The 72089-nt window shown below is 34.3% G+C and overlaps 2 protein-coding genes across 2 annotated transcripts in view; both read left to right on the forward strand.

The window, feature by feature from the left end:
* Nucleotides 1–3400, forward strand: part of LOC132548871 (zinc finger protein 234-like) — a 12838-nt gene extending 9438 nt beyond the window's left edge. Inside the window, exon 2 of the mRNA XM_060212768.1 lies at nt 1–3400. This exon is cut by the window's left edge and continues 5064 nt beyond it. The gene's annotated coding sequence lies outside the window, so the exon portion shown is untranslated.
* Nucleotides 3401–35844: 32444 nt separating this feature from the next.
* LOC132548862 (peroxisome proliferator-activated receptor alpha-like) lies at nt 35845–57286 on the forward strand. Its single transcript, XM_060212759.1, has 8 exons — nt 35845–35929; nt 44477–44544; nt 51165–51294; nt 51592–51689; nt 52022–52166; nt 52636–52835; nt 53117–53495; nt 55026–57286. The coding sequence occupies exons 3-8, from the start codon at nt 51213–51215 to the stop codon at nt 55229–55231; spliced, it is 1110 nt and encodes a 369-aa protein (XP_060068742.1). The 5' UTR covers nt 35845–35929; nt 44477–44544; nt 51165–51212; the 3' UTR covers nt 55232–57286.
* Nucleotides 57287–72089: the final 14803 nt, after the last annotated feature.

Genomic DNA, 72089 nt, shown 5'->3' on the forward strand with positions numbered 1-72089 from the left:
GCCAGCAATTTGTTCTGTTGCTTTGATTTTTCTCTTATGATACCTCTTGATGTATCGAGTGGAATGCAACAAAATTTTGCATAAATATTTTGATGAAAATTAAAAAAAATTATAAGCACAGCAACCCCTTCTTCCTTGAGCATGAAAAAAGCCCCAAATATATTTTTCAAAGTTTAACAAAGTTAAATTTAAGATACAAATGCCATAAAGTTTAATGTAATGATAATGTGTATATATGTTTGGTGGTGTAGAACTTTGATTCCAAAACATTCATTAACAGGTGTGTGATTATTGGGATTATTTGTGAAATGTTGACATATATGCAGTATATCATGTAGTCTTATGTGTCTGCAGTATACAGCAAAATTTTTTTTTATTTGTGCAAACAATAGAGTCACAATGCACATATTTCTTGTCCACATGACTTTTTTGTGCGATATATTCATACTTGTTACCAAATATTCAAACTGATGTTTCTTTAGATAACATTTTGCCATCTGAAGGTTGTGTATGCATTGCTTTTGTTTTTACCCATTTTTACAAAGCATTAGGCATCTTAGTTCACCACAGATATTAAATTATGTGTGACAGAATGTGTTACCTCCCTTTGTACTGCTAAAGGAGGCTGTGGAGTCTGTTGAATTACTACCAGTAGGCTCATATATCAGAAAATTTGCCCGAACATGATCTTTTTTATAAACATTAGTTAAATATGATCTCTGATCCGTCATTGTTGATGCTGTGTTATTTTTGTATATGACTGAGTGCTGAAGTTTTAACTGAAATTATTTCTTAAGATAAGTTCCAAATGTATTTTGGGCTGTAATGTATTTAGTGTGTACAGCGGCAAATCTACAGGAAAAAAAGTCCTTTTACGAAAAAAAAAGCCTGAAAAAGCCTGACTCTCGTGTATGTACATACACAGCATCTAATCTATTGGGAAATACTTTGAAATCAGTACCTATATAAAACACTCAATCCATATGTTTTACTAGGAAAGACTGATCACCAAGCTTGTCATTGTTTTGTAAGATGGAGATCCTGCAGATATTTGTTGATAAACATCTATATTAGATGATCTTTGACCTCTGACCCCTCTGAGCGTCTACATGATCTTTGACCTCTGACCCCTCTGAGTGTCTAGATGATCTTTGACCTCTGACCCCTCTGAGGGTCAGGCTGTTTTTGAACCGAGCTCTGATCCTCTCTTTGTTTGTTATTGTATTGACTTTTCTTCGAGTTTTTTTTTTTTTTTTTAGATATTTTCCTCCCTCAGTTTAATGAAATTGTATTTTGCTGTCAACATGTCTTCCGATAATATGATCCTATTGTTTATGAAATTGTTATCCGTTAGATTTTGTTTATCAAGATATGCATACAAAATGGAAACGTTTGTCAAACGGAAGAGAATGAATTGTTGGCGACTGATATTTTACAATTGAATACAGTGCATACATATCCAATAACCACTGTCAATGGTTATTGTGCAGTGCAATTAGCGCATGCGATTTATGTGTATATGTTTTTTATTTTTTTTATTTTCTAAGATGTGCCAGAATAGAGGTTGCCATACTTTCAGACATAGATATAGTATGTTTGCTCATGTAATAAATGGGTTTTATTTTTGTTATCACTTGTGTATGCCATTATTTAATTGTGCCATAATAATGATAATATTTCATACTCAATTGATTTTTTCATTTGAAACTTTTGTTTTAGGGAATATGTAATACAAATAATAGCAGATAAATATGCATAAACATCTGCATAGTCATTTGCATGGAGATGTCTGCGTTGGAGTTTATTTCCATTTTATGATAATTCATTCTTAAATTAATTAGATTCAAGTTTTTTTTATTTCTTTTTCATTTGATTTTAGCATAAAGATTATAAAGACAATGTGAGATATAATCACAATTATGATGTTGAGAAATGAAAGTTAAGCACATTGTATTAGTTTGACTAAGGTCAGTTGTTGGTACCATTGAGTGTTATTGTTTTACAACATCAGTGTTCGTTGTGATGCCCGTGTCATTGTATATAGCATGTGGGCGCAATATAGCATTCGCACGTTATTGCATGTTGAATCTCTAGTCAGTTTTACATTTTGTAGTTTGAACCCTGTCCCATGTAATCGTCACCAGTGGTGCAATGATCGTCGTCAAATTTCCATCCTGTAGTCGTAAGGTAACAGTATAAATATATTGTCACCTGTTTTAATTACTTGTACTTTTGATGTATTCTCTGTCATTGTGTGATTGATAGACATGGAATCCAGACATATGATAACCATAGGTACACAATTACCCTGGATACAAGACCTATGGTTACCAAACATACGCTACCATGACAACCAAACACAGGATTATAATACAAATACTCATTACCCTGAATTCTAAACTCATGATTCCCAAACATACATTACCATGGTGACCAGATCCATGATTCCCAAACATACATTACCATGGTGACCAGATTCATGATTCCCAAACATACATTACCATGGTGACCAGATTCATGATTCCCAAACATACATTACCATGGTGACCAGATTCATGATTCCCAAACATACATTACCATGGTGACCAGACTCATGATTCCCGAACATACATTTCCATGGTGACCAGATTCATGATTCCCAAGCATGCACTACCATGGCGACCAGACCTGTAAAGAGCCAGTTCGGACCTGTAATACACAAAACATTTTAACGCAGCCACGATTAACAAATCTTGATACACACTCATACTTTATTTGAATTTAATCAGAGATTTTGGGAACACATCTTTTTTCGTAAGGTATTCAAAACTCTTACTAGAATTAGCACCGTTTATGTTATTCAGTCCCCGAAAATGAAATCCTTTTCATGTGACCTATATTATACTTACCAGGTGGGCGTGGCCATTGTTATATATAAGCATCGCATGCATTTATATGTCCACTGCTTTTTCATGGAGTTTACTTCCATTTTACCTTATTGAGGTACGTATCGTGTCCGATGACTAGCCTATGTCTCTATATGAGTACGGAGATTGAAAAATGAAATGAACTTCGTGCAGTGAAGGATTGCCTTTGACCATATTTAGATTATTGATTCAAGTTGATTGTTTTAACTCAATTTACTTTAACACAATTTATTTTCATGAGATAAATTCGCACATTTATCAAATTAAATGCATATGATTCGTGCCAATATTAATTTACATGTATTTCCAACTTGAAAACGTAAATTTAAAAAATATTTTCTGGTTGTAATTAACAGTTTTTTTCTAATCATCAACGTTTGATTTCTGGCAGTTCGTTTTGAGGCAAGGACGTTGTGTACCGTGTTAGACGCATGCTTTAATAAACTGTATCTACATATATACCAAATGTTACAATAAAAGTGTGTATTTAGTTACCCATGGGTTCTTTTTATTTTTATCCCATCAGATGACGATGATGATGATGATGATGATGAGAATGATGACGATGACGATGAGAATGATGATGATGATGATGAATGATGATGATGATGATGATGATGATGATGATGATGAATGATGACGATGATGATGATGATGAATGATGATGACGATGAGAATGATGACGATGACGATGAGAATGATGATGATGACGATGATGAATGATGACGATGATGAATGATGATGATGATGATGATGATGACGATGATGAATGATGATGATGATGATGATGATGATGATGATGATGATGATGATGATGATGATTAATGATGAAGAAGACGACGACGAAGATGATGATGATGATGATGATGATGATGATGATGATTAATGATGATGACGATGAGAATGATGATGATGATGATGATGATGATGATGATGATGATGAATGATGATGACGATGATGATGATGATGATGATGATGATGATGATGATGATGATGATGAGAATGATGATGATGATGATGATGATGATGATGATGATGATGATGATGATGATGAATGATGACGATGACGACGACGATGATGATGATGATGATGATGATGATGATGATGATGATGAATGATGACGATGATGATGATGAATGATGATGACGATGAGAATGATGATGAATGATGATGATGATGATGATGATGATGATGATGATGATGATGATGATGACGATGACGATGATGAATGATGATGATGATGATGATGATGATGATGATGATGATGATGATGAATGATGATGACGATGAGAATGATGATGACGATGACGATGAATGATGACGATGACGATGAATGATGATGATGATGATGATGATGATGATGATGATGATGATGATGATGAATGATGACGATGACGATGATGATGATGATGGGTAAATTGCCCCCTTGATTTCCTTTTCTGCGTAAACAATTTAGGGATAGGGAAGTCAACACATTCAGGTGAAAGTGGTCGTCTTGATATTTTGACAACATATATTATAATCGAAATTCCTGGAGATAGATCAGTCTCAAACTTCTTATGAACGTTCTCTTTGAACCCTTGTTGCGCAAAGTCCATTTTGGGACCAAGCTCAGAAAAAAAAATAAAATAAAAGATGGCTGACATGTGGCCACCTTGGGTTTTGACGGTCATAATTTTATCGGTATTTCTCGATAGGTATTGGATAGGTCAATCTCAAATCTCATTAGTGTCTAGATGTGCATTGCCAATTTTAAGATTGACCAGAAAAACCTAATGACTAACAGGTCGCCATCTTTTACTATGACAGATTGTTCGCGTCGTTTCTTGAGGCGTACCTGATGAATCTCTCTCAAATTTCGAATGTAGGTTTCCCTCAGAAAGAAGTTTTATTTTGAGACTGACCAGAAAAAAAATCAAAATGGCTGACAGACGGTCATTTAGGATTATGACTATGAAAGCTCCCTCTCGCTATTTGTCGGGAAGTATTGGATTAATTTTTATTATGTTTGACACATAGATTCGTAGTTGTGAATTCTTTGACCTTGAGACTTATAAATAAAATGGATGACAGGAGGCCATCTTGTATTTTGACAACAAAAGATTGCCATCTCTATTCGTTAGAAAAAAATCGTATGTGGGTTCTCCTTGGTCCCTGCTTGTGCCCTTTAGATTTTAGGACTGTCAGAAAAAAAAAAAATAAATAAAACAAAAAACAACATAAGAGGTCGACGTTGATTCTCAAAATGAAGGATTTTTACCGCCAGTTCGGAGTACGATTAGACGGATCTGTCTCAAATTTCCCAAGATTACCCTTACACCTATATTGTGCCCTTTCTGTTATGGAAGAAAGACAAGATGGATCTGTCTGTAGTGTAACAAGAGGTCAAGGACCTGGTAGCTCTCTCCTTATTTTGGTATTACACATGCATTAACCATAGACACTCTTTAATCTGCTCTAGAAACCGCAATCACCCCATCCTCTGCAACAGTAAAATGTATCCGACATCTCATTGACATCTTGAACTTGGCAAAATATTTATCAGCCCATGTACCGTTATATCTCAAATTTTGTTCACACATATAAGTATAGCATAAACTAAGATAATGGTGCGTAATGAAATTATTTTAAATCTTATGCTTGTCTTTTCTGGTGATGTACTCTGGATTTGTTTCTTTCTTTCTCATTATTAGTGTAACATGCTTCGGAAATCCATCCTTCACTGTTGTTTGATAAGTTGAGGTTCAGGGGAAGAGAATATTGCAGTGACCTCATTTAAATACATATATTTATGTGACACACCATTGCCTTCTTACGTTTTAGACTTCCGAATTTACGCGGTGTTCCAAATATCTCAACATCTTGGGTCGAATTTGAGGTGTCACAAGTCTTAAGATGTAATGAATCAGCTGTCAATTACTTAATCTTAAAGTTGATATAATATTCCTGACAATATTTCATCCTATTAGATACTAGCTATAATTGTAGGGAAATTATCACAAACGAAAACATACAGTTTAAATGTTTATCAATAAACAAACACTGAAACACACACATGATCTTATATCATTTGCTAAAATACCACGCCTCCACACACACACACACACACACACACACACACACTCTCTCTCTCTCTCACACACACACACACACACACACACACACACACACACACACACACACACACACACACACACACACACACACACACACACACACACACACTACACACACACACACACACACACACACACACACACACACACACACACACACACACACACACACACACACACACACAAACACACACACACAATCTTTATCGTTATAAGTTCATATCAATCACTTTCAGTGATCGGAATATTTCTTGTTTGAATCAAAGTATGGGGCCTCAAAGTTATCTTTTTACTCTGATTTAGAGACCAGGTAAACACACGTAACGGTGTAATTCAGCGAGCAGTCGATATGGTGTGAAATCCTGCAATGAAACCAGATTGTTCTGTATTGTGACACAGGTTAGGGTACGTCGCTGAATATTTAAGGACTTTTGCTACAAATAATTATTCGACAAGTCCATGAGAAACTGTGTTTTGACAAAATACCCAGGAAAAAGCACAAAACAAATAAGATTTTCCTTAAAGTTCAACACAAATCCTGTATCTCCAGCTCAATTCAGGAAGCTGTACCCGAGAACGGTCTCCACGAAAATTCCAGCTGCTCGGTCAGTCCTGTCATGCATCGAAGCGAGACTTTTCATGGCATCGTTTGAAGAACTGGCAACCATGGTCTTCCAAAAAAAGTCCAAAATACATACCGGGAGAGATACGTGGATACGTCAACCTTATACTGCTATGGTAGATGTTTTATTGACCATCTCAACTTCCAAGTTCACTATCGAAACGGACAATCATCAGGCACCAGAACGCAAACTGGAAGCTGACCCATAATGACACGATTTAGAATACACACAAACTACTTGACGTTCTCATGATGTAAGGCAATACAGAAGGATGGGAAATTTATCAAATTAGGAAAGCGTGCACCTCCTCATTTGATGTTCAGCACACCTTGGAGGAAATTCAAGATGGCCGCCATCGTTTTTTAATTTATACCTTAAATATGTTTTGAATGATATCGATGAATGATCAGAAGATGGTTTTGGTTTTGAGCTCATTATTTTGTTTTACTGTATCTTATTCTAAACTTACACTTAAATATGCCATTCATTTGTGTGTCCTATACAACCATAGAATTAATTCCACATGCTTTACACACGAGTCCATGAGTTTTGGTTTTTGTACTTTTTTTTTTTTTTTTGTTTTTTTTTTGTTTTGTTTTTCTGTTTATTGTTTTGTTTTATCTTATATTTTTGTACCAGGCTATAGAAAGCTGGTTTAAAATTTTCCTTATGGGAGTAAAGTTGTATTGATGTCCAACAACAAGAAGCTTTAATTATATCAAATAATTCTCACCGACGTCCATTTTTACAGGAGGTTTAAATTGTTGACATGAAACACCTTAAAAGTCTATTTCAAAATCAAAATTGAACGTTTGCTCTGAATGATCATATTTCAATTTGATGACAAACATGATTCAGATGAATATTGCCTGTAAATATTTATTTTCTTCCTATCAACCCATCAGTATACTCGGTATTTTTATTTTAATACCCATTGACGTCACATTTCTTTGCTGACGTTGCTGTCTGCACCTGGAAATTGAAGGCGTTGTTATGTGTTAATAATCGTTTGGATTTATTTGGCTGATTAGAAAACAGGTCTGGTCATACTAAATTAGTTCCTATATGCATAGTGTCATTTGGAGCAATCAGTTGAACACACTGTATACAACAACTGACAAAGTGCTGCAAACAAGCCTAAATTGGTAGCATGGACTTAGGACTCAAAAGCCGTGGTGTTACATGTATCAATTAAAATAAAAACTACTTAGAGGTATTTTAATTGGCATTGTTTGGCAACACCTTACGATAAAATAAAAGGAACAAAAACACCTCCTTGAAGAACACCAGTTTTACCATTGCGCTACTAGTGTTGTCCGTAGGTGCTTAGTTTGACACTACGAAAGATTTATCTGTTGTTACACAACCTCACAAATCCCTTTTTTCATCTGCTAAAATGAACAACATAATAAAAACTTTATCAGGTCTAGAGCCTGCTTTTGGAGTACAGAACTTTATATGTCTCGATTGATGGGGTCGAAGTTCGGCTTTTAACCCAACGACGTAGTTAATTTTTACCCTGTTACTGTCAGAGTCTCTTGTTCAGTTTAAAAAATAGGACACGTCCGTCATGAAACCCGTTTCCAATTCTTTGTTCGCTGGATTTCCTTAAATATACCGAGATATTGACGGAACAATTAACTGTATATTTCATTTGTAGTAGAAATTTCATAAACATCATGATCGGTCAAAATGGCCAAAACTTTTATTACCATATTCCTTGTTATTTTCTAGTTATTTTTCCATAAAAAGGCTCACATCACACCAGTATTTAATATATTTTTCATTACAACTCGTGATAAAATTTATTATCCAGCTAGTATCACGCTTAATTTGTCTAATAACATACATCAGTATTATTGATGAAAGGTCAAGGTTACTTTGTAAATATAATGCTTTTTTGTAAAGGATAATGCCTTCACTGAAGTAACCTCATTTCTTTACCACGTAGATCTCTGAAAAAATGTACATTTATGTTTCCCCTTGACATACCCGAATCATTAAAAGGTCAAAGGTTACAGTAACTCATATCGATAATGTTCATTAAATTCAAGATTTTATTTTTAGCTTTAAATCTTGTAGGCGGAATCTGCCACTCAATATTAATTTATGTACCACATCTTCAAACACAACAACTTTTCATGCATTTTGATCCTTCATACCAAGAAACGAAATTTAAATTCAAAAGATTTGTAAGTTTGATATCTTACACTTTGAACACGACCGTCATTAGGAAAGTGAATCTGTAAAGATATATTTAAGCGTTACATGTCTTTAATAAGCCGTGTCTCTATTTAAATGTATAACGAGTGCTTAAAGTCGAAAATGTAATTTGTGATTGCAGGAAATCACAAAAAAAATAGAAATGAGATTTTCCATCAATTTTTGCCATTGATTTATATACAATATGATTACATGTTAACTGTACATGAATGACGTGTGTGGACTTTACGATACAGATAACTGTTATCAATATTTATGTGTGGTTTTAGAGAGGGGTGTTCTGATAACAGTCTAGTGGTCTGTGGTAATCATGGCCGACGGTGGTCTTACTGTTATACATAGAGATTCAGAATTTGTAAATCAACGGAAACGATCCAGTATTGACAAGACAAGTACCAAGGACAAAGAGGCAACAGATGAACACACAACCCAAGTAACCACGAATGTAAGTACCACGTGTTCTACTCCCGATGTTACTAGTGGTTTTACCGTTCTTCGTGGCACATGTGATGTTCATGGAAATGCTCAGCTAATATATGTGTGTGAGGACTGTTATGACACATGTCCGTTGGTGTGTCACCAATGTGTAGTCTCAACCCATAAAGGACACAAGTTAGAACTGCTCACAACCGTCACTGCAAGAAAACGAAAGAAAATGTCTCAATTCCTGGATACAGTAGATAAATTGTACTTCCAACCCGCAAGAGATTGTATTGCCTCTTTAGACAATGAAATACACCAACAAGACGAATGTATTGAAGCTATCGTTCACCAGATACAAGAGTCATCGGACGAACTTAGAGGACAAGTAGAAGCTGACGCTAACGAAAAATACTCAACATGCCACTCTGTTGGAAAAGAATCATCACGGAAACTAGAACTGTGCAGAATCGGTAGACTTTCTCAGCGCAATAGCCTTATGTCCCAAATAGAGAAATGCAAGAGAGTAATCCAGCGGAATGATGATACTGAGTTATTCGAATTCACTGAAGGCATGTCTCCCCCGGAGACTGTCACTTTACCATCTCTTCCTACACAGAATTTCCGTAAATCTAGCGGCACTCACAGTAAAATAGAAGAAATATTCGGAGATTTGGTGATCGAAGACCAAATGGGAGGCAAACACCACATGAACGGCGTTCACAAATGTGAAACAGGAAATAGTGAAAGAGACGTTTCAGGTTTGGAAAGAGGTAGTCAAGAATCGATTTTAATTCAAAACCGCAAATCAGAAAATACGAAGAAAAGGATATTGATTTGTCCAGAAGTACCTCGAATTATCTGTGCAACGGCGTCTGGATCGATATGGGTCGAATCTGCTGACTGTATGTCGATAATCAATCTAAACAAAAGTGGTGACGTAATCTCAATACGGAACTGTGGTGTAGAAATAACGGCAATGAGTTTATCCAGCGTTACTGAAAACATATGGATATCGGGGAGGGATAGAAGTATCCGAGAACTTGTTTGTCCTGAACCCGTAATAGTGCGTTTCTTTGTAGACAGCGACGTTACAGCTCTGTGTGTGACAGGAAACAATATGGTGTTAGTTGGGATGTCCACGATAGTACAGGCGTTCACAACATATGGCACGCCCCTCTATTGCACAAAGGTATCAAGACTTTTCGTATCATCTTCCGCAATAGCGGTAATTAGAATAGCCGAATGTCCAGTTACACGCAATGTAGCAGTCATTAGTAGGAAACGCCAGAATGACGGAACGTCTGTCTTCGTGATGTTAGGTTTTGACGCCAAATTAAAACACAGATTTCAACACGAAATAAACGACAGCCGATATCCGGGATTAATGTTTGAGCCTCTTGACATCTGCTTTATTCACAGTTTTGTTCTTCTCTTAACAAAGTGTAAAAAACTTTACGCTATCACTGCCGATGGCAAAGAAGGCAGATTCCAGAAGACATTTCCACATGTACCCGTCTCCATGTCGCGAGTATCCAACAGGGTCTTTACGATAGGATATGAAAACAAAGAAATCCTGTTTTATGAATATAGAAACCTCTTCGACTGCATCTAGTTCACATATCCACGTATATCATAATCGTCATGACATTTTGGTCAGATCTATCGGTTCAAAGAAGATTGTGCTTAGAGGTGGCATTAAGATCCCGTTATTAGAATCAATAAATATATGTTGTACGTGAAAATTACACAAGTGTGTAAATGGTCTCGTGTCTAATGTCCTATATCGTGATAAGTATTAACTGTTTTACATACAGAAGGTATATTTACTTTCGTTTTGTCAAGACAACAGAATCAACATTATAAAGATTGATACCGTTACGACCTTCTGTCATCTATTCATCAGTATTATTTGAATAAGGGTTAAGAAATAGTTCAACCCTTCGACTGACGTCATACAGCAATGACATTGGCATTCGGTGCCAATGTAAGATTCTGTTACTTTCATTTATTATATACATAGTGCATTACTGAAAAGTACTGCTGGAAAGTGATAACGAGCGAGAGAGCGTGAAAAAGCTTGCATATATATTACGTTAAAAATCAAAGTTCATCGGATATAGATAATAATTAAGATTAAATAATATGTAATTATCCTTATATATTTATATACACTCTAATAAATGCCATATTGATCATGAGTGCCTCTTGTTGTTTTTAATTCTATATTATTTTCAAGCGACTGGTTCTCAGATCGAAGAATGAAAATAAGGTATGCTATATGTACGTTGTATTCTGGTGATGGATAACAATAACAGACCAGCTGTAGACCGTCTGTGGTCCGTCCGTATGTCCGTCCTTCATTTACCCCAACCAGTTCTTGATGTCAATATTTGAAGACGTTCCGGACGGATTTTCTCAAACCCCATGTAAATGTATAGACTTTGGAATGGATTGAAAATCGAGTTGACCGACGGGCGACGATTTTGAATTTTGACAATTACAATTTGTTTATTATCGATATTTCTTGATAAATATTGGGTTTCCCATAGTGTTATTTCCTTTATTTTGAAACATTAGAAAAAAAGTTATGGCCGACAGAAGGCAATCCTAGATTATGAAAACTAAACATTGTTATTGGCTAATTCTGTAGTCCGAATCCGTCATGTTACATACGAATATTCATCTTGCTCCCTGTAAGTGTTTTTTCATTCGATACTGATCAGTGGCCATCTTTGATTTTGACACTTGAAGTCTGTTATCGCTTTTATCTGTAGGAGTACTGAATGCATGTTTTCAAAATTCACTGATAGATTCCCCCTCAGTCCTTATTTGGGCTTTCATATTTGAGAGTGGTCGGACAAGAAAATAGGTTACGGACAGCTATCTTTGATTTTAACAATCAAAATTGTTATTGGCATTGCAGAAGAAATATATATGTATATTCCCATTGGTTCTTATTTAACCCTTACAATGTTGAATTTGATCAGAAAACAATATGGCTGGCATGCGACCATCTTGGATTTTGTCAATTCAAGTTTGTTATCGCTATTCCTTGAGAGGCACTAAATGGGTCTTTCTCAAATTTCATTTTTAGACTCACTTGGTTCTTTGAAATGCCGTTTTTATTTTGAGAGTAACCGGAAAAACACAATGCTCGACAGGTGGCCATCTTGGATTTTGTTGTTGTTATCACTATTTCTTTAGAAGAACGGTATGGTTCCTCTTCAGCTACCCGGAAGCAAATTTAAAGATTAACTATATGATATAAGTCAATGCAAATAGAATAATTAAAAATGTATTAAAAAACCGAGCTATGTTTCTGATTAAAAAATTAACGTACTGATTATACTGAGAACACAAACGTAAGAAAATAAGTAAAATTGTTATATACATCGTCAATATGTTGAACATAATCTGACTGATGGATATGCTTAAAAACTAAAACTATTTCATTTTATGACATTTAGGGGAAAAAATTCAACATGAAGTAGAACGGAAAGATTCGGTGGTAATTGTTAAAGTGATCATTTTTAGTAAATTACGTTTTGAGTGATGGTAACTGATGGCTGCCTCAGACGGCTCTGGGACCCGACAGAAACACATATTATGCAATATGAGAGCGAAGTTGACGATGACCTTGAACAGGACCACGTTTTTCATGAAGAAAACCATGTTGAGGAATTCAATAACAATCAGCTGTCGAACACTTTGAGTAAACTTACGAGGTCAACGCCAAACCAAAATAGACAATTACCTCGACCTTTGTTGGTATCATCAGCAATACACAGGAAAAGGCGACATTAAAGGCAAAGGACACACCCGGTACGGTAAAGTACCGCGAGGACGTGCCGACGCAACAAGCCCAGCATGATCGTCAGATGGCAATGTTATCATCGGAATTAAAGGCTCTACAAATGGGGGAAGAACAATTACAGTTAAGAGCTGAGATCGAAGAAACGCGTCAGCGAATTTCGAATTATCAGAAATACCCTAGCGCACCCACGATTACGAACTGTAATGAGAACCCTCAGATCCAGCCAGTATCAACCGATGTCACTAACGCCACTCACGGGGAGGACGGTGAAACAAGCACGAGTCAAGGTGAGCCTGACTTTGTTAACACTATGCGTCAATTACTGCTCATGAACAACACGCCAACCAACAAAAAGCCCACAGCTTATAAGATTATTGATTTTATCTGGGAAGACCCTACTATGAAGTCAGATAGAAGCGACACTATTACTATCAGTGCTGAGGGTAATGCCAAAGTCGGCAAGAAAACGAAACCAGATCTACAGACTGTCTCAGTAGAACAATGGGGATATGGCTGTTTAGCAATACTCATTCACATGCTTGAGAACAAGGAGGTTGACATGAATGGAATGATTGACTATCTCAAATACACACAACATACGTTAAGGTATTTTCATCGGTACCAACGAGTAAGTGTGCTAGCATATGACAAAGAATATCGCGAAGCCCAGAAAAAGGAGGGGTTTAAGTGATCGTAATCGCGTAGAGATATTCAGGACTTTCAACTTATTTCAAAACCGATGAAAGGGAGCCAGAGATTTCTACCACCATCCCTCCCAAAACTAAGCGCAGAAAAGGTCCATTCCTCCCCAACGGGAAAGAAATTTGTCGTCGCTTTAATATGGAAGCGTGTGAGCGATCAATCCTTAATTCTGGGCTAGCGCATAATTGTTCTTTGTGTTTCTCCAGGGACCACCCCGCAACTAAACACCCAGTAACAGACATCTCAAAAAAGTAGTTTCGACCCCGGAACAGTCCACAAACATTACTACTAGTGAAATTGGGCCATTACGATTGGAGTGGACTAAGCTTTTGGATGACAATGATTTTGACCGTGATTATATTCTTAATGGTGTAAAATATGGTTTTAAGCTATTAGAACAAGACTTTGATTATCTGACCCCGGCAGAGACAGAAAATTATTCATCCTGTAGTAAATACTATGATTTAGTAGAACAACAGATTAAACAGGAGATTATACATGGGAACTATCGTGTGGTAGAGACTAAATCAAATATTGTAAGTGCATTAGGTGCTATTCCGAAGTCTTCTACAAAAATACGGCTCATTCACGATGCAAGTAGGCCTGCTAAATTTTCGCTTAATGATAACATTCTTTCAGATTGTTCATGTGAATATATGGATATTAGGGAGGCCACCAAACATATTACCCCGGGGTGCTATATGGCTAAAGTGGACCAGAGTAACGCATATAGATCAGTACCGATTCATCCGTCAAACTATACCACAGCTGGACTAAAATGGACATTCTCTGGTGACAATCATCCTACATACATGTTCGACTGCCGACTACCCTTCGGTGTAAAAAAGAGCCCACAGATTTTCCAGCGTCTTAGTAGTGCTGTATGCCGCATACTAAAAAGCAGATATGGACTTACAGTGATAGCCTATCTGGACGACTTTTTGATCTTAGAAAAATCCTTTGACAAATGTCTCCGTGCTTTGAGCACTCTTATAACAGTTTTACGGAAACTAGGCTTTTCAATAAATTGGTCAAAGGTTGAGGGACCGAGCACGCGCATCCGGTTTCTTGGTGTGATTATTGATAGTTCGCAAATGTCCCTCTCCTTACCGCAGTTTTTTTGTGCCTGTTGCAGTCCAATATGTCTAAAAAACGTGCAAGTAAAAAACAGTTAGAAACCCTTTGTGGAAAACTAAATTGGGCAGCGCAGGTAATTAGCGGTGGGCGAACTTTCTTGAGACGTATCATCACTATGAAAGATGCCATATCTGATAGACACCAGAAAGCCATTTTGTCCCCAGAATTTGTCAAGGATTTGGAATGGTGGTTGTCTTTTCTCGAATACTTTAATGGTAAGCGAGATATCATCAATTCAAAGCCAGTTATCTCCCTTCAATCAGACGCACGGCCATGCTGCTTGGATGGTTCTCGCAAAACCCACTCCTCCCTCCCCTAATAATTACGAACACACCTCACTTAGTAGTATTACTATTGCTTTGTGTATAAAAGCTTGCATCTCCTGCAAGGGGAATTCATTATCATAATTTTGTGGTAGAGTTGTAAATTGTTAGAATCATTAATTATTGTTTTTCTCACCAAAGATATTGGTATGGTTTAATTTTATGAATTAAATGTGCCCAACCTTTATTCATGTATTTACATTCGGTGTTCGTTCACCTATATGTCATCAACACGCCATATTTGAGTATATGTAGACTAATTACAGTGATTCTGCCGTTGTAGTAATACATCTAGATGTCTTCCTAGTAAACAAATATGGCTACTTTTGGTATCATTATAATGACATATCTAAAGTTGTTGGACTTAAGAAATGGATTTCCACATAAAAATTCAAAGTTATGAATTCATAGTAGAACAAATTTATTATGAAATGTGTAATTTTTTGTACAAAATCTGAATTAATGCCATAACATACGAGACGAATCCATAACTACCAAAATGTTGTCACTTACGGACAGGAGTCATTTATAATTTCCATGATTATTCTATTATAGAAAACGAACAGGAATAAGTTCACAAGATGTAACGTCTCTTTTCCCCGACACAACCACTGACAAAAACATTGGGTATATCAAGACAGAGAAACAAGGACAAACGATAGCCATAGCGCCGTGAAGATATCGAGAGCCTGATTGGGAGAAAGTTAACAACGAATTTGATAAATGTACAGAGACAGAACCGAAAACCAAGGAAAAGAAGTAAACGGGGGTGCGACTAGTGATCCCTCACATCAAAGGCCCGTCAAAAACATCAGATGCTTTTAGAACAGCTTCAAATACATGTGTATGATAGTCTGAACCGGGCAGTTCTTACATTTTGGATGTGTTTATCTCTTGATGCCCAGCATTTCCATATATGGTTTAGGGGTGGGTATCTCAACTGTTTCAAAAATATTGCCATGACATTGGATCCCTTGGAGTGGGGCAAGACTCCAAGGCCAATTCTTACATCACGATTGTGTTTATCTCTATGTCATTCAATGCTATACATGGTAATATGATTGGAATCTTAACTGTTTTCAAATACACCAAAGCATTATTTACACCACATTATTACAAAATGCAATAATTCCTTCAGGAGGAGTAAGATTTTAAAGAATTTGTTCTATTTCCCTCATTCGACTCCGACCCTTCCGCCCCAGGGACCGAGATCCATCGTTTATGCAAAACCAATTCCCCTTCATCCAAATATAATTCAGACCGAATTTGGACAAACGCCAATCATTCCTAAAAGAGGAGGAGGATTTGCTCAATTTTCCCTACTGGGCGCCGCCCCTCCCGCCCTGGGGCAGCGGCCTACCCACAAAATTGATTTCCCTTCACCTAACGATGTATCTGACCAAATATGGGCAAATTCCAATCCCTCCAACAGGAGGAGTAGGAGTTTAAACAATTCTCCCTATTCGGCTCCACCCATTCATCCGAGATCCATTGATTATATAAAACGGATTTTTCACCAAAGCATGCTTCAGACCAATATTGGACAATATCATGCAATTCTTGAAGATTAAGATAGATTTTAAAGAATTTGATAGAATTTCCCTATTGGGGACAGACCCACCATTTACACAAAATTGGGGTGCCTTTCTCCAAGGATGCTTCAGACCAAATTTTATTAAAATCCGCTCAGTCGTTCATGAATTACTGCAATATACAGTAACAGTTAACAGACGACGGACGACGGACCTTCGGGTCAGGTGAGCTAAAAACCATGTCCATCATGATTTAATATTGTTTTTCTAACATTCCAAGCCATTTGCTTTACTGTCTCATTGTTGTTTTTAAAAAACCTTGTCCATTGTTTTACTGACTGATTTTTTTATACGAAGATGACATAATCAAACAGCTGATTTTCACCCCCGTATCTCTTACAACCAATTAATGCTGGCTATATGGTCGCCTGATTTTCATCCCCGTATACATGGTCGCCTGATTTTCACCCGCTGTATCTCTTACAACCAAGTACTGCTGGCTACATGGTCGGCTGATTTTCACTTCTCCCCATGTCCAGTTAACCCATAAGGTAAGTTTACACAAAGCTGCTTTTCGCTGTTATTTAAATAAACATGTCTAGTTAGAAAATTGTTGAAACCTAAAAATGGCAATAATGAAACTACACTTGTAAAATCTAAAATAGTACAGTATTATTCCTCTCAGGTTCACTGCTCAATGTGATTTAAATTAAACATACATAAATATAATTTAGGTACAAGTTTGATACGCGAACAATTCTGAAAAATGATAACCTAACCGCTTGATTTAACGTTAACATGTTCAAATGATAAATCGAAAGCACCAGCTGTTCAAAAACACGAAGGAAGGGAGATAACTGTTACGACACTGAATGAATTTGCGGTCATTGACCAGCAGTGTCCTACTTACCTGACACCTGCTCTTTAAAACCGCACTCATGTATAAAGCATCACTCCATGGGAGCTGCGACGTCACTGTAAAATAACATTGATCCGTTCAACGCGCAGTTTACCACAACTAATTCATTCTCCCCACAAGTGATTTACGGTAAACTATAGCAGCTCATGCCAATCAGACATACGTGTAATTAAACCTTAATTGCTTGAAACCATGTAGTAAATTGTCGCGAGCAAAAGTCGCACCAAATACGATTTAGAATTTCATTTGTCTGACTGACGTAAGCAAATCTATAACAGACAATGATAACGGTTCTTACAGTGTACTGAAAACGATGTAACGAAAATATACATTCATTTTGCTATTAATGGGTGATCATAAATAAGAATTAATTCGATCATTTATATGCTAAATGAATTTCACACGCGGTACAAATTCATCTAGAGCTAAAACTAAACAGAACATTATAATTAAAAAGTATTTAGTCTTTCAAAATATCATCTACAGATTTGTTATCCTATTAGTAAAAAAAATGATACTCGTCTCAAATTTCATTGTAGTTACAAAAATTGTAAATTATGTACAATGAAAATGAGACGTATCACGTGGTATCTTATCAAGTTATTACAGGGTGATCAGTTCTCCCTTGTGATATAGAACGCTCCAATATCGCAGCAAACATATTTACACCTCAAATGGTTTCGATGGCATGACAACATATGGCAGATACCTACATCGCATACTGTGTTGTAAGCACCCATAAAACACTGGTTCACCAACAATACACTTATTAGGACTTTAATGTGTCCATACGGTTATGGAAACCCAACATCAACAAAGCCGGTGAACTGCCATGTAGGCAAAGCTGATATTTATTCATTATTTATTACAAACCTTACGTTCGCATCTGTTTTATACGTTCCTTTATGGTGGTTTACAAACAAAGTATTATAAATATGATATATTTTCATGAAAGGCGATAAAAGTTAGTCAGAATCAATCAAAAAATGTCACGAAACTGAAGGTCAAGGTCACCTGGTCGAAGTGAATTGAGTTCACAGATGCTATTTTTGTTCTCTTTATTGATCAGTAATAATGTTCTGGAACAATCTGATTAAAATCAAAATCTCATTGTACTTAGTTTGACATACTGTATGTACCGAGGTGTGAGGTCAGTTTAATTACATTTATTCTGAGGCAGAGTTAGGAGTTGACTACGAAACCAGGCGTTTTTATGCCAAACTCACCCGAGATCAACGGCCTTATCACAGAGGCTGTTGGACTGGTAGATATGTTGTTGAAATTTTGAATCAAAGTAAAAGAGAACTGGCTAAGAAACAGGACAATTAGACTAAAACTTAAGTTTGTAGAAGTCAAATAGTGTTTCTTTAAACTGTTGGAAACTGTTCGGTGCAGGCTGATTAATTGTAAATAATTTTCACATCCCCTCCCCCCGCCAGTCCAACCTCAGGAAGTGTAGAGATATATATGCCCATTGAATAATTTTGACTAAATCTAAATATCATTATCACAATTCTAACCTAAACGTTTTCCTTTACTGTCAACAATTTTACACAAAGTGACTGGAGGTGTTAAAATTGTGTTGCTCTACACACAACAATGGTCAAACGTGACACATAATGAGAGATGATGTTGATAGTGTGTTCCTTTACACACAACAATATCCTAACCTAACATATAATCTCCCTTTCACGATAACAGCCAAATAACCTATATTTAGTTTTACTTGGGGTCTCTCTATTAAGATCAAATCCAAATAACCTTCATCTAGTTTTGACTGAGATCCCTCTATCAAGATCAAAGAAAATAACCTTATTTAGTTTTAACAAAGATCTCCGTATCACGAAACAAGCTAAATAACCTTTATGTAGTGATAGTACACTGTAACTGCGCACTATAATTTCATGTGTAAGTAGACAGCATTCAGTGGAACAATTATTAAAATAGAAAAATAAGGTCAACCGATACATTTAGTCATTGAAGAACTGCAAGAACAGGTCACGTGGAGACAACGTGGTGATCATCAGACTCACACAAACATGTGTCACACACCATATAATGTTATTGATATCCTAGAAATGGATAGAAAAGAGCGTCTGTTTATATTTTAACGCTTGAGTCCTGAAAGGTTTCTGTCGTGAATAAGTGTTGAGTTGATACATTTTTAATGGATTTTAGGACTGTTGTATGTTACAACATTGTTGTGTAAACAACAGTCTTAAAATAAACAGAAAGTACATTTTCAGACGTTATAACACCTTGTATATTTAGAATAGCCCTTCAATATCATCATGATATATGAAGACATCCAAACGTACATTTGTACGAAACGAACGAGTTGACACGCGGTCATTCACCAGCGTTCCACTTACTACACACCTGAGCTTCAGAGCATATGTTAGCCGGTTGTGCAGATTGTCACTCCATTGGATCTGCAACGTCGCTCTTTAATTACACTTAAACAACACTTCTGTATGCTATGCATCTCATGCTATTATTACAAGATAAGAGATGAAGTTCCTTGGAAAACAGCTGGCCATTAAAATCATACTCAAACGGTTTTCTACTGAAAACACCATTTTGTTGTCTATTTGTTACGTTGTCAACGGTTAGATATTTTCCGGTGTTTCTAGTTTTCCAAGAGATATTTAACAAACGTTTTTCTAAATGAAAAATACATGGTTTTCCGTAGAAATTCTGCTTTAAATTTCATAGCTAGCCAATCCATAACTCCTCCTCCCCTCTCCCTCTCACATTATCTATCAGACAGGGTTGTGTAAAAGCAAAATGATGTTATCGCCAAAGATTAGATGTTCATGATCATGAAACAGGGGCCTGAACTGAGGGATAAACTATAGTGCTGAAACTCTCGCTGATTCTGGTTTTTTGAAAAGGAAGATTGGATCCTATAGAAAAGGTGCACAGCAGCAACTCTAGGCTATTGAAGGAAATGGATTCTCCGGCAGATTTAAAAAGGTTATGCCATGCATATCCTCCTCTCAACGAAACTTGTGCTTGTAAAGTATATCTAAAAAATTCTACCTGCTGTACTGTCTCCATCCTTCCAGGAAGCCTTGTGAGACAATTATGACTTTGTTAACTTAATGGAAACAAGTTCTAATTGTTACGGAGTCAACAGACTCTAGCAGTCGACCCTGGACAATAAATAGCTGATACACATGTAGAGTGATTTTCAACACGTGCAGGTTTGGAGACCTTTGAGAAACACCGTAAACGCTATTACAGTTTCAAAATTTAAACATTTTTGGCGGCCATATTTGTTGTTCAATCCAAAAAGCTGATTGCAGCGTTGTGTTTCTTATATTAGACAACATCTATGTATAAACTTTCATCAAAATAGGACATTTAAATTTCGCTTTTTGTGGCGGTCACCTTGGATTGTGGAAAAAAACATTTTCTCAAACAAAGTCTGATATGGTCATCAATATTCACACTAAGATTCATTTCAATCTGATCAATAGTGTTTGAATTGTAGTCTGTTATACTTTAACCAATCAGAGGCTCTGGCCGCCATATTGGATGTCCGATCGGAAAAAGGAATAGCCGAAAGCACAGCTGCGCATAGCCATCTATGCTCAAGTAAAGTTTCCCTGGGATGGGACTTACGGCTTATGAGAAATGTGTCGGACAATGTGCGGCGACAGAAGAAGAAGAAGAAGAAGAAGAAGAAGAAGAAGAAGAAGAAGAAGAAGAAGAAGAAGGAAGAAGAAGAAGAAGAAGAAGAAGAAAAGAAGAAGAAGAAGAAGAAGAAGAAGAAGAAGAAGAAGAAGAAGAAGAAGAAGAAGAAGAAGAAGAAGAAGAAGAAGAAGAAGAAGAAGAAGAAGAAGAAGAAGAAGAAGAAGAAGAAGAAGAAGAAGAAGAAGAAAAGAAGAAGAAGAAGGAAGAAGAAGAAGAAAGAAGAAGAAGAAGAAGAAGGAGAAGAAGACAAAGAAGAAGAAGAAGAAGAAGAAGAAGAAGAAGAAGAAGAAGAAGACAGAAGGAAGAAGAAGAACGAGGATAAAACAATAAGTTCTCACTTTGTTTTGGGACTTAATAACAAAGAGTGTTTCCATAGAAGGTTGGTAAGCGGGACAAGGCGTTAAAGATAACATTATATCAATGGGATTGTTATCTAATTCTTTTCTCAACTCTCCTCGAGTGCTACTTATAATTCCCTTTTCATGCAAGCACAATGTAGGGTCACGTTTCTTGTCTTGTAAACCGATAAGTCATAGGATGTATTGTACTACACTAGCGCTTATCAGAACGTGAAATTCCTAAACTATAGGTTCTAGGAGTGTGCTGGATTATATAACTTGACCTCACCCTATCCTATGCATACATTTGAATCGGAGATATTACTGGGAGGTTGACCCTCGGTGACAGGTTCATAGTATGATGAGAGTGTAGTCACCACTAACTCCACCTCCCGTATAGGAGAGCGGTCCCTTGATTCTGTATGCGAGGGAGTCGTAGACTCGTTAAGTTCCTATTAGGCTCTTGAATGAGATCTTTGGTTTGTTGAACTCAGGCCTTTACTATAGTTGTTTCACCCTCGATCCAGGTGTGGTAAGGGTGATTGCCTGTGGAAAACAACGACCCCCCCCCTCCCCCCTCATGCGGTTCTCTCCACACTGATTCTCTCATTTGCGATAGTTTGCGGACACAACTTTAAATGAGGAGACCGTCCCTACATATTTACTGTGAATATATGGGAGTGATCCTTTAGATGTACATGTGGAACTGAGCACACATTCAGCAGAAATTATAACATTACAATTCTATCACATCTTGAGTTGCAAAATTTTAAATGGAACCTTGGCAGTAATTGTATTGTAAATTGTCGAATGATTAAGCAGAAGACGCTTACTCCTCCGGAACACCTGGTCTTATTCTCTTGTACTTTTTCAAGAGTTTTGCTTTAGTTTGATGGAATTAGAGTTTGAAATATGATTATGTTGTCATGTTGGTACTTTCTTGATGGTTTTTGTGAAAGCCACACAACCGCAACAACTACAATTACGAGTATAATGACATCCATAATGGAACACATATCTGGTGTGTGGAGATATCAGATAGCGAACGTTCTTAACGGTTTCCAGGGAGATTCTCCGGATCATCGACTAGGACTCTAGTCAGGTGTTAGTATGTATAGCTGTTCTTGACATTTCAAACTAATTTCTAAGAATAGGTTAAGCTGACTCCATCATAAAAGTGTATTATTCATAAAGAATAATGTCACCAAATAGATTTCAACGCCCGGTCATAACCGTTTCACCTGACTACGCATATGTCTATATCTAAAACTAAATATAGTATCTATATTAACACTACTATGTCTATATCTAACAGTATGTCTATATATAATGTCTATATCTAACAGTATTTCTATATCTAACACTACAGTATGTCTATATCGAACACTGCAATATGTCTATATCTAGCAATAGAGCATGTCTATATTTAACAGTATGTCTATATCTAACAATTTGTCTATATCTAGCACTACAGTATGTCTATATCTAACACTATGTCTATATCTAACACTACAGTATATCTATATCAAACAGTATTTCTCTATCTAATACTACAGTATGTCTGTATCTAACCGTATGTCTATATATAACACTACAGTATGTCTATATCTAACAGTATGTCTATATCTAACACTACAGTATGTCTATATCTAACAGTATGTCTATATCTAACAGTATGTCTATATCTAACACTACAGTATGTCTATATCTAACACTACAGTATGTCTATATCTAACACTCTAGTATGTCTATATATAATACTACAGTATGTCTATATCTAACACTACAGTATGACTATATCTAACAGTATGTCTCTATGTAACACTTCAGTATGTCTATATCTAACAATATGTCTATATCTAACACTACATTTTGTCTATATCTAACAGTATGTCTATATCTAACAGTATCGCTATATCTAACAGTGTGTCTATATCTAACACTATGTCTATATCTAACACTACAGTTTGTCTATATCTAACACTACAGTACGTCTATATCTAACAACAGTATCTATATCTAACAGTATGTCTAAATCTAACAGTATGTCTATATCTAAGAGTATGTCTATATCTAACACTACAGTATGTCTATATCTAACAGTATGTCTATATCTAACACTACAATATGTCTATATCTAAAAGTATGTTTATATATAACAGTATGTCTATATCTAACACTACAGTATGTCTATATCTAACACTACATTATGTCTATATCTAACAGTATGTCTATATCTAACACTACAGTATGTCTATATCTAACAGTATGGCTATATCTATCAGTGTGTCTATATCTAACAGTATGGTTATATCTATCAGTGTGTCGATATCTAACACTACAGTATGTCTATATCTAACACTACTAGAATGTCTATAATAACATTACAGTATGTCTAAATATAACACTACTTTATGACTAAATCTAGCACTATGTCTATATCTAACAGTACAGTATATCTATCTAACAGTATGTCTATATCTACTACAGTATGTCTATATCTAACAGTATGTCTATATCTCTACTACAGTATGTCTAACAGTATGTCTATATCTAACAGTATGTCTACAGTATACAGTATGTCTATATCTAACAGTATGTCTATATCTAACACTACAGTATGTCTATATATATGTCTATATCACTACAGTATGTCTATATCTAACAGTATGTCTCTACACTACATATGTCTATATCTAACAGTATGTCTATATCTACTATATGTCTATATATATGTTTATATCTACAGTATGTCTATATCTAACACTACAGTATGTCTATATACAACATTATGTCTATATCTAACACTACGGTATGTCTATATCTAACAATATGTCTATATCTATATACAGTATGTCTATATCTATGTCTATATCTAGTATGTCTATATCTAACAGTATGTTTATATATAACAGTATGTCTATATCTAACACTACAATGTGTCTATATCTAACAGTATGTCTATATATAACACTACAGTATTTCTATATCTAACACTACAGTATGTCTATATCTAACAGTATGGCTATATCTAGCACTACAGTATGTCTATGTGTTAAAATTTGTGTTTATTTAAGACTACAATGTGTCTATATCTAACACTACATTTTGTCTATATCTAACAGTATGTCTATATCTAACAGTATCGCTATATCTAACAGTGTGTCTATATCTAACACTACAGTATGTCTATATCTAACAATATGTCTATATCTAACACTACAGTATGTCTATATCTACATTATGTCTATATCTAACAGTATGTCTATATCTAACAGTATATCTATATCAAACAGTATTTCTCTATCTAATACTACAGTATGTCTGTATCTAACAGTATGTCTATATCTAAATGTATGTCTATATCTCACACTACAGTATTTTTATATCTAACAGTATGTCTATATCTCACACTACATTATGTCTATATCTAACAGTATGTCTATATCTAACACTACAGTATGTCTATATCTAACAGTATTTCTCTATCTAATACTACAGTATGTCTATATCTAACACTACAGCATGTCTATATTTAACAGTATGTCTATATCTAACAGTATGTCTATATATAACACTACAGTATTTCTATATCTAACACTACAGTATGTCTATATCTAACAGTATTTCTCTATCTAATACTACAGTATGTCTATATCTAACAGTATGTCTATATTTAACACTACAGTTTGTCTATATCTAACAGTATGTCTATATCTAACAGTATGTCTATATCTAACAGTATGTCTATATCTAAATGTATGTCTATATCTCACACTACAGTATTTTTATATCTAACAGTATGTCTATATCTCTAACAGTATGTCTATACTACATATATCTAACAGTATGTCTATCTAACACTACAGTATGTCTATATCTAACAGTATGTCTATATCTAACACTAGAGTATGTCTATATCTAACAGTATGTCTATATCTAACACTACAGTATGTCTATATCTAACAGTATGTCTATATCTAACACTACATTATGTCTATATCTATATCACTAGTATGTCTATATCTAAGTATGTTTATATCTAACAGTATGTCTATATCTAACACTACAGTTTGTCTATATCTAACAGTATGTCTATATCTAACAGTATGTCTATATATCTATATCTAACAGTATATCTATATCTAAGAGTATGTTTATATGTAACACTACAGTATGTCTATATCTAACAGTATGTCTATATTTAACACTACAGTATGTCTATATCTAACAGTATGTCTATATCTAACAGTATGTTTATATATAACAGTATGTCTATATACAGTATGTCTATATCTAACACTACAGTATGTCTATATCTCTATGTCTATATCTAACAGTATGTCTATATCTAACAGTATGTCTATATCTAACAGTATGTCTATATCTAACAGTATGTCTATATCTAACAGTATGTCTATATCTAACAGTATGTCTATATCTACAGTATGCTATATCTAACAGTATGTCTATATCTCACACTAGAGTATGTCTATATCTAACAGTATGTCTATATCTAACATTATGTCTATATCTGACACTATGTCTATATCTAACACTACAGTATATCTATATCTAACAGTATTTCTCTATCTAATACTACAATATGTCTATATCTAACAGTGTGTCTATATCTAACACTACAGTATGTCTATATCTAACAGTATGTCTATATCTAACACTACAGTATGTCTATATCTAACAGTATGTCTATATATAACACTACAGTATGTCTATATCTAAGAGTATGTCTATATCTAACACTACAGTATGTCTATATCTAACAGTATGTCTATATCTAACACTACAGTATGTCTATATCTAACAGTATGTCTATATATAATACTACAGTATGTCTATATCTAACAGTATGTCTATATCTAACAGTATGTCTATATCTAACACTACAGTATGTCTATATCTAACACTATGTCTATATCTAACACTATGTCTATATCTAACACTACAGTATGTCTATATCTAACAGTATGTCTATATCTAACACTACAGTATGTCTATATCTAACAGTATGGCTATATCTAACAGTGTGTCTATATCTAACACTACAGTATGTCTATATCTAACACTACAGGATGTCTATATCCAAGGGTATGACTAAATCTAACACTACAGCATGTCTATATATAACACTACAGTATGTCTATATCTAACAGTATGTCTATATCTACTACAGTATGTCTATACTACAGTATGTCTATATCTAACAGTATGTCTATATCTAACACTAGAGTATGTCTATATCTAACAGTATGTCTATATCTAACATTATGTCTATATCTGACACTATGTCTATATCTAACACTACAGTATGTCTATATCTAACAGTATGTCTATATCTAACACGAGAGTATGTCTATATCTAACAGTATGTCTATATCTAACACTAGAGTATGTCTCTATCTAACACTGCAGTATGTCTATATCTAATAATATGTGTTTATATAACACTACAGTTTGTCTATATCTAACACTATGTCTAAATCGAACACTACACTATGTTTATATCTAACAGTATGTCCATATCTAACACTACACTATGTCTATATACAACAGTATGTCTAAATCTTACAGTATATCTATATCTAACAGTATGTCTATATCTAACAGTATGTCTATACAGTATGTCTATATCTAACACTACAGTATGTCTATATCTAACAGTATGGCTATATCTAACAGTGTGTCTATATCTAACACTACAGTATGTCTATATCTAACAATATGTCTATATCTAAGACTACAGTATATCTATATCTAACAGTATTTCTCTATCTAATACTACAATATGTCTATATCTAAGAGTGTGTCTATATCTAACAGTGTGTCTATATCTAACACTACAGTATGTCTATATCTAACAGTATGTCTATATCTAACACTATAGTATGTCTATATCTAACAGTATGTCTATATCTAACACTAGAGTATGTCTATATCTAACAGTATGTCTATATACAGAATGTCTATATTTAATAGTATGTCTATATCTAACAGTATGTCTATATGTACAGTATGTCTATATCTAACAGTATGTCTATATATAACACTACAGTATTTCTATATCTAAATGTATGTCTATATGTCACACTACAGTATGTCTATATCTAAGAGTATGTCTATATCTCACACTACATTATGTCTATATCTAACAGTATGTCTATATCTAACACTACAGTATGTCTATATCTAACAGTATGTCTATAGCTAACACTAGAGTATGTCTATATCTAACAGTATGTCTCTATCTAACACTGCAGTATGTTTATATCTAACAGTATGTCTATATCTAACACAGTATGTCTATATCTAACAGTATGTCTATAGCTAAAACTACAGTATGTCTATATCTAACAGTATGGCTATATCTAACAGTGTGTCAGTAGTATGTCTATATCTAACACTATGTCTATATAACACTACAGTATGTCTATATCTAACACTACGGTATGTCTATATCTAACACTACAGAATGTCTATATCTAACACTACACTATGTTTATATCTACAGTATGTCTATATCTAACAGTATGTCTATATCTAACACTATGTCTATATCTAACAGTATGTCTATATCTAACACTACAGTATGTCTATATCTAACACTACATTATGTCTATATATAACACTATGTCTATATCTAACAGTATGTCTATATCTAACAGTATGTCTATATCTAACAGTATGTCTATATCTCTATGTCTATATCTAACAGTATGTCTATATCTAACACTACAGAATGTCTATATCTAACATGTATGTCTATATCTAATACTACAGTATGTCTAACAGTATGTCTATATCTAACAGTATGGCTATATCTAACAGTGTGTCTATATCTAACACTACAGTATGTCTATATCTAACAGTATGTCTATATCTAACACTACAGTATGTCTATATCTAACAGTATGTCTATATCTAACACTACAGTATGTCTATATATAACAGTATGTCTATATCTAACACTACAGTATGTCTATATCTAACAGTATGTCTATATCTAACAGTATGTCTATATCTAAGAGTATGTTTATATCTAACACTACAGTATGTCTATATCTAACAATATGTCTATATCTCTATATCTACACTACAGTATGTCTATATCTAACAGTATGTCTATATCTAACACTACAGTATGTCTATATATCTAACAACAGTATGTCTATATCTAGTATGTCTATATATGTCTATATCTATATCTAACAGTATGTCCATATCTAACACTACAGTATGTCTATATATAACACTATGTCTATATCTAACACTATGTCTATATCTAACACTACAGTATATCTATATCTAACAGTATTTCTCTATCTAATACTACAGTATGTCTATATCTAACAGTATGTCTATATCTAACACTACAGTATGTCTATATCTAACAGTATGTCTATATCTAACACTACAGTATGTCTATATCTAACACTATGTCTATATCTAACACTACAGTATGTCTATATCTACAGTATGTCTATATCTACAGTATGTCTATATCTACAGTATGTCTATATCTAACAGTATGTCTATATCTAACACTACAGAATGTCTATATCTAAATGTATGTCTATATCTAATACTACAGTATGTCTATATCTAACCGTATGTCTATATCTAACACTACAGTATGTCTATATCTAACAGTATGTCTATATCTAACACTAGAGTATGTCTATATCTAACAGTATGTCTATATCTAACAGTATGTCTATATCTAACAGTATGTCTATATCTAACAGTATGTCTATATCTAACAATATGTCTATATCTAAGACTATGTTTATATCTAACACTACAGTATGTCTATATCTAACACTACATTATGTCTATATATAACACTATGTCTATATCTAACACTATGTCTATATCTAACACTACAGTATATCTATATCTAACAGTATGTCTATATCTAATATTATGTCTATATTTAACAGTATCTCTATATCTAACACTACAGTATGTCTATATCTAACAGTATGTCTATATCTAACACTACAGTATGTCTATATCTAACACTATGTCTATATCTAACACTACAGTATGTCTATATCTAACAGTATGTCTATATCTAACACTACAGTATGTCTATATCTAACAGTATGTCTATATCTAACACTACAGTATGTCTATATCTAACAATATGTTTATATATAACACTACAGTATTTCTATATCTCACAGTATGTCTATATCTCAGAGTATGTTTATATCTAACATTACATTATGTCTATATCTAACACTACAGTATGTCTATATCTAACAGTATGTCTATACATCTATGTCTATATCTAACAGTATGTCTATATCTAACAGTATGTCTATATCTAACAGTATGTCTATATATGTCTATACACTACAGTATGTCTATATCTAATGTCTATATCTAACAGTATGTCTCTATCTAACAGTATGTCTATATCTAACACTACAGTTTGTCTATATCTAACAGTATGTCTATATCTAATGTCTATATACAGTATGTCTATATATCTAACAGTATGTCTATATCTATGTCTATATCTAACACAGTATGTCTATATCTAACAGTATGTCTATATCTAACACTACTATATGTCTATATCTAACACTACAGTATGTCTATATCTAACAGTAGTATATCTAACACTACAGTATGTCTATATCTACAGTATGTCTATATCTACACAGTATATCTACAGTATGTCTATAGTATGTCTATATCTAACAGTATGTCTATATCTATACTACAGTATGTCTATATCTAACACTACAGCATGTCTATATATAACACTACAGTATGTCTATATCTAACAGTATGTCTATATCTAACACTACAGTATGTGTATATCTAAAACTATGTCTATATATAATACTACACTATGTTTGTATCTAAAGTATGTCTATATCTAACACTATGTCTATATCTAACAGTATGTCTATATCTATACTACAGTATGTCTATATCTAACAGTATGTCTATATACTACAGTACACTAACAGTATGTCTATATCTAACAACAGTATGTCTATATCTAACACTACATATCTACACTACAGTATGTCTATATCTAACAGTATGTCTATATCTCACACTACATTATGTCTATATCTAACAGTATGTAAAACTATATTTATATTTAACAGTATGTCTATATCTAACAGTATGTCTATATCTAAAAGTATGTTTATATGTAACAGTATGTCTATATCTAACAGTATGTCTATATCTACTACAGTATGTCTATATCTATACAGTATGTCTATATCTAACATGTCTATATATAATACTACAGTACACTATATCTAACAGTATGTCTATATCTAACAGTATGCTATAAATATGCCACCGTATCTATACTACACACTACAGTATGTCTATATCTAACAGTATGTCTATATCTAACACATATATCAGTATGTCTATATCTAACAGTATGTCTATATCTAACACTACAGTATGTTTTAGCATTGACAAGGGCCAAGTGGTATTCAAAAACTGAGTGTCTCCATGACATCTTGGAACACCAGATAATCATCTAGCTCGGATAAAATTCACTGCCAAAATCTTTGAAAAAAAAGAAATACTGGTTAATCATGTTTTACTATTACAGTCACTTAGATTGCCAATTAATGATAAATGTATTGACCCGCCACGTTTATATTGGATTCCAAATCATCCCTAGAATCCATATAAACAGCGTGTTATTGCTGGCTCTTCTGGTTGCTCATACAAATCTTTGTTCAAACTTCTTTCTACTATTATCCGTTTTTCAAACGAGAGTAACTGATTGGTAGGCTTACCGTTTATCCAAGGAGTGGAATTAATGATATGTGGGTTTCAAAAAATCCCAAAGAACATTTTATCGTTCTTCAACGCCCCTTCTAAAAGCATTCTTCTATAAGAACTTCTGCTTTTTCCACTCTGTATACCACCATACCAGATTCTAAAAAAATGCCTTTGTCCTCTTGTTATGAGAGTCTTCTCTGCCAAGAAACGTGAATGGCGATGCAAATACATGGTTGTGAACATACTGGAACTAACTGTGTCCCTCTGTTATTTGATGGTCATTGTTTTCATACGAGACAGAATATATGGAAGAGCGTTATGAAACAGGTAAAAAAACAATGACTTTAAACACCTAGGTATATTGACCAGGTGCATCGTATAAATCCACCAGAAATGGAAATCAAAGACAAGGCTGCCTTATCTCGATTTTTCCTACAACGAAACCAGTATAGGCAGTTTTCTATCAAGTTGTATCAGAAGCGTGATGAGTTCAATTTTCCTTTTGTGAATCTTATATGTTTGGATAGCAACATCCCTGCATTCCCAACCCATGGAGTTTGCGTGTTACAGTTGATTCGGTATTCTAGGGCCTGTTCCCACTTTCGTACAAGGTGACGACAACTGACGGACAAGCACAAAGTTTCGAAAGATGAGGGTTGATGGAAATGATAGGAAAGTTTTACTGTCGTCATAGTGATGTCATTAATAAATTCTTTATATTATAATATGACGCTTATACACTTATAGAACGCGCTGGTTTTCGTGCTAGTTCTGTCGTTTTATATCTTGTTCTAATTTGCTTTCTTTACTTTGATTGACCAATGTTTCAACGACAAGTGTCATTGACGAAGTAGAAAACGCTTACTCTTCCGGGACACCAGGCCTTATTCTCTTTTACTTTATATGTATTGCTTTTGTTCAGATTTTGCCGTGTTAAGTTTTGATTATAATGTTATTGAAATGTTGGTGTTTTCTTGTTCTTTCTTATCTGCTCTCGAGGTCGTCCTGATCAAGCAGTTGGACCACAAACAATATCATGACAAAAAGTTACAACATAAGGGCATGGTGTATCAGAGAAGAGTGGGGTTTCTTCAGCCTTAAGGTAATAAGACCTTACAGCCTTAATTCAGTGGTAAAATGGCATAATGATGTGAAAAGGATCAGCGAATGTGCGTATTAATGCAAGAAAACAATATTACGTTCAATAATCGCCTTCATGGTATCATTGGGAAGTGGGGTGTTTATGTCCTCTTTAGTCTGCCTTGTGGTTCCGATGTTATATACCTTATTCTCATTTGAGGACATGACATTACTTACCATAACTGGCCAGGATTTACATTGCAGGTGTCGTCGACGAAGCAGAAGACGCTTACAATTGCGGAATACCTGGTCTTATTCTCCTTGTATTTTTTCACGGGGTTTCCGTGTAAATCTTTCTCTTGTTCTCGTTTTACTTTTTAATTTTGTTTTTAGGATGATAATTTTGTTTCCATGGCGATGCTTTCTTGTTCTGTCTGACCAATAACAAGTTCATATTCTGTTAATGAGGATGTGATCTCGTGAAGATTGGTGAAATGATCATGACTTTGTAAAAAATATAACGATATTTCAACAATTGAAAACTTAATTAATACAGACTAGTGTATCTGTCAGTGCGTTGTTTCAAACGTCTTACTTAGGACATTAATTTTGATATTTTAACGTGCCTCTGTTATTCAATAAATCAATTCCTAAATTAAATTGGGGCAAGATGATTACTTCGGGGGCAACCGTTTGAATAAGCTTTATTTCTCTCGGGGCTGAATTTTGTTTCCATCATAGATTTTGTTATTTCTTTCAGTTTTACTTTCAGATTTCTTTATCAAAATATAACTTTAATAAAAATGTACCCAGCATGAAAAGAGACGACTGCCCACTTGACTTTTAGCTTTGATAAAAGTGTGCCACACTTAATCGTGTTTTTTTAACTCTCCAGATTCAAAATTCAAGCTCTGTCTCAATTTCACAACTTTTGGCCAAACTCACGACACATGAATGCTGATTTTGTAGAAAAACATGTAATGCATCTCCCACACTGTGATTGTCCTACACAGACCAGGAAGTTCACTTGACATCGCTCGGATTTCAGTATTATGTCCAGGCGTTACACTACTCTCGCAAATATGTCGTAATAAGTCGCACGCTCTGTAAACTGAAACACGTATCACTGTAGTTGCCACGCTATTGTGACAACACCTGTTCAAGATTAATCCAGCCTTCAATCGGCAATGTGATGTTATTTTTGGACTCTTCTTTGACGACGATTGACCTGTCACGTTTTCTTGTTTGTTATTCTGTATCATTTCTCAATACTGCTCAAAGTTTCTTTTAATTACCTTAGGATTGTTTAGTGACGTATGAGAACGCATCAGGTAGCGAGAGATGATTATACAGGCAGTCTTTCAGTTTTTATAATATGCAGTAATTTTACATATCACTGTGTAAAATGCACTAGAGCATTCTTTTTTAGCTGCGCCAGTAAAAAATCAATTTTGCTGTCAGAATATGGACAATGAAGTTACGCCATAAAATAAAAATGAGACAACTAAATGCTGTCGTTTGATGTTCGCCTCGGAGGTGGACTTCTTTCTCTGTTATGTGATTTAAAAAGCGTCTTGAAACTGTTTTCATTTCATTTGACATTTTTTGGAATTTGTCACGAAGTTTCAATTTTTTGCGCTTCTTAGGTTGCACAAATATTAAAAAAGACTCGTTTCATAAAATTTCACATGAATGGGAAAATCGTTTTAAGATACTTTTATGAAGTTATAATATAGATACTTTTATGAAGTATACATAGTTCCGGGTATGTGATATAGTTCTGGGTGTGTTATATATAGTTCCGGGTGTTGTTATATATAGTTCCGGGTATGATATATAGTTTCGGGTATGATGTATAGTTCCGGCTGTGTTATGTATAGTTCCGGGTATGATATAAGTTCCGGGTATGATATATAGTTCCAGGTGTGTTATATATTTTCCATGTGGGTTATATATTCCCAGATGTGTTATATATAGTTCCGGATGTAATATATAGTTCCGTGTGTGTGATATATATATCCCTGTGCCTTTCATATGTTTACGGGTGTGTTATATATAGTTCCAGGTATGATGAGTAGTTCCGGGTGTGTTATATATAGTTCCGAATATGATATATAGTTCCTGGTGTGTTATGTGTAGTACCGGATATGATACATATTTCCGGATATGATATATAGTTCCGGGTGTGTTATATATACTTCCGGAAGTGTTATTTATAGTTCCGGGTGTTTAATTCTGCGGAAAGTACAATCATATATCATGTTACCAATTAAGTGTTAAATATCAAAATCTGTGTGACGTCTTTACTTTCTTAATTTCAGAAAAAAAAAATTTCCGATGCTGGGAAACATTTACTTGGCAGGGGGTCGCAAGACTTTGCCTTTGTAATTAAGTGATTATATATGAACGGACGTCTCTATGACATTAAAAGGACTCTTCTGGATAACAATTGCTGCGTCTAAGCAACATGCAGTTAGGACCAACCCATTTTAAAGTAGCGTGAATTCGTTTGCATTTGGTCTATTAGAGGCGTATTATTTTTGGAGACAAACACCAAAATAAGGAGAAAGAGCAGAAGCGAGGTCGATGACCAGGTATTTGTGAATGAATTTATAGAAGCGTTCGGCTGAAGCTCGAAATCAGTATTCTGTAGTCTTTGCTGTAGGTAAACAAGATTAACTATAATGATCACAATTTTTTTTAAAAAAACATAATGTAGCATTATGGCAAGCGGATTTTAAACACAATACCAGTTTGGTGTCGTTTTAGGAACAGTTCGTTAACTGTTTATGAACGTTACGTCGATATAGCATCATTTTCCCTGATTACTGCCAAATCTAGTCATATCTCATGATAAGTTTTTCCTACACAAATATCTTCTTATTTTTTCGCGATATATACCTGCGGAGTAAACGATATTCAAAATCCTGCATAACATATTCACTATCGTGGAATTCGCATCAAAACATTATATGAAGATTTTTTTTTAAATACATGTATGACAGAAGTCAAATTTTGGAGAAACATATTATTAGACCCAGATGGAGACATATTCTGCTGGATATAGGTCTAAACACGATCCCGACTAATGCAGGTGTCGCACCAGATTTCCCCTTTATGCACTATGCCGAATTGGCTTTCAGCCAGAGACTGCCTCACGGGTCGGTTAGAACTAGGTTACGGCGCCGGAGTATACCACAGTTATATACTTAGATGAGAGCGAGTGGTTGTGTAGCTTAAGAGCTCCTCGCAGCGTTACACCATCTCATTGGGATTAATTAGTAAAAATTCTCCATCACCATTGTAAGTACTCATTATATAATGACAGTGTTTTGTCCTTTTGAAGTACATATTATTTTGATTTTTTATAAAAAAAAACTAGAATTATTGGTGGTGTTGTAGTGGTTTTGTGTTATAGTATTCATTGCAAAAAGGGGGCACTATTAAAGTAAAAATTCACTTGATGATTAAAACCGAGGACAAATATCACTGTCTGGTGACATCACTTTCGTTTTATATCATTTCAAAATAAATTGTATTTTGTAGTGTGTAATGTTTAAAATGGGTGTGGAATTGAAATCAACTTCAGTATAAGCATTCAATAAATTTTAAGAAAATGTTTGAATTATTTTTTTTAAAGTACTCCTACATAATTTTTGTTTTAATTGGCAAAGATCAGTTTGTTTGTAAGTGGCAATACGCAAATACAGTACATTTTGGAAAGCTGATTGTCAGTGGAATTTTTTCGCTGTATAAATATATATATATACCTACATATTGACATAATTTGTTTATTTGTTATGAAATGCTTTCTTGAATTTATTGTCTTGTTTGTAACTAATGGCATCCCACGAGTGAACGTGCATATTCAGCAAAATATCAGAAAATTTTATGCTTATCACGTTTTTCCGTACACGGAGATGGGCTTCCGTGTAAATGACCACAAATGTCAAGAGAGAAAAATCTGCAATTAAGATATATATTCCACATATTTTGGTCTGAATTATTATAAGAGAAATATACTGTGAAAACATTCCATTTTTGATTCATTTACCTGAAATTTCTGAATCTCATTCGTTTTTGTCGATTCTCGTGAATAAACTTCTTGACTGTTAACAGAATATCTCAAAACGCGGTCTTTGCCGTTTCAAAATAAATATGGGTATTTACGGTAAGGTTTACATGTACCTAGTAAGTATTCTGTGTTCAAATGATCAATGTTTACAAGTACCCCCCTTAAAAATTTTTATTAATAATTGATATATAGTGTTTTTAATCGCCTTCTCGTTCTATATTAAAATGTCTGCATTTCATCACCATTGTAAACCATATGGGTTAGATCTCGATACATAACAGTCAGAAGTATTTGATAAAAACTGATGTTTTCTTTTCAGTTTTCATTTCTAGTTCCTTTTTCAGAGAATAATTATCATCGTTAATTAGATATGATTGGCTTTAGTTTGGTTTTATAAGGCAGCATATGTTTGTGAATACGTTTATTATTGCCTTTTATAGATTGCCTAGTTAATTACACCAAAGTAAGGTTTTCCAGTTGTATTCCGGAAATTTTATCGAGATTTGGTTGAAATGATTAGATTCAGTTGAGTAGGATAGGGCTTGATGGTGAGTTAAAGCATGGAATCAAAATTACCTATGATCAGTTGTTTACGGTATGATAATGATGGATAGGGTTCACAGTGTAAAATAGGGTGTATAGGTTATCATATTGTGTAATGAGAGGGGAAAATTGTGTATAATAGCTTGTACGGGGGTATAGGGTAATAATAATTGGTAGGGTTAACTGGGATATCATGTAATAATGATTGATATTGTTAACAAGTGAAATGGGATTTTATGTAATAATAATTGATAGTGTTAACTGTGATATTATGTAATAATGATTGACATTGTTAACTAGTGAACTAGAATTTTATGTAATAAAAATTGATAGTATTAACTGGGATATTATGTAATAATGATTGATATTGTTAACAAATGAACTGGGATTTTATGTAATATTAATTGATAGTGTTAACTTGGAAATTATGTGATAATAATTGATAGTGCTAACTGGGATATTATGTAATAATAATTAATAGTGTTAACTGTGATATTATGTAATAATGATTGACATTGTTAACAAGTGAACTGGGATATTATGTAATAATAATTGACATTGTTAACAATGAACTGGGATATTATGTAATAGTAATTGATAGTGGTAAGTGAACTGAGATTTTATGTTATAATAACCGATAGTGTTAACTAGTGAACTGGGATTTTATGTAATAATAATTGATAGTGTTAACTGGGATTTTATGTAATAATAATTGATAGTGTTAACTGGGATATTATGTAATAATAATTGATAGTTTTAACTGAGATATTATGTAATAATAATTGATCTTGTTAACTGGGATATTATGTAATAATAACTGATAGTGTTAACTAGTGAACTAGGATATTATATAATAAAAATTGATATTGTTAACAAATGAACTGGGATTTTATGTAATATTAATTGATGGTGTTAACTTGGAAATTATGTAATAACAATTGATAGTGTTGACTAGTGAACTGGAATTTTATGGAATGATAATTGATAATGTTGACTAGTGTACTAGGATATTATATAATAACAATTGATAGTGTTAACTAGTGAACTGGAATTTTATGTAATAATAATTGATAGTTTTAACTGGTGATAAGCCTTACTCATGTTAGGGTTTACTAGGGTTTAATGCCATAATAAACCTTACTCATGATCATGTTAATTGGAATATTATGACATGATAATGTAACTCACGTTAGGGTTTACTTGGTTTTATGACAAACGGCAGTGATTACTGAGAAAGAATGATGCTATATTATACTAATGCATAGATTTATACACCTTTCAAATATATCAGAAAAAAAATCTGGTGACATGTTCAAGCCAACATTACGTATACATCACGTGGCATGTTTGAGGCAACATTATGTATATATCACATGACATGTTTGAGCCAACATTATGTTTATATCATTAAATAACATTTAATGCGAAAACACACTTTATATTAAAAAAAAGTTTTCTTTGAATATCTCTGACCAAAGGATGTCACTTTGTTATACAAGGGGAGAAAACTCTTACTGAAATACATGTTGTTGCTAATGAGATATGGTAACGATAACATTGCTTGGAATTCTCACTGTCTTATTGGATTAAAATAATGCGACCAAATTGTGATGGATTTCTGGAATAATCAATACATTAAAATCAAGCACATTCTACCTCAACAGGGACTACTGACAATATATTTATCCTATCATTAACCGTTAAAATATTTATCATTTAGTAAGTGATTTTGAAAGCAGTTCTAATGTTAACATAGGATTATTAGAATTATACAAGAATAAATTTATATACATAGTTCTATCGGGATGATGACTCCATTTGTTGATTACGAAAAGTTGTTGATTTAATAAATAGTATTCGTAAGAATAATATAATATTTTCAGAAATTTTATGAGCTAAAAATACCACTCATCTACAAACATTGCGGTATTCCACGGGATCATTATGACCACGTGACCAGGGTAATCCGCGTGCTTGGAAGCAGACACAGTCTAAACAAAACTCAAAACTCCCAAAGTTGTGTTTTTGCATTAAGCATGTTTGATGAAAATATATTTCTTTTTCATTATAAACCAAAGCGATATAGAGATAGAAAATATTAAATAATCGATATAGAGATAGAAAATATTAAATAATCGATATTGAATTTACAAAATAAAACACATTCTTTGAGAGTGGGTTTTGAGCATGAACGCTTAGAGGTTTACAATACTAATTCATTCTAACGAATAAAATAGAGTAACCCTAAACCAGGGTACAATAGAGAAACCTTATACCAGAGTACAATAGAGTAACTCTAAACCAGGGTTCAATAGAGTAACCCTAAACCAGGGTTCAATAGAGTAACCCTAAAGCAGGGTACAATAGAGTAACCCTAAACCAGGGTACAATAGAGTAACACTAAACCTGGTACAATAGAGTAACCCTAAACAAGAGTAAAATAGAGTAACCCTAAACCAGGATACAATAGAGTATCCTTATACCAGAGTACAATAGAGTAACCCTAAACCAGAGTACAATAGAGTAACCCTAAACCAGGGTACAATAGAGTAACCCTAAACCAGGGTACAATAGTGTAACACCAAACCTGGTACAATAGTGTAACCCTAAATCAGGGTACAATAGAGTAACCCTAAACCAGGGTACACTAGAGTAACCCTAAACCAGGGCACAATAGAGTAACCCTTAACCAGGATACAATAGTGTAACACTAAACATGGTACAATAGTGTAACCCTAAACCAGAGTACAATAGAATAACCCTAAACCAGGGTACAATAGAAAAACCTTAAACCAGGGTACAATTGAGTAACCCTAAACCAGGGTACAATAAAGTAACCCTATACCAGAGTACAATAGAGTAACCCTAAACCAGGGTACAATAGAGTAACCCTATACCAGAGTACAATAGAGTAACCCTAAACCAGGGTACAATAGAGTAACCCTAAACCAGGGTACAATAGAGTAACCCTAAACCAGGGTACAATAGAGTAACCCTAAACCAGGGTACAATAGAGTAACCCTAAACCAGGGTACAATAGAGTAACCCTAAACCAGGGTACAATAGAGTAACACTAAACCTGGTACAATAGAGTAACCCTAAATCAGGGTACAATAGAGTAACCCTAAATCAGGGTACAATAGAGTAACCCTATACCAGATTACAATAGAGTAACCCTAAACCAGGGTACAATAGAGTGACCCTAAACCAGGGTACAATAGTGTAACACCAAACCTGGTACAATAGTGTAACCCTAAATCAGGGTACAATAGAGTAATCCTAAACCAGGGTACAATGGTGTAACACCAAACCTGGTACAATAGAGTAACCCTAAATCAGGGTACAATAGTGTAACCCTAAACCAGAGTACAATTGAGTAACCCTAAACCAGGGTACAATAGAGTAACCCTAAACCAGGGTACAATAGAGTAACCCTATACCAGAGTACAATAGAGTAACCCTATACCAGAGTACAATAGAGTAACCCTAAACCAGGGTACAATAGAGTAACCCTATACCAGAGTACAATAGAGTAACCCTAAAGCAGGGTACAATAGAGTAACCCTAAACCAGGGTACAATAGAGTAACCCTAAACCAGGGTACAATTGAGTAACCCTAAACCAGGGTACAATTGAGTAACCCTAAACCAGGGTACAATAGAATAACCCTAAACCAGGGTACAATAGAGTAACCCTAAACCAGGGTACAATAGTGTAACCCTAAACCAGGGTACAATAAAGTAACCCTAAACCAGGGTACAATAGAGTAACCCTAAACCAGGATTATTTACAATTGTACTGTTCTGATAACCCTAATACAGGTAGATTATTTAACCCTAAACCAGGGTACAATATAGTAACCCTATATACAGGGATTATTTACCTGTAGATATACCCTATATACAGGGTATAATAGTGTAACCCTAAACCTAGATTATTTACTGTACTGTTCTGATATAGTACCTATATACAGGTAGATTATTTACCTGTACTGTTCTGATATACTACCTATATACAGGTAGATTATTTACCTGTACTGTTCTGATATAGTACCTATATACAGGTAGATTATTTACCTGTACTGTTCTGATATAGAACCTATATATAGGTAGACTATTTACCTGTACTGTTCTGATATAGTACCTATATACAGGTAGATTATTTACCTGTAGTGTTCTGATATACTACCTATATACAGGTAGATTATTTACCTGTACTGTTCTGATATACTACCTATATACAGGTAGATTATTTACCTGTACTGTTCTGATATAGTACCTATATACAGGTAGATTATTTACCTGTACTGTTCTGATATACTACCTATATACAGGTAGATTATTTACCTGTACTTTTCATACCTATAACTATTAAACAGTATATACTGTGTAAATTATAGGACATTTCAATAACCATTCTTTCTGATTTTGGTAAATTGATATAAAATTGTTAACTAGATTCCAGCTACTTCAGGTATGTTACAAGGATACAACAGAATCACTCAACTGAAAACTTGTTGTTATTTCATTGGATACTTAATCAATAAACTATAAATTTATAAGTATATTATGCACAAAATAACATTGTGTAGTCATCAAGCAGCATGATTTTACTCAATAATGAGAGAGAATATGTATTACATTGTACTCAATACCGTATATGGACATATTGTGTAACAAACGTATTGGTGTTTATCAAGGGATACGTGGCACAGGTTTGTATAATTAGCATATTTTTGAATATACAAATACATACATTTGACAAAATATTTACATATGTAAGTCATATGCTAAATTATGTCGAGCGCTAGACCGACGACCTAAATAAAATTATGTAGGCGGTTGTAGAGATATCTTGTATTTCCAGTAAATATATCGTCATACACGATATTCTGTCTACCAAAAGACACGTTACTTAAGTCATATTGGTGGTTGATGGGAAATATGTGAAAGACGTTATCACCTGACTTTATTCACGTACAAAAACATACAGCTTGCAATTACTTATCATTTTGATAACTACATCACTAAGAGATTTTCCAGTGATAAGTAAGTGGGTTTTCCCCGGGTACTCCGGTTTCCTCTTACAATAAGACCCCTTGCGCACTTACGTCCGGGCCAACAAGAGTGATTAGCATAAGTTGAAATAACTTGTTTCGCAATTGTTGTAAAATAGATAAAGTAATCATTTCAACCATCACCATCACATTCTGCAATATTATATACCTCTGTGTCGATGTCACTTTGCTATTTTCTATAGATAAATTATGAAAACAGTATGAACCATGTTCAACACTGGTAAAACAGGTGGGAGAACAACACAGGTAAAACAGGTGGGAGACCAACACAGGTAAAACAGGTGGGAGAACAACACAGGTAAAACAGGTAGGAGAACAACACCGGTAAATCAGGTGGGAGAACAACACAGATAACATAAGAGGAAAAAACACAGGTAAAATAGGTGGGAGAACAACACAGGTAAAACAGGTGGGAGAACAACACTGGTAAAACAGGTGGGAGAACAACAGGAAAAACAGGTATAGAACAACACAGGTAAAGCAGGTGGGAGAACAACACAGGTAAAACAGGTATAGAACAACACAGGTAAAACAGGTGGGAGAACAACACAGGTAAAGCAGGTGGGAGAACAACACAGGTAAAACAGGTGGGAGAACAACACAGGTAAAACAGGTTTAGAACAACACAGGTTAAACAGGTGGGAGAACAACACAGGTAAAACAGGTATAGAACAACACAGGTAAAACAGGTTTAGAACAACACAGATAACATAAGAGGAAAAAACACAGGTAAAATAGGTGGGAGAACAACACAGGTAAAACAGGTGGGAGAACAACACTGGTAAAACAGGTGGGAGAACAACAGGAAAAACAGGTATAGAACAACACAGGTAAAGCAGGTGGGAGAACAACACAGGTAAAACAGGTATAGAACAACACAGATAAAACAGGTGGGAGAACAACACAGGTAAAGCAGGTGGGAGAACAACACAGGTAAAACAGGTATAGAACAACACAGGTAAAGCAGGTGGGAGAACAACACAGGTAAAACAGGTATAGAACAACACAGGTAAAACAGGTTTAGAACAACACAGGTTAAACAGGTGGGAGAACAACACAGGTAAAACAGGTGGGTGAACAACACAGATAACATTAGTGGAAAAAACACAGGTAAAACAGGTGAGAGAACAACACAGGTAAAACAGGTGGGAGAACAACACAGGTAAAACAGGTAGGAGAACAACACAGGTAAAACAGGTGGGAGAACAACAACGGTAAAACAGTTGAAAGAACAACATTGGTAAAACAGGTGGGAGAATAACACAGGTAAAACAGGTGGGAGAACAACACAGGTAAAACAGGTGGGAGAACAACACGGGTAAAACAGGTGGGAGAACAACACAGATAACATAAGTGGAAAAAACACAGGTAAAATAGCTAGGAGAACAACACAGGTAAAACAGGTGGGAGAACAACACGGGCACAACAAGTGGGAGAACAACTCAGGTAAAACAGGTGGGAGAACAACACAGGTAAAACAGGTGGGAGAACAACTCAGGTAAAACAGGTAGGAGAACAACACAGGTAAAACAGGTGGGAGAACAACACAGGTAAAACAGGAAGATACTTTAAATACTGTTACAACATTACTGCATTCATGTTTGAGAAAGGTGAAAACACCAAGTGATGTACATGTGTGGGTTGAATTAGCTCTGATGAAAGGGCAAAGTGAAACTAGTGAAGCGGGAAATACGTCAAAATTCAACTGCCGCATCAGTGACCATCGAAACGAAAACAAAATATATATGTATATATATATATCACCTTTGTAAATTTTATGATGTGAACTACTTTTATAATTGTTTTTTAATAATATGTTCTATGGATTTGAAGCTTGAATACTGAAAAAAGAATGAGTTGAAATTTAGAAATATTTCAAATATTAATAATGGATTAGCAAAAAAATAAAGTTTCGAAATAAGAACAATACAACTGAGTTTCTCATTTTTACGTTATTCACAATCAGAACCCATTGAAACTTTAAAAATGGTTATTACGCAATGTAATGAAATTGGTGTAAAACGTAAACATTGTGATGATTCTGAGATCAAGAAGCCGTTGTTGACCTACAAAGTACCAAAACCATTTCTGAGAATAGTTATGACTAACTTATATATTGATAAATATCTCTAATTGAAACACATCTCTGTTTTAGGTCAGGAATACCAGTACATTTAGCCATAGCGAAAGCCCACTCGTCTCGGTGCAAGGGTTCCGTGCAATGTGAGTTTACTTTTACAGTTTCTTATAACGACCACGGAATGAATAAATACCGGAGAGAGGTACATAGAGTTAAAAAATGGCTATTGTTTTACAAGGGAAGGTGTAAATATATCCCCTCCCTCCACGGTGTCAAAGGTCAAAGATCATGTATACCTTTATGATCAAGTCATCTGCTCATAAGTGAAAACGATTTTTTTTTCTATCCACATTTCAGGCTAAACGTTACGCAGTTACGGTTTTAGCGTATTGCCAAAGACTTTGGGACTAGTTGTTACTACCAAGCCTAGTTTTCTGATTGGTTGAAATATTCAAACGGATTATCAGAGACATCTAGCGGCAGGTGTATGCTATAAACAGTGCCGCCATCTTTCAAAACAAAATCATGTGTGCATAATGTCGCTTTGAGACAACCAAATTTGACAGACTACGAAAAACATAGATTGAGATTTGCGTCAACCAGGAACTAGCATTGCTCTGGTTGACAGAGGATTTTCCAAGTGGGACAAAATGGCGGAACGCACAGAATTATGGGGTCATTGAAAAGCTATTTTTAGCAGTCTGTTTAAAAGTCGGCAAAAAGTGATAATCAGCGACAGTAAGAGTCGTAAAGAGTCATCAAAATACTTTACCAGTCGAAAATGTGTTTCAAACAGAGCAATATATAATCGACATATTTTACAATGTTGAACACAAGCCACTGTCTTTACCAATGAATTATTTCCTATCTTGCTTGTTGCTATAACGATTTTAAACTCATCGTCCTGATTTTTGTTGACTTCGACTAGGATAGTATGCATTAATATACACAGTAATTATTTCATTTGGATTTGTTGCTCATATTTTTTCCATACCAAATAATCCCGGAAATCAATTCTGGCGGCCTCGCAAAATCGTTCATCTTTCCACGAAAAAAAATATAAAAAAAATTCAAGAAAAAATTGCGTTGTTTATGCGCGGGTTTTTATGGTAGTAAAAATATCATTTATAATCTGTAATATAGTTTTGTTCTGGTTCAAAATCCAATATCAATGCAAGTGACATGTTTTGAAGTATAAAATGTTTCCGTAAATTTTTCGTGTTCATTTTGCACAACTTTCACTGATTTGATGGAAAATGTTTTCGAAATTTCAAATTTGTCCCTTGACAGTCATCTTCGTTAAAATTGTTTTTGCATTTGATGGATAATATCTCACATTTGAAGTTACAAAAATATATCTGTTATCAACATCCTTAGCTTTTAACTTATCTCAGTACTTTGATTTAACGTGTGGTCGTTTGACAACATGCGATCTCTGAGCCAGACAAATCACCCCTACATCTAGTGACGGACCCTCCGCCTCATCTCTGACAATGACTGACTATTCATGGTATCTAGAATTCAAATCAAAGCTTTTGAAATTCAAATACCTAACGTGAACATCAGCGATGGGCAGATTGCGTCGTGATGATTACGGGGCACTTTTCTGGTTTTTATTTAAAACTGTTTTGCAGTGGGTAAATTTACATCGATGTAAATGTCAGTTGAGATTTTACAAGACACTGCTGCCAAAATTCATTTTTTAACAAAGTTAATATTGAAGTCATTTTAAGGAGACCCGACCATACTTAATACACAAATAATTCCCAATTTGTGGTGATTTATCTTTCTATTTGTGTACCGGGCGTTTTGCCATGGGGAACAAAATCACGAGAAGAGATGAGAGCACGGTTTACGCCTTTTGAAAGTGACTGTAAGGGAAGATCTTATCTGACTCCCAAAAGTGACTGTGGGGACGAGAGTGAGATGGGATTGACCACAATACCACTACTGGATATTCTCGAACTAGTCATGGTTTTTTTTTTTGGTTGGCGGAGGCAACATATGAATTAAAACAAGATCTACTGGTAACGGAAACCGTTTCTTAAATTCCTGAAACTACCCCTACTATCATAAAGTAATGCTAATTGATGTAGTTAATAATTCTACTCTACAGCTAAGCCTATCTACTCTAGAACAAGAAACCCGAAGAATTCTGGTGTACAAACTCTATATCACAGAGGCAGTCAACACAAGAGAGCTGATATACCTACAAAGTCATTACTTACATATCTACACCAAAGATGGAAGAACTAGCTTTCATATACAAAATTAATAATATTAAAGTTACAGAGTTTTGGCGGCCATGTTTGTTCAGTCAAAAAAAAAAAAAAAAAAAAAAAACTGATTCCACCTTGGTTTTCCTTGTATATGATCACACATGTTTAATCTTACATCGAACTGAAAACACTTAAATTTCACTTCCTGTGGCGGCCATCTTAGATTTTGGGAAACAAATTTAAAAAAACAAAAAAAAAACCCAAACAAATCTTGACATGGTCTTCAATATTCACACCGAGTTCATTTCAATCTGACCAACGTTTTTTTTTTAGTAATGGCTCGTTATATATTTTAACCAATCAGGGGCTCTGGTCGCCATATTTAATGGATAAAAAACTATAAGATGTTCACTTCCTTTGGGGGACTTAATACATCTGTGTATATATCATCATACTGTTATAAAAGTGTTAAAATGTACATTTATCATGATGGTATATATACATAGTGAATGTGTTATCTAATAACACCCCACTCCAAAAAAAAGTTCATGATAACTGCACCGGAGACAACCCACCCAAGGACCAATTCTATATATAAATTAACAATGTAGGCTAATAGGAAGCATTTCTGCGATATTTTGTATCTGCAGCTATGCGCTATAAGAGTATTTTAAGTGCTAATATTGAAATCTGTCTAACAATTTTAAATATATTCCACTTTGTAAATATTGTTTTGTATCTATTTTCGTAAATAAGATATTAATTTCTTTTTTCAATTTATTGTTTCTTTAAGAAATTTTTAAAAAAAGACATTAAAAAAGAAAGTAAATTTGGAGAAATATTAGGGTTTTTTTTTCATTTTTCACAAAAATTTAACAGCTCATTGGAATACTTATGATACATAACCATGATATAAAAGTTTCAAGAAGATTTCACGTTTAATTCTGAATGGATCGAGCCTCCTTAACACAAATCCGATAAAAATTAAATAAATGGTCTGTCACATTCTTACATAAACTAAGTATAAGCAGCATTTCCTACCCTGTAATTAACTATTTTAATTGTCCGGAGATAAATCTGTAGAGCCACTAGTCATTTTTTTCTACTCCTAAAGATCGTGTAGTATACCTGTCACTAGGCATTGGAGGCTAGGTACCAAAATGATAAATACACGTACAGTTAGATCTTAATTCATCATCATATGGATTTATGTGACCTGACAGCATCGCGGTATATGACTTAAGAGATATGCAGCGAAGGATGGTACCTGCTGGCTCTAGATATGTACAAAATTCTGTTTGCTGTCTGCAGGGCAGGCAGTTTTCATAGCCAAAACATGAAGGCGGTTTATATCTTTCCTTTTGGAAACATATCTGTTCAAAAGTCCAGTCACCTGTGAATTATGTGTCGATACCAGACGAAAAGGAAATGATGTTTAGCCCATATTACAATTACAATCTGTGTATATAATGAATGATGAGGGGATAACCCTTGTAGTTCAATTAATTTTCTACAATGATAACTTCTTTCGAATTTAACAATACTTTGTAAGTACTCGAATACAATACTACTACGCATACTACAACACTATAATACAGTACTACAATACTATAATACAGTACTATAATACAGTACTACAATACTATAATACAGTACTATAATACAGTACTACAATACTATAATACAGTACTACAACACTATAATACAGTACTATAATACAGTACTACAATATTATAATACAGTACTATAATACTATAATACAGTACTATAATACAGTATTATAATACTATAATACAGTACTATAACACAATAATACAGTACTATAGTACTGTTTGAACAGCTTGATTCCTGTTTTCACTGAAGCTTTTTTTTAATTTGTATATATTAAATCCCAAGATATGCAGGTTTAAAAATGTGATCATATTCATTATATACAGACATAAGATAATTATCTAAGTATGTTTTTGAGACGAAAATTTAGAAAACGATAACAGTTATAAAGCTTATTTTGACTTCTTCAATGAATATGTGTAGTAGTTGTTCTGATAAACCTTGATAACGTTGAAAGTCATATAATAATTATCCTTGATATCATACGTCAAAGTACTGATACAAATTGAAAACAACCTCCCAGAAATGTAGTCAGTTCTACAACAGATTGATCGTCTACAACTACGCTAAATCTAACATGGCCCATCTCTCTCCCCTAACCTACACTGAACTATGTGACCTATTCACCCCTGTTCTTGTCGATAATTGGTAATGATATAATGACATAGAGCGGCGGTTGTTTCTATAATTGTACACACGGTAAAGGAGTATAAGATCCCATCTACTACATTAGAATACTATGAATTCAGAGTGGATGGTGGCTGGGCGTTACATAAGCGCTATCTAAATTTATCAATGCGTCATAGTTTACACGGTCTGGTATTATAAATATTTTTTCTGATCCTGCAGTTTTTGCTTCTATCGTGAAATGATGTTCATCCTAATCCTGGTCTAGAAGACTGTGATAAAGATCTATATATATTTCATCTAAATATTCGTAGTTTATGAAACAAATTTTCTTCCTAAGAACAAGTATTTAGTGAATATAGTAAAATTTGTATAACCAAGACTTACCTCCCTTTTCTGTAGCAGACGGTGATATCCTCCTAGACAATTTTCACTCATTCCGTAACGACAGCGGAACTCGTCTAGCTTCGTATCCTCTTGTCGAAGACCAGATGTTGAGTTTCATGTAGAGGAAGTAATATGGACAGAAGACAGATTTTCACTTACTAAATATTTGTGATGTACCAGCAAACTGTCCGCAGTCCTGCTGGAATCACTTCTAATACTCCTTGGAAACAGCACCAAATCAAACTCCTTCTGTAAAACAGTCGTAGGTGACATTAAAGAGTAGACAAAACCACAAACTCATTTACAACATGAACCCTTTCCATCTCCCTGATGTTATAGACAAACTGACAAGGATTGGATACGGGCGCTCCTCACTTCTTGACCCAATTTTACTATCAGACACGTTCTTGTTTTCTTTTGCTGTCATGATCATCTAAATTTGTTGTAATTGTTGTCCGTATGGCTGATTTTAAATGTCTTAAGAAAATGGTCTCTTTTCCTAATTTCACGTCGAAGTATATAGACCCTAACATCTCGGCCAACGACGCTACATTAGTAAATCTGACTTTTGAGACTGAAATTGTCAAGAAATTTACCAGAAAAATAATTTGCTATGACGAAGCCGACTACGACCTTTTTAACAATTAACTTGACTCGACGGACTTGACCGTCTTTTTTCACGGACACACTCTTCCGACGAAATATGCGACCAGTTTACTCCCAGTTTTCTGAAACTAGCTGACCAATGTATTCAATTACTGTTCAACCGACTGACAAACTTTGGTTCAAGTCCGAACTTCGACGTGAAATTAAAAAAAGAGACCATTTTCTAAAGACATTTAAAAATAGCCATACGGACAAAAGTTACAATAAATTTAGACGGCAACGAAGCCATGTTAAAAATTTAAAGAAAAGAACCAAGGATTTATTCTACGCGAACATGAACGATCTACCAGAAAATTTAACTGATTCTAACCCCCAAAAAACCTGGAAAACAGTCCGTGACCTTATTAAGACATCTAATACTATAGACAACATTCCACCCCTTCAAAACTTGACAACAGGAAATATTGATGGCAAAGAAACAAATATATTAAATGACTATTTCGTATCGATATCAGCTAGTCTTACTTTGATGTACCGACTCAGGACAGTAGAACGGACGCCTCTGTATCAGATATACGTTTTTGAGACCGATGACATTGCTGAAATACTTAAATCCTTGAACATCAACAAAGCACTATGACCTAGCATTTTCAATAATAACATGTTTTTAAAAAAACGCCTCTCACTCGGTTGCTGTGCCATTATTTTGAACTTCTTCAAATTCTGGAATTTATCCGAGAACTAGTGAATATAATAATTTGCGAAGTAAGGATTACACTTGAATTTGCTAGTAATATGTATTTTAATCACCATATCCCACACAACAACTTAGAATGGATTTTTTGTCCCTTGAAAAAGGCGTCCATTGGCCGAAGGGGTTATCGAGACACCTACATTTACCACCGCTCTCGATTTTACTTTTTTACTAAGTAATTTGTTTTATGTTCTGTGTATGTAATGTAATTTATGTAATATATGTATCTTGAGGCAGGTGGCTTCGAAAACTTGACAATTTACTTGTCCGTACTTTCATTATTACTTCATTGATTGTATATATATTATTTATATATATATATGTTTACCATCTGATTAATTGTTATTATATATATGTGGGTAGTGACTAACCAGCCACATTTCCGTTGAATTACCACAAAAATTACCTATATATAGGAACACAAATATACAATGATAACAACTACATAGATTAGAACTAAACGCAATAATAATATGGTGCTCTATTTTTTCACTCTGCAGATATTTTTTATTGTGTTAAATTCTTTAGAATGAAAAAACATCGTTGAATATATTTTCAGAATCAAAACCTTAGCCGGAATTCATCATGATTGCATAAATATTCAGGCATGGCACACGGGATACAAGTGAATGATGACTGTACTGTGGTGGCGGTGACAAGAACCAATCAACGACAGAACAACAACCCACGTAAATATCCTCATCCTGTCCATTGTCCTGTTAATGTAATGACAAAAATAATCATGCGGTGAATTTTAGTTAAACGAGAATTAAATAAAATATTGCAGTATCAATCATTATAGAAACTTTTAAAAACCATTCGAACGTCATAAGGACCAGTCAAGTTTGTCATGTTAGTTATGAAAATACAATATCACATAACGAGTTTATTGTCTATTTTGCAATTTTTTTTTTACTTTGAAACAATTATATTTTTTCACCTTGAAAATATACATGTTGAAAGTTTTGTATCTCATGCTTTTGTAGAGAAAATAAAAAACCCGGACGGACATATTCTTTGCAAGATTTGTGGCGATAAAGCATCTGGTTACCATTATGGAGTATTCTCATGCGAGGGCTGTAAGGTAGGTTTTTTTCAGAAAGCACCTGGGCAGGTTAAGCGAATCTTATTCTATTCACCAGTTAATATCACAAATTAAAAAGAATTAATGCACGATGACCGTTCTTTCATAAACGAGTCTTAATTATGTTACCAATAGCTTTATTTTAATTCTTATCAAAAACCCATGAATGAATTAGCACTTACTATTTTCTTTAGTAGGTATTGTATGTATAATTAATATCTGTATCATAGTCGTTCGCTTTATTTGGATACTTTCCAGGATAATTTTTTACATTTCCATTTTCTAAGTTGTATATGAAACGTATTTGATGGTATACTTGTATATGTATGCAGGGTTTCTTCAGAAGGACCGTGAGACAAAACATGGTATACAAACCATGTGAGAATCCCAACGGATGTTTGATCATGCGCATTAGCAGAAATCGATGTCAGTACTGTCGAATGAAAAAATGTATTTCTGCCGGGATGTCACATGAAGGTAAATACTGGTTTCCTAATGGTTTTGTTTATTCTTTATCATACTTTAAAAACAAATGTTTGGGACGCCCCTGCTTGGACGTGCTACCGTGTGAGTGATACTTGTTTGAAAATTTGAGGAGTGAGGGTGTAATCTGAAATATGATATGTCCTGTTGGTAATTTTGATTGGCTTAGCAACTATTCATTAAACACAATTAAGAGATAGAACGGGGGTGTTCATCAAAGTGTTACAAACACCTCAATCATGAATCCCAAAAGACAGAAAGAAGAAGAAAAAAAAAAACAAAAAACAAAACGATTTCCATGCGATATGTCAATAGCTGACGGGAAAACATACAAAGTAAATATAACGCCGTCTTTGAAACATATTCTGTTTTTACGAAATAAAAAAAAAATACCGAGGAATGGTGTTTTGTTAAACTTTGGTTTAGTTAAAGAATAATTCCGTTTCTTGTTCCATGTTCGTAGGCGTGCGGTTAGGCCGATGCCCTAAAAAGGACAAGCCTTCAAAAACAAAGTTTTTCAAGTTGCCCCAAACGTCCCACGGGTCTGTTGACGTCGATAAGCAAATAAAATCCGAACAGATGGTACTAACGATTCACGACGCCTTCAAGTCGGCATTCAGGTCATTTGAAATATACTGTGCACGATTCAGCAACTCTAATCAGGTAAGATGTATATCAGTAAATAACTGCACAGAAGTATAATAATATCCTAAAACAGAGTTTCTTTTCATGTCTTAATAGTTACAATCATTATAACATCGATTTGAACAGGTTTACATACGGTACAGAGGTGAAAAGAATTAATAGAATGTTTCATAACAACAGCGCTAATATTTGTTTAATCAACCGAACAAAAATAAACATGGATAACAAATCGAGCATTTGGTATAGTTTTAATGTTTGGGTTTGCACTCCTGTTCATTGTCGTTGTTATTTCATTGAAGAATCCAACAACAGTTACAACAGAATCAGCGGCAAAAGCTGTTTATTCACGATACTTGCCGGGAATAGTGTTATTCCAAACAGCATTTGCGAAAGAGATTCCACACTTCACACAGATGACATTAGCTAGCCAAAGACATCTGATTAAGTCTAGCATTCTTGAAACAGCTGTGATACATGGTAGTCTAAATGCTGACGTTTCCAATGGTGAATGGATTGACAATAAACTGCAGTTTGTGGTACCACAGCACTATGACCTTGAAATCGGAACACTGGGGCATTTATTCCAGGACATGTACAAAACCGCCAAGAAGCTTCAGAAGCTCGAACTCAATGATGTGGAACATTCCCTCCTTGCTGCTATGTTGTTGTTTTGCTCAGGTATGCATTTGTCTTTTTTTTGGGTATTTTGGATCCTTAACAGTGTTGGCTCACGTGCACTACAAATGCCAATTTGTCAGAGTCAACAGCAATTGTGTTTCTTATCTCGCCAAATACGTCAGGATATGGACCTATTAATCTAAAACAATATATACTTTTAAGTTGCCTCGTTATTAAATCCTACACTGAGATAATGACATAAAATTTCTTAAAAGTCTAGCGTTATTATGAAAATATTTGAAAATCAACTGAAAGTTAAGATTTTTTTTATTTATAACATAGTATATGCTTCATGTGAATGGAACATGCTCATTGCAAATTAACCATAAAAGGGATGATTAGAAAACAAGTACACACTTTTTTATGACTTGTCAAATTCATCATATACAACATGTTGAAATACGTGTAACATGTACAGCGATGATTAGAAAAATATTGAACCATATTGAAAGTTTTATTGACATCTGGTAGACATATCCATCCGTCAGCTGTTTCGACTAATGAGCGTTTGATTAAATTTTGACCAAATTTGGTCTGAAACATTTTTCGATGAACTTGGGTTCACGTTACCCTGGGGCTGAATGGGCAGGGCGAAATAGAGGATATAGAAAAATAAGGTAAATCCTACTAATTTTGTAAGACTGATTACATTTTGTACAAATTTGATCTGAAGCATCCTTGGATGAAGGTATTCAGTTTGATATTGAAACACCCATGGGTGGAGGACATGAAAGGAAATGAAGGGGAGAATGACAATATGTGAGATATAGCCACTGCTTTAAATAATTGTTCTTATCCTTGAGGAATGACTGAATTTTGCCCCAATTTGGTCCGAAGCATCTTAGGGCGAATGAATCTAAATTTTGTAGAAACGATGCTTCTGATATGAATTAATATGTTAAATGCTTTTCATTTAGTTTAGATCAAACAATTTGGGCGAACTAACCAGTGACCGATACAGGCCCTATATATATCGTTTTCACAATATACAAGAAAAGCTTATTACGAATTTCTTCGCGTCATAGCTGATGAACGAAACACCTTGCGATAAATCCATAGGGACTAAATTTCACATAAATTGTGTGTCTGACACCTATAGGGGTAATAGGGCGTGGCCAAAGAGGGAGAATATGGCAGATACTTGAAAATAATTCTCTTGTGTAATCCTGGCCCAATTTGTTCCGAAGCATCCTCGGATGAAGTTAAGTCAGTTTTTGCATACGCGCTGGGTCTCGGCCCACCTCGGACGGTAAGGGCAGATCTAACAGGGGAAATAGAAAGAATAAAGAACATGTTTTTAAATGGTTTTGAAAAAGGAAAAACAAACTTTCCCTATCAATGTTAAATTGTATTTTGGAAACATGTTAATGAGGTTTGTCCTTGCTTTTTGAATGACAACCCATTACATAGTATCCGGGATATTTTAACATGAAAATGATAACAGAGATGATTAAACCAGTTTTTTCCGTTATGTCCTTTATCAAATAATTATTGTGCGTTGATATGATTTTGAACTGTTTTGTTTTGTAGATCGACCTGGAGTAGAGAACAAGTACACATTAGAGAGGATGGAACAAGAATTGTGTTTGTCTTTAAAGTGCCAGATGCTGTTAAGCCATGCAGATGACTCCCTTGTGTTCCCAAAGACAATTGAAGTGATGACAGACCTCAGGTCGATCACAACTAAATTCTTAGATGAAATGTTAAACGCAAAGGTCGAAGTGGAAGATACATGACGTCAGATTCAAAACATTTTGTCCACTGGAGGTGTGTTTATGATGGTGTATTTGAGGTTTCATTTGTGTGTCCATGAGTCTGCACGTTTGTGTTTGAAGGTGAGGGTGTATATGTTGGAGGGTGAGTGTGTATGTGTGTCTTTGAGAGTGAGGGTGTACGTTTGTGTTTGAAGGCGAGGGTGTATATGTTGGAGGGTGAGGGGGTATGTGTGTCTTTGAGAGTGAGGGTGTACGTTTGTGTTTGAAGGCGAGGGTGTGTGTTTGTATTTGAGAGTGAGGGTGTATATGCGTCTTTGAAGATGAAGGTGTCTTTGTAGGTGAGGGTATGATTTATCGTTTTATGACATCTGCTTATTGAATATTTATATCTATATTTAAACTTATATATTTATTCGGTGACCGCCTCATATTCCGAAGGTGCCATGCTCGGAACATCCTCTAGTCCGAAGGCCCGAAGGTCCTATAGTCTGAAGGAAGACCACTCCGAAAAATATTTTCCTTTTTTTAAATTATTTGTCCTATAACTTTAATCAGAACACTTTACTGTAACTTATCTTTTAGATTACCGCGTATTTTCTAATGCAACAATAAATAAAAAGTGCTAGGTTCGAAAAAACTTTAATTTTGTAGGACTGAACTGTAAAACATCATTATCAGGTTGTACTTAAGGTATCCATGTTCATATACTATAACATGTTTATTACTTCAATGTTTCAATATTCACAAATCTCTCTGTGGCTTAGGGATAAACAGTGATGATAATTGTGATACTCTTTTATTTAATCTCGATGGAGAGATTTGAAATAACAATGAAAAGTGTGCTTGTGTAACCATGGTAAAATACTAGCCGCAATATACCGTTAAGCTAGAGAGAACTTCTCTTTAGCTCGATTTGTTAAGCGTCAGACTAGTGCGTCAGTGGTCCCGGGTTCGATTCCTAGAGGGGGCATTGAAATATAAAATGACCTCTGTTACACTTGGGTCCAAACATACCTACAATATATCTATGTCTAGAGGATATTATCACTGCCTATTTATTTATGTCTTTTGATTTTTCTTATATCATATACCTGAACTCATTCTTTTACATTCTTTCAGAATATGCAGGCTTTGGCATTTGTTTCAGGGTGAAACTGTAGTATGAATGTGATATATTGTAAAGCAGAATCAAAAATCGTTTACAAAAACAAAACATATAAACAGAAAATGATAGAAAGCGATTAATAAATTTACATAGTATTTACTTTCTGAAAAAAACTCTCATACAGAAATGAAACATAAAATTTCAAAACGTGAAAAAGATGATTTACACTTTGACTGGTAGTTATGTATATTTTGAGTCCCTAATTAGACTCTTTAAAGGTTTCATAAATAGTTTATGCTTTGCCTATATCTATTGTATACATTACCTTAACTAGGTTCTTAAGAGCTCGACACTTTACATTCGTCGTTCTTAATATATAGTTATTTATGACACAAATAAAACAAGTGTTAACTGTAACATTACCCATTACATAAGACCCCTAACTACATCTCCAGTCGTCAATGATGATTATCATAGAATTTAAACATATACGAAAGTCTGTGAGACAGGTCGGCGTACAACTTTAAAAGTTTTAACTATAAACTGGTGCATGATACTGGCAGGGAACTCAGACGTACACCTATAAAATGAAACTTTCGATTAATTTCCTGATCAGCCATTTGTCCGAACTAAAAATGAACATAACTATTGTGTTTCAGATGTCTTAATTAATATCTTTACCAATTACCTCAAAAATCGGTATGTAAATTTCAATCAATCAGCAACCTGTATTTGGCAGCCACTTTGATGACAATATCATTTTAAGGACACCATTTTAGAGAGTGTCCTACTGATATAATTTTCTTCAATTCTCATCTCGATTCGTTATATAGAATATGAAGATATAGATGGATAGGTGTTAACCAATCAGGAACCAGTAAATGGCGGCCATCTTGTCAAATCAGAAAACGGAAGTTGTTGGCGCCATCAACATCCTTCGAAGTTTAGTAAAGATCCAATTTACAGTGTTTGGATAAAAAAAGTTTCACAGTACTATTTACAATCTTGTAATGTATAGATTTATAAACTATTAGCTTACAGACTTCCGTCAAGACCAATTTTTACATTGATATATGTATTCGTTATAATGTGCTGATGAATTATAAACCGAAGCCAATACAGACTTGTATTTCTTGGCTATTAATTGTAAATGGAAATATATAATTCATTCTATATTTCCTCTGTCTTTGTTAAATTTAAAAAAAAAAATTCACACACATATTCTCTCAGTAAATATTTATTTTGATAACTCATATCATTAAAAGGATGTTTTGCATTTAATATTATAAAAAGTAACGAAAGTAGTCTTCATCTTTTTGAAAACTGCATGCTTATCTCCCTAAGGTCTATATGATTCACTTCCAGTTGTTTACCATTACTTATGTCAGCCAAAAAGAAGTGGAAATAGAGGGCAATATATGTTTTTGCTTCGTTTCTTCTTCTTCTTCTTCTTCTTCTTCAGACAGAGATGTTTCCGATACGTCTCTAAAAACAATTGGTTAGAATGTAACGAAACTGGTTGTGCACGGCAGGCGGTGTGCAAATGATTGATCTTTTTCGATAGGTCATTTATTGGTCATCTAACCAGTCAACCGCAGTCTCTTATTGATCAATATTGGGCAATAATCGTGTTTCATCCGATTTCCCTGAAAAGTGGTTTGTACGTTTGGTTTCGCAGCAGTTAACAATAATGACATTCGTTTCTGATTGGACAAGATAATCGCCACAACGCGGCTTATTATGGGCTGAAATTTATGCATATTTTAGGTATTGTCTGACATCAGTAATGTAACGATGAAAACAATTTTCTGACTTAACAAAATGGCCGCCGAGGGTAGCTTCTGATTGGTTGAAATTTATTAGCTAATTTTTATGGAAATCTGTAAAATCGATGTTGTTGACACGCCAAACACAACTAAATGGTTGCCCTACACATAACTAATGTGCTGACATTAACAAATTCTTTGATTTTATGACATTTCTTACCGATCTGAATTTAAGACAATTTACATCAATCACCACTGTGCGATTGTTTGAGGGATATATGTAACGATTGGGTTTTCGGATTATCGGACATTAGAAAAATCGGGCCTTTTGAGCATTGGACTTGCTGAGTATTGGGTTTACGGATTCATTAGCCTTGCTTTTATAAGGGTGTTACTCAAATCATATTGTTATATGATGTCGGGTGATTGAATAGATAGATGGTTTTTGAAACAATTTTTCTTTTGTCAGTATCTTTATGATACTGCACGGCAGAAGCTAAACACGATAACAAAGCCCCTAGGCATCATCAGTCAGTATTTGCCCCTAGCATGAATAAAATTGCGGCTGCCCTTATTGTGGTCTTGTCAGTGCCATTCTCTTCCATTTAGTTCATGTTGGTGCCATCCTGCCCTAACCCTCGTCCATATTCCCATCCACTGGCAGAAGTTTCCATCCCAAAAAAGCGATCCAACGGGACTGAATTACTCACCTGGTATTCAATGTTCCCCTAAAACAGAATTCGTGTTAATAGTAAAAATGAATTAACATGTATACAATTGGCATTTAAAGTGGTCACACCTTATTAGTTCTATCCAATTTCCACAATGGACACCTTCCCTTCTAATGCTCAACTCTAAACAGTGACAGATTATAGGTAAATACCATTTCTATATTTTTCAAAATTTGTTGGGCTTTTGACCTGGATATAGAAATATCTTGTTTCTTAGACTTTTTTTATCATACTTCTTTTGCAGGTTTCAACGAATCCGATCCCTGTGACTTCAACATATAGGTCAAGGTCATTTTTTTTCGCAAATGTCAGACTTCATCCTAGGAATCTATAAGCCAAATACCATACTTCGTTTTCTTTTGGTTAGTTAGAAGAAGTTGCCTTAAGATTTTAACAAAGTCAGAACCTGTGAACTTGAAGATGACTCAAAAGCATATCTTTTTACAAACTTTATCGGGCTTCACCCTTAGAATCTATCACCCAAATACTATGCGCCTTTTGATTATTCAGAAGAAGTTGTTAAAGGGTTAACAAATTTGAGCCTTGTGACCGAAATAAGGGTCAAGATAATTTCTTTTTAAAAACTTTGTCAGGCTTAATCCTGCCATATGCCATGCTTCTGCACCTTTTCGTTCGTCAGAAGAAGTTGTTTTTAACATTTGAACTAGTTCAACTGCTGTGACTTTAAATAAAGGGTGAAGGTCATTACTTTCGCCAATTTTATAGGTGTTAATCCGAAGAACATATCAGCAAAATATGATCCCTTCGTGTCTTTTGGTAAGTCAGGAGAAGTTGTTTAAATTTCTCAAAATGTTCATTTTTTCCATGCTATCTGCTGGTTATTAAGAAGAAGTCGTTTAAATTGAAAAGTTGACGGATGACGGATAATTACTTATTAGCCTGTGATAATAATTAGGGTCCATCACTTTAAGCTCAAATACTGGTGATTAATGTCATTCCTTTACTTATGATTAAGATGTCTACATCTAGCAGCGTACCTGTCAGCTCAAACTAAATTTCAGTATCAGTCTTTGAAAACGAAAGTTTAAAATATGTCATAATAAAACCAATATATTAATCAAAAGTTAAAATTGATTTCATGTGAAATGCACGAGAAACTGATGGATAGAAGGTCTGTGTTTGTTTATTGAATACATCAAATAGATGACAGAAAGGTTAATGAAAAACAGCTTAATTTTGGCCCCAATATCCCCAAACACAATATCAAATATATCATCTTCTAAAGTTGTTTTTGTTAATAAATTATTGTTTGAATTGTAGTTTGTGATTATCTCTTTTTTTCAAATTTTCCCTTAATTTCGATAAAGCTTTACTAGCATAATACAAAAAGAAATGTGTTGTTTAATCAGGTATCATAGATAAAAAGTAGCAATGCTGAGGCATAGTTATCTGCCCTTGTCCTAAACGTTTGGGAAGTCCCATCGATGATGATTCTGCGTACGGTGAGGTACCCTCCCGAGAACCTGGGGCAAACACTATTAGTTCAACTTAAATCACATCTTCGAGACATACTTGAGTAACTATGATCATGTTTTTTTTTTCTCGAGGAGAAATGTCAAATTATCATTCCAATTTCTCCTGATAAACATCGTATATTATCGGGAGTAACTGGTTACAGTTATATGAATATATAATTAGATCTACCACTGACATGGCGCAATATGTGTCTGTAAAGATATTCGTCTCCAAACAAAATTGCAAGACTCAGTTTTTATTTATTTGTTTATGTCACAGTTAGACTTGTTATGATATTTGTTTCTTACCACTGTGATCTCAGACAAGTTGATTTATAAGTTTGCTGTTGATATTGTGTCCGTCTTGTTACCTTGCGAAATCATATAACTAAGATGCTATAAATTCTTGAAAGCGTGTTTTTTATTTTCATTTTCGTTTTTTTATAATTTGGGGAATGCAGATAAAGATATTCTGTCTTAGTGTGTAGTAAGACGACACGGCCTTCATATTCTGACCCCATTGTGAAATGAGGCGACAATTTCGTCTTATCCTGACCTCATTGTGAAATGGAGGTGACAAACCGTCATATTCTGACCCCATTGTGAAATGAGGCGACAATTTCGTCTTATCCTGACCTCATTGTGAAATGGAGGTGACAAACCGTCATATCCTGACCTCATTGTGAAATGGAGGTGACAAACCGTCATATTCTGACCTCATTGTGTAATGGAGGTGACAAACCGTCATATTCTGACCTCATTGTGAAATGGAGGTGACAAGCCGTCATATTCTGACCTTATTTTTAAATAAGGTGACAAGTCCGTCGTTCTGACCTCATTGTGAAATGGAGGTGACAATTCCGTCATTTTTTGACCACATTGTGAAGTGAGGCGACAAACCGTCATATTCTGACCTCATTGTGAAATAGAGGTGACAAACCGTCATATTCTGACCTCATTGTGAAATAGAGGTGACAAACAGTCATATTCTGACCTCAGTGTGAAATAGAGGTGACAAACCGTCAAATTCTGACCTCATTGTGAAATAGAGGTGACAAACCGTCAAATTCTGACCGCATTGTGAAACAGAGGTGACAAACCGTCAAAATCTGACCTCATTGTGAAATAGAGGTGACAAACCGTCAAAATCTGACCTCATTGTGAAGTGGGGTTACAAGTCCGTCATATTCTGACCTCATTGTGTAATGGAGGTGACAAACCGTCATATTCTGACCTCATTGTGAAATAGAGGTGACAAACCGTCATATTCTGACCTTATTTTTAAATAAGGTGACAAGTCCGTCATTCTGACCTCATTGTGAAATAGAGGTGACAAACCGTCAAAATCTGACCTCATTGTGAAATAGAGGTGACAAACCGTCAAAATCTGACCTCATTGTGAAATAGAGGTGACAAACCGTCAAATTCTGACCTCATTGTGAAATAGAGGTGACAAACCGTCAAAATCTGACCTCATTGTGAAATAGAGGTGACAAACCGTCAAAATCTGATCTCATTGTGAAATAGAGGTGACAAACCGTCAAAATCTGACCTCATTGTGAAATAGAGGTGACAAACCGTCAAATTCTGACCGCATTGTGAAATAGAGGTGACAAACCGTCACATTCTGACCTCATTGTGAAATAGAGGTGACAAACCGTCAAATTCTGACCGCATTGTGAAATAGAGGTGACAAACCGTCAAAATCTGACCTCATTGTGAAGTGGGGTTACAAGTCCGTCATATTCTGACCTCATTGTGTAATGGAGGTGACAAACCGTCATATTCTGACCTCATTGTGAAATAGAGGTGACAAACCGTCAAAATCTGACCTCATTGTGAAATAGAGGTGACAAACCGTCAAAATCTAAGAAAAGATTATCATTCACAAACCTCATTGTGAAAAGAGGTGACAAACCAGCTACCATATTACATTGGAAATAAGAAAAGATTATCATTGTAAATAGAGGTGACAAACCGTCACAAACCATTCTACCATATTACATTGTGAAAAAGATTAGGTCACAAACCAGCTACCAATTACATCATTGTGAAATAAGAGGTCACAAACCAGCTACCATATTACATCGGTGAAAAGATTATCACCGTCAAACTCACAAACCAGCTACCATATTACATCATTGTGAAATAGATTATCATTCACAAACCAGCTACCATATTACATCTGGAAAGGTAAGATTATCATTCACAAACCAGCTACCATATTACATCTGGAAAGGTAAGATTATCATTCACAAACCAGCTACATATTACATCATCACAAACCAGCTACCATATTAAGGAAACAAAAGATTATCATCACAAACCAGCTACCATATTACATTGGAAAGAAAAGATTATCACTCACAAACCAGCTACCATATTACATCTGGAAAAAGTCACAAACCAGCTACCATATTACATGTGAAATAGAGGTTAACTCACAAACCAGCTACCATATTACATCGGTAAGGTAAGATTATCACTCACAAACCAGCTACCATATTACATCGGGAAAGGTAAGATTATCACTCACAAACCAGCTACCATATTACATCTGGAAAGGTAAGATTATCATTCACAAACCAGCTACCATATTACGTCGGAAAGAAAAGATTATCACTCACAAACCAGCTACCATATTACATCGTAAGATTATCATTCACAAACCAGAACAGGTAAGATTATCACTCACAAACCAGCTACATCGGAAAGAAAAGATATTCACAAACCAGCTACCATATTACATGGAAAGAAAAGATTATCATTCACAAACCAGCTACCATATTACATCGGGAAAGGTAAGATTATCATTCACAAACCAGCTACCATATTACATCGGTAAGAAAAGATTATCACTCACAAACCAGCTACCATATTACATCGGTAAGAAAAAGATTATCATTCACAAACCAGCTACCATATTACATCTGGAAAGAAAAGATTATCATTCACAAACCAGCTACCATATTACATCTGGAAAGGTAAGATTATCATTCACAAACCAGCTACCATATTATATCGGTAAGAAAAGATTATCATTCACAAACCAGCTACCATATTACATCGGTAAGAAAAGATTATCATTCACAAACCAGCTACCATATTACATCGGGAAAGGTAAGATTATCACTCACAAACCAGCTACCATATTACATCGGGAAAGGTAAGATTATCATTCACAAACCAGCTACCATATTACATCGGTAAGAAAAGATTATCATTCACAAACCAGCTACCATATTACATCGGTAAGAAAAGATTATCACTCACAAACCAGCTACCATATTACATCGGGAAAGGTAAGATTATCATTCACAAACCAGCTACCATATTACATCGGTAAGAAAAGATTATCACTCACAAACCAGCTACCATATTACATCGGTAAGAAAAGATTATCATTCACAAACCAGCTACCATATTACATCGGGAAAGGTAAGATTATCACTCACAAACCAGCTACCATATTACATCTGGAAAGGTAAGATTATCACTCACAAACCAGCTACCATATTACATCTGGAAAGGTAAGATTATCACTCACAAACCAGCTACCATATTACATCGGTAAGAAAAGATTATCATTCACAAACCAGCTACCATATTACATCGGTAAGAAAAGATTATCACTCACAAACCAGCTACCATATTACATCTGGAAAGGTAAGATTATCATTCACAAACCAGCTACCATATTACATCGGTAAGAAAAGATTATCACTCACAAACCAGCTACCATATTACATCGATAAGAAAAGATTATCACTCACAAACCAGCTACCATATTACATCTGGAAAGGTAAGATTATCACTCACAAACCAGCTACCATATTACATCGGGAAAGGTAAGATTATCACTCACAAACCAGCTACCATATTACATCGGGAAAGGTAAGATTATCATTCACAAACCAGCTACCATATTACATCGGTAAGAAAAGATTATCACTCACAAACCAGCTACCATATTACATCGGTAAGAAAAGATTATCACTCACAAACCAGCTACCATATTACATCGGTAAGAAAAGATTATCACTCACAAACCAGCTACCATATTACATCACAAACCAGCTACCATAATCTGGAAAAAAGATTATCATTCACAAACCAGCTACCATATTACATCTGGAAAGGTAAGATTATCACTCACAAACCAGCTACCATATTACATCGGTAAGAAAAGATTATCACTCACAAACCAGCTACCATATTACATCGGTAAGAAAAGATTATCACTCACAAACCAGCTACCATATTACATCTGGAAAGGTAAGATTATCACTCACAAACCAGCTACCATATTACATCGGTAAGAAAAGATTATCATTCACAAACCAGCTACCATATTACATCGGGAAAGGTAAGATTATCACTCACAAACCAGCTACCATTATCATCTATCACTCACAAACCAGGAAAGGTAAGATTATCACTCACAAACCAGCTACCATATTACATCGGTAAGAAAAGATTATCATTCACAAACCAGCTACCATATTACATCTGGAAAGGTAAGATTATCACTCACAAACCAGCTACCATATTACATCGGGAAAGGTAAGATTATCACTCACAAACCAGCTACCATATTACATCGGGAAAGGTAAGATTATCACTCACAAACCAGCTACCATATTACATCGGTAAGAAAAGATTATCATTCACAAACCAGCTACCATATTACATCGGGAAAGGTAAGATTATCATTCACAAACCAGCTACCATATTACATCTGGAAAGGTAAGATTATCATTCACAAACCAGCTACCATATTACATCGGTAAGAAAAGATTATCACTCACAAACCAGCTACCATATTACATCTGGAAAGGTAAGATTATCACTCACAAACCAGCTACCATATTACATCGGGAAAGGTAAGATTATCATTCACAAACCAGCTACCATATTACATCTGGAAAGGTAAGATTATCACTCACAAACCAGCTACCATATTACATCTGGAAAGGTAAGATTATCACTCACAAACCAGCTACCATATTACATCTGGAAAGGTAAGATTATCACTCACAAACCAGCTACCATATTACATCGGTAAGAAAAGATTATCATTCACAAACCAGCTACCATATTACATCGGTAAGAAAAGATTATCACTCACAAACCAGCTACCATATTACATCGGTAAGAAAAGATTATCATTCACAAACCAGCTACCATATTACATCTGGAAAGGTAAGATTATCATTCACAAACCAGCTACCATATTACATCGGGAAAGGTAAGATTATCATTCACAAACCAGCTACCATATTACATCTGGAAAGGAAAAGATTATCACTCACAAACCAGCTACCATATTACATCGGTAAGAAAAGATTATCATTCACAAACCAGCTACCATATTACATCTGGAAAGGTAAGATTATCATTCACAAACCAGCTACCATATTACATCGGTAAGAAAAGATTATCACTCACAAACCAGCTACCATATTACATCGATAAGAAAAGATTATCACTCACAAACCAGCTACCATATTACATCTGGAAAGGTAAGATTATCATTCACAAACCAGCTACCATATTACATCTGGAAAGGTAAGATTATCATTCACAAACCAGCTACCATATTACATCGGGAAAGGTAAGATTATCACTCACAAACCAGCTACCATATTACATCGGTAAGAAAAGATTATCACTCACAAACCAGCTACCATATTACATCTGGAAAGGTAAGATTATCATTCACAAACCAGCTACCATATTACATCGGGAAAGGTAAGATTATCACTCACAAACCAGCTACCATATTACATCGGTAAGAAAAGATTATCACTCACAAACCAGCTACCATATTACATCTGGAAAGGTAAGATTATCACTCACAAACCAGCTACCATATTACATCGGTAAGAAAAGATTATCACTCACAAACCAGCTACCATATTACATCGGTAAGAAAAGATTATCACTCACAAACCAGCTACCATATTACATCGGTAAGAAAAGATTATCACTCACAAACCAGCTACCATATTACATCGGGAAAGGTAAGATTATCACTCACAAACCAGCTACCATATTACATCGGTAAGAAAAGATTATCACTCACAAACCAGCTACCATATTACATCTGGAAAGGTAAGATTATCACTCACAAACCAGCTACCATATTACATCGGTAAGAAAAGATTATCATTCACAAACCAGCTACCATATTACATCTGGAAAGGTAAGATTATCATTCACAAACCAGCTACCATATTACATCGGTAAGAAAAGATTATCATTCACAAACCAGCTACCATATTACATATCATTCACAAACCAGCTACCATATTACATCGGTAAGAAAAGATTATCACTCACAAACCAGCTACCATATTACATCCATATTACATCACAAACCAGCTGGAAAGGTAAGATTATCACTCACAAACCAGCTACCATATTACATCGGGAAAGGTAAGATTATCACTCACAAACCAGCTACCATATTACATCGGGAAAGGTAAGATTATCATTCACAAACCAGCTACCATATTACATCGGGAAAGGTAAGATTATCACTCACAAACCAGCTACCATATTACATCGGGAAAGGTAAGATTATCACTCACAAACCAGCTACCATATTACATCGGGAAAGGTAAGATTATCACTCACAAACCAGCTACCATATTACATCGGGAAAGGTAAGATTATCACTCACAAACCAGCTACCATATTACATCGGGAAAGGTAAGATTATCACTCACAAACCAGCTACCATATTATATCGGGAAAGGTAAGATTATCATACACAAACCAGCTACCATATTACATCGGTAAGAAAAGATTATCACTCACAAACCAGCTACCATATTACATCGGTAAGAAAAGATTATCACTCACAAACCAGCTACCATATTACATCGGTAAGAAAAGATTATCATTCACAAACCAGCTACCATATTACATCGGTAAGAAAAGATTATCATTCACAAACCAGCTACCATATTACATCGGTAAGAAAAGATTATCATTCACAAACCAGCTACCATATTACATCGGGAAAGGTAAGATTATCATTCACAAACCAGCTACCATATTACATCGGGAAAGGTAAGATTATCATTCACAAACCAGCTACCATATTACATCGGGAAAGGTAAGATTATCATTCACAAACCAGCTACCATATTATATCGGAAAAGTTAATGATAATTAGTTAAAGTTTTCATTTGATCAAATTCCATGATCACCTCAAACTTGACACCCTTGTGTATAGCATTTGGTATGTGAATTAAAATGGAATCAGTCTTCTGGTTTTTGAAAGGAGGTTCGATGCAGATTTTACAATCAAGAATTTGACGTAACAAAATTTTGGTCAAGGTGATTAAAACAAAGAGACAAACACCCAATAATTTTGCAGGTTACAAATAATTATACCGGTAAAAATTACTGAATGTAAAGACTGGTACGTGTTGTAATAGCCAGCAAATTGGAGCAAATCACATTATTTAATTGTGATTAAAATTTTGGAAATTACTATTAAGTTTGAAATCATTACGCCAAGTTATATGGTTTAACCTTTGAGATGTCACAAGCAAATCCACTTTTCAATGATATAAAAAAAATGATAAATTATCGGTGTAGAATATTACAGTCGATAAAATGAAAGATGATATATTATATACTTTAATGAAAATGGAGTAGACCCGTACTTAAGTGTGAAACAAAATAATTCACGTGCATTTGGTCTGATGAAAAAAAAATTCTCAATTTCGAGAAAATTTCAATTCAAAACGGATATTTTGTTAAAGCAGACATTAATCTATTAATTTTTACTTTTTTTTAATTCTTCGGTATAAGTTTGCTATGATATATACAAAATTGTTGTAATTTTTGTAATTTTGAAACATACTTTGATACTATAAAATGGTTTTGCAATAATCCTACTTTGTAAATAGAGTAAGTGACCGTAATTTCATATCCTGGAATCTGGCAGGAGAAATGATGTAGGATACCAAAAATATAACTGTTGTCATTGTGATAGAGAAGGGAAATTTAAAATTTAGGTGTTCATAGATACGCTTTGTGGAATAATAGTAATAAAAATTGTGTGATACCTTTTGATGCGAAAGTATCAGGTTTCGCTTTCGCTAATCTTTACTACCGATGTCCTAAAATGAAATTGTCGAGTACGAGTTACTTCCCTTGACCGGAAGTTATCTTAAACATTGCCCTGGAGACGATTGATTCTCTACCCAATTATATGACATATTATGTACATATTCTCAAAAAATATTTTGGGGAACTTACCAATCACTGCGAAAATAAAACCATATTTTCTATGGTGTGTGTGTTGCTGTGAACATTACCAACGACCAGCGACCAAAGTGATTTTGTCTCTCGAACGTATTTAGTGGGTAAAAGTCTATGTCAATGCAAAACAACAGATATTTAATGAAAATAGTTCTTGTATTTCTCCCCGGCGTATTAAAATTGGTTTGTGCCGTTATGTTATGGTTCATATCCGTACCTACAGTACACATATGATCAAGTAAACTGACGATAATATAACATAGCGATCGTGATATTATTTACGGAGACTGACGATAATACCATGTAGTGGTCGTGATATCATTTACGGAGACTGACGATATATATATTATCGTCAGTCTCCGTAAATAATATAACGATCGCTTTGTTATATTATCGTCAGTCTCCGTAAATAACATCACGATCTCTATATTATATTATCGTCAGTCTCCGTAAATAATATCACGATCGCTACATGGTATAATCGTCAGTCTCCGTAAATAATACCACGACCACTACATGGTATAATCGTCAGTCTCCGTAAATAATACCACGACCACTACATGGTATTATCGTCAGTCTCCGTAAATGATATCACGATTGACATATGATATCGACTTCCATTAGAGCGTCAATCATCATACATTGTATAATGATATATTAGCAACAAAACTCCCCTGTCTCGTGCACTTAATCAGGATAGTTCGATGCAAAATACCTACGGCTGAGAAATAAACTCCGAACCGTTTTCAGCATTGGAGGTTTGAAGGATACGAGGAAGTTTTGTGGTAACCACCATGGTAACAAAAGGAAAAAAATATCTTTTTTCTTGTACGATATAAAGTTATATATTTTCAATGTTCATTAATTTGTCATGTGATTCCGTTGCTGTTTACATTGTTCTCTTTTGGGAACGTGGCATTAAATACTTTCACTGATAACGTTTTATATGATGTGTGTTGTTGGTGGAAAACAGAAGACATTAACTTTTCCGGAGCACGTACACACAGAATCAAACAAAAACAAAAAAACAAAAATCAAGAAGATACATTACCACAGAATTAGAATAAATATATTTAAGAAAATAAATACAATTAATCATTCAGCGAATTAAGATAAATATAAGATAGCGATGACAAGAAAAGACATTATAAGAGAATTTAGAACAAATGGAAGACATACCACATAAGATGTGTCTTACCTTAAAACAATGCTGACCGTCTGATCAGGCGTTGTGTGATTACATGGCCCTCAGTGAAGACGCGTTTCAAAAAATGACAAGAAAAACAAATGTCTCAAGGGACATAAGAACGACGAAAGTAGGTAAATTATCACGGAACAAGAACAGGTTATTTTAAGACGGTATTATTTACACAGTTTTTTCAATCAACAAGCAAATATTTTAACAAGGTATGAGAAGCTCTCAGCCCCTACTATGTATGGCTAAGGTAGCTAAGCTCACGACTCGTGTACTAGCATATAATTAACTTCACCAGTAAGGTTTCCCCGTGGCCAGCTGGACATAGGTCAGTGTTTATACATACGTGTGACCATATTCAGAATTATCAAGTAAAATCATTTTACTATAATCTATTCGGAACAAAACTGAGAGTTTGTTGATAAGCCGTAAAACTACACCTAGGCAGGTCTCACACAGTATTTAAAAAGTTTAAACACTAAATTCCGATTCGGATAAACAATTAAGTACCTTTTGTTGACGCAATGCGTATAAGTCATAAATATAAGTAGGACAAATACAGTGCTACCTGTGTTCGCTTTTCGTCTCAAGAATTAAACGCATTTTAGATTAATAGTTTATTTTCATTAGGGGCTTACAAAGTTGACAAAATTTATTTTCATTACAATCTATTACTTCTTTGTAACATTTTATATAACCTATATATCACAGTCTATTACTTCAATATAACCTATATATCACAGTCTATTACTTCTATATAACATATATATCACAATCTATTACTTCTATGTAACCTATATATCACAATCTATTACTTCTATATATCACAATCTATTACTTCTATATAACCTATATATCACAGTCTATTACTATATCTATATATCACAATCTATTACTTCTATATAACCTATATATCACAGTCTATTACTTCTATATAACCTATATATCACAGTCTATTACTATATCTATATATCACAGTCTATTACTATATAACCTATATATCACAGTCTATTACTTCTATATAACCTATATATCACAGTCTATTACTTCTATATAACCTATATATCACAGTCTATATACTATATCAATATACCTATATATCACAGTCTATTACTTCAATATAACCTATATATCACAGTCTATTACTTCTATATAACCTATATATCACAGTCTATTACTTCAATATAACATATATCACAGTCTATTACTTCTATATAACGGATAATATCACATATTACTTCTATATATCACAATCTATTACTTCAATATAACCTATATATCACAGTCTATTACTTCTATATAACCTATATATCACAGTCTATTACTTCAATATAACATATATATCACAGTCTATTACTTCTATATAACCTATATATCACAGTCTATTACTTATCTATATATCACAGTCTATTACTTCTATATAACCTATATATCACAGTCTATTACTTATTATATATCACAGTCTATTACTTCTATATAACCTATATATCACAGTCTATTACTTCTATATAACCTATATATCACAGTCTATTACTTCTATATATCACAGTCTATTACTATCTATATATCACAGTCTATTACTATCTATATATCACAGTCTATTACTTCTATATAACCTATATATCACAGTCTATTACTATCTATATATCACAGTCTATTACTTCTATATACCTATATATCACAGTCTATTACTTCTATATAACCTATATATCACAGTCTATTACTTCTATATAACGTATATATCACAGTCTTTTACTTCTATATAACCTATATATCACAGTCTATTACTTCTATATAACCTATATATCACAGTCTATTACTATCTATATATCACAGTCTATTACTTCTATATATCACAGTCTATTACTTCTATATATCACAGTCTATTAATTCTATATAACCTATATATCACACTCTATTACTTCTATATATCACAGTCTATTACCTATATATCACAGTCTATTACTTCTATATAACCTATATATCACAGTCTATTACTTCTATATATCACAGTCTATTACTTCTATATAACACAGTCTATTACTTCTATATAACCTATATATCACAGTCTATTACTTCTATATAACCTATATATCACAGTCTATTACTTCTATATAACCTATATATCACAGTCTATTACTTCTATATAACCTATATATCACAGTCTATTACTTCTATATATCACAGTCTATTACTTCTATATATCACAGTCTATTACTTCTATATATCACAGTCTATTACTTCTATATAACCTATATATCACAATCTATTACTTCTATATATCACACTATTACTTCTATATATCACAGTCTATTACTTCTATATAT

Source organism: Ylistrum balloti, unplaced genomic scaffold, assembly GCF_031769215.1.
Source record: "Ylistrum balloti isolate Yb309-2 unplaced genomic scaffold, AGI_CSIRO_Ybal_v1 Utg370030, whole genome shotgun sequence".
In the NCBI taxonomy this organism is placed as follows: Eukaryota; Metazoa; Mollusca; class Bivalvia; order Pectinida; family Pectinidae; genus Ylistrum; species Ylistrum balloti.

Coding starts and splice junctions, on each gene's coding strand:
- LOC132548862 (XM_060212759.1), top strand. CDS start 51,213: ATGGCACACGGGATACAAGTGAATGATGACTGTACTGTGGTGGCGGTG. Junction 52,167..52,635: donor TGCCGGGATGTCACATGAAG/GTAAATACTGGT, acceptor CCATGTTCGTAG/GCGTGCGGTTAGGCCGATGC. Junction 52,836..53,116: donor GATTCAGCAACTCTAATCAG/GTAAGATGTATA, acceptor ATTTCATTGAAG/AATCCAACAACAGTTACAAC.